We start from the raw sequence: 60948 nt of genomic DNA, 5'->3' as shown, positions 1-60948 counted from the left end.
AGTGATTTCCCTTTTTCATCGAAGAAAGTAGCGAAATCCGCTGCTCTCTTAGTAGAATCCTCCACCTCGGAGGATGTGGGAGAGCAGCTCGGAATCTTGATGAGATCGAATAGTTTTTTGGGTCTATTTTTGGCGGAGTCAAGGAGGGCTTTGAAATGCGCCGCTTTCTCAAGGAAGATATGCTTGTGGTACTTTGATCTTGCTGTGCGAAGCAAGGCTAAATTGTCTGTGGAGGGCACTTGCCTCCATTGCTTCTCCAGGAATCTTAGCTGCTTCCTTTCCTCATAAAGGGATTTGTTGAACCAAGGTGCTGAGGGAGTGGGCCTGATCCTTTTGCTTTTGAGTGGAGCGATGTTATTGATTTCAGCTGCAAGAACTGTGAGGCATTGGGAGGTGAGATCGTCAACAGCTATGCTCGGGTCTAGCTTTGGGAGTGATAGTAAAGCAGATTCACAGAGGGGACCGACATCAATATTTTTGGCATCACGGAACCAGGAGATGGCCCTCTTGGGTTGGCCAAGAGTTATGGAGTGTGAAAGTTGGAGAGAGAATGGGATGAGGTGGTGGTCAGACCAATCTACATGAATTGGGGTAGTGGTAGACAGTATGGCTGCTTTAGAAATAACAAGGTCCAGGATTGCGCCCTTAGAGTGTGTTGGTTCAATGCAGTGTTGGATAAGATCGTTTGTGGAGAGGAAGGTGGCCAGAGAGCTCGCAGAGGAGTCTTGCTGTACGCCCCAGTGGAGATTGAAGTCACCCACGAAGGTCTGATTGTCACTTTGTGTGTATTGGTCGCTGATGAAGTCAGTGAGATCTTCTATGAACGAAGGGCCACTACGAGGCGGGCGGTAGATGATATGGAATCTGAGCGGTGAACGGTGATTCAATTGAAGCTCCAGAGAAAGGCATTCAAAGGTGAGGGAGGAACTGCTTGGAGAAGCCTTAAGTTGGAGGGCGTTTCTAAAGATGACTGCAACACCGCCCCCCGTGTTTTCAGTTCTGTCATTCCTAAATATGGAATAACCTGTGGGTAATAGGAGATCAAACATAGAGTGAGAGGTATCTTTGAACCAGGTCTCTGTGAGGAAGAGCATGTCAAGTTTGTGAAGGGTGATGGTATCGGAGATTTCAAGTTTATGTTTTACTGCAGATCTGCAGTTGTGAAGCATACAGCGCAGCTCTGTCAAGACTGTTTTGGTGACGGGGGCACTTGGGCTCCGAAGGGTGATCGGGATGTTGTACTTATGTGGGGGTGCTCGGGAAGGTTTAGGTGGATGCTTTGTTCTGACAGAGGTGATGGCCTTGAGACAGTTTTAGGTATTTTAACAGACTCACTGAATGGAGGAAAAAAATCATAAATAAAAAATACTTGCAGAGGCTTTGTTGCAGCCGCCTTCATCCATTTGTCCACCGAACTGTCCTTCACATTATGCTTTACATTCTGACACCCAATAACAGCACGCGACGGGGAGGGCGGGACCACAACCCGCCCAGCAAATGAAGATGACGCGTTGAAAGCAACCTCCGGAGGGGCGCGAGAAGGCCAAGGCTACAGCAGGCCAAACGTCACCCAAGCCAGCCCCAAATCCACATCAGGGTCATTTCTAATCAGTTTCATATTTTCATCATAGCACCAAGCCATACTTTCAGTGGGTTCTAGGGGGGCCTTTTGTAAGGAACCTGGAGTAGGCCGGGACACTGGAAAGCCATGATGAGAACTGTGGCTGAGGGCTGCCTCTCCCAAGACACTTCCTACAAAGGACAAAACCAAGCACTTTTCTTCTGATTACAAATACCAACCATGGACCAGCACTCTTCCATGCAGAGCACTATGGGAACACCTGGGTCTCACCCCCGTAGAGAGGTGCTGACCCTTCCTATGGCACAGCAGACGTATATGTTTCGGCCCGCCTTTGGTTCCTACATGACCGCCCTTCTTCTGAGCAGTATCTCCCTCATGCAAGGTCATCTCCAATGTCCCTCCTCAGCAGTCGGTCAGTTCCTTCCTTGGAAGCAGAGTCCCAGGAGTCCTTCCTGGCAGGTTCAAGCGAAGTCCCCAGGTTTCTGTTCCTGAACCTGGCAAGGGGAGATGCCAGAATGTCCTTCAACTCGCAGCTTAGAGGGTTTTTCATCACCATCCGTGGACAGACCCTGGTGGAAAAAAACTGGTCAAGATGGCTGGAAGCGCCCGTCCCATCTTTATGCCAAAGTTGCCGCCATCAGTTGTGTATTCCAGCTGTCACTTCTGATTCTGGTTGGGGGGTAGCTTTGCTGTTTTGTTTCACTCAGACTGGTTCAGCCAAAGTCTTTGTCAGAAAGTGTGACCAGGACAGACAATGTCAATAACTAAACAACGATTCCCAGAATGCAACATGCAACTAGCTAAAGCGCCAGGACTGGCTGAAGGTGCCACACACGGCATGGACTGTTTGGCAGCTAAGCATCTCCATGTAACACGCAGGCTACAATGGCCAACTGGGGTGAGCACAATGGGGGAACATCCTTTACAACGCAACTTTTACTCCGCACTACCATTACGACGCAGCTATTACAACGCAAGTCGTTACAACGACTTGCGCTGGAGGGCGCTGTAGGATAGGGAATAGTTTAATTTTCTATCCAACACCTGCCCTACTATCCACGGAGACTGGAGTTGGAATAGAAAATTAAACTATTCACTATCCAGCGTCCCCCAACGCAAGTCGTTGTAACGACTTGCGTTGTAAAAACTGCGTTGCAATGGCATGCGGAGTAAAAGCATGCGTTGTGATGTCATACATCCGCACATTTTGCATTACAAGAAATTTCGTAAAGATGATACTTAATTACGCTGAATGCCCATCCACCATTTCTCGGTACACTCTGGCATGAAATGAGTCCTTGCATCAACGTTTCTTGAGAGAATTCGTTTTAAACGACTAAAAAGTGGAAAACAACGAAAGCATCGCAAACAGCAACCACTTGCATTATGTTGTTACCCTTCATTTAATTAAATTTTTACCACGAATATCGCTTTCGCTGCACATTTCGATCTCAAACGCTTCTAAGAGGTGTAATGGCATAATTTCGGGAATTTGTGTAACAAGCGTATCATGATGAAGTTCCCAAAACTTCACGAATTATACCTGCTTAGTTTAAAAAAATGTCCATGGCTTTTAAGTTCTGCAGGGCCTACCATGACTTTCTTACTTATGAGCTTGCTTGCTGAGATTTGCCAGACGGGTGCTTATGATCTGCGTTTACAAGGGACAAGGACTACTAGGTACCCAGCCGTCGTCTGCATTTTTGATCCCAATTCCTATGTTTTATTTAAATCACAAAAGCTTCTGGCTGCAACAGAGGATGTGTCCTGCTGGATGTATGACGTTACAACGCATGCTATTACAACGCATGCCTTTACGAAGCAAGTTTTACAACGCAAGTCGTTACAACGACTTGCGTTGGGGGGCGCTGGATAGTGAATAGTTTAATTTACTATTCCAACTCCAGTCCCCTGGATAGTAGGAAAGGTGTTGGAAACTATTCCCTATCCTAGAGCGCCCCCCAGCGCAAGACGTTGTAAAAGTTGCGTTGTAATGGTTGCGTCGTAAAGGTACTTCGTTGTAAAAGTTGCGTTGTAAAGGATGTTCCCCGTCCTGCTAAACTCAGCTTTAGAAAGAGGTGTTTTTCATCTTATATATGCTAATAAGGCGGAATGTGAACACCTACAGTGACGTGGCCCTAAACCAGAAGTGAAGCAGCCTCAAAGTTTTCAGTGTAGACGGGCCGCTCTGGCACACCTTCAAAAACCCTCAATCTGATAGTTCAAAACCAGCAGGGGCCAGTAGAATGCTATTACCACACTACAATGGTGAGCATAGCCACTACTATTCATACTGTGGGATGTATGACATCACAACGCATGCTTTTACTCCGCATGCCATTACAACGCAGTTTTTAAAACGCAAGTCGTTACAACGACTTGCTTTGGGGGGGGCGCTGGATAGTGGAATAGCTTAATTTTCTATTCCAACTCCAGTCCCCGTGGATAGTAGGGAAGGTGTTGGATAGAAAATTAAACCATTCCCTATCCTACAGCGCCCTCCAGCGCAAGTCGTTGTAACGACTTGCGTTTTTAATAGCTGCGTCATAATGGTAGTGCGGAGTAAAAGTTGTGTTGTAAAGGATGTTCCCCATACTGTGAGCAGCAGCGCCCACGTCAGAGGGTACTACGGGCCTAGGAATAGTGCACCCCGTCCTGCCTGCAGAGAGACCGGTGTAGTGTCTTGGGTATTATAGTGAGCGAGACCCCTGTGGCCCCTAACGGACTCCGTAGTCTAGTGACGTAAGTGATTGGGTGTGGTTAATAAAATTCATGACGCAGTACATTTCAGTGAACGGTGGCACTCTGGAGAATAAGGACGTGTAATACCGAGCTCCGTGTGTGGCGTAATTCATGTACATGGTACCGGGCTGGGGAGGATACTACAACTGGCGACCAAGCCCATGACCCGGAAGCAGTTCTTTCCCCAGTTGGTGGAAGCCGCAAGCGAAGGCATTGTTAGCAACAGAAAATGTGGGGGCCCCAAGCTCTGTGGGTGTACCAGTCCCCTTATAATTGCACTCTCTCCATGTTGGGGAGTTTGTTTCTAAAGGAAATCCTGAGTGGAGTGCACAGCTGTCCCAACTCCTGTCACCACCTCAAGTGGCACCAAAGGTTTGGAGGGCTGAAGAGCGACTGTGCAGGGACGGAGGGGCCACCACGTCCAGGACCAGACATGGTGGACGTGTGGGGGGGAGGGGGGGGTTGTCCTTTGCACAGTTACTGTTATCCCCTAAAAGAGGCACTTTTAATGTCCTGGAAGGTTCCAAGTGCTGTTCAAGGCAGGGGGTTGGGACAACACTCTAATAAACACCAGGTTTGTCAGAAGCTCTTCCACCCGGGTTCACCAGCTTCCCCCTCCCTGGACGGTGAGCCTTGTGATTTTGGACAAGGCGGCCTGTTTTTGGCAGCTTCTACGCCTCCTCAGGAAGCCAGAAGGAGAAGTGGACGGCTTTGCATCCGAGAGAGGGGTGGACATAGCAATTATGCCACAATTGGCAGCACAGCCGTCAGAGTCGACCAACCTTATATCTCTGGCGGTTCCAGGGTGGAGCTCACCTTCCTTTAGTGTCCGCGGAGAAGGACAGGTTGGTCGGTGGAGGTGGCCGGTCACCCAGGCGTCCACCACCCTCAGCCATGAACCCTTCCAACGTCAAGAGTGCTCTGCGGCTGCTGGGCCTGTCCATCGTGCTTCTGCTGCTGGCCACAGCCGTGGTGGTCTCGGTGGCCGTGGTGGTGTGGAACTCGGACGCGGCATGGCGGTGGCGACAATGCCAGGCCCGTGCCAGGAATGAGACGGGCAGGCTGGTGGAGCTGGAGAAGGACGCAAGGACCCTACGGATGAGGCTGGAGGAAAGTGCGAGGAAGGAGACCCACCTACTATCTCAGCTCGACCAGGCCAACCAGGGTCTGTGGCGACTCAACGGCGCGCTGGCCGCCTGCCAGAACCAGGCGGTAAGGCTTCATACACGTCATTGTCTATTCAATTACCGAAAACATCAATGAAATGGCAAGAAATGTATATGTATTTGGTGCACTCCATAATTAAGACTTCTGTGCTCTCCAAGCCTGTCAATTGCATCCAACTGAGGAGCAGCAAAAAAAAGGCAAAAAAAAGTCTCTGATTGTTGAACATTTTTGAGAGAAATTAGTCTTGGCAAACAAAGAGATGCTTGACTTTACCCTGGTGTAGAACAAATGAATTTTGATGCTTTTGATTGTAAAGTTTTGACGCTGAAATTAGATTGACACATTTTCCACAGAGCAACTGGGTAAAGGACGAATACAAATTAACAACATATAGAATTTATGCCTTGGATCTTGGTTATAATGTCAGGAACACTTGAGTCTGCCAGGGCTGGTAATCAGCCTCTTCCCTACCTGCTTCTCCTCCCTTCCCCATCCCAGCCCTCCATTTCCCTCTTCTCCCTTCCTCTCCCTCCACCCTACCCCCTTTCTATGCTTATGACGGAACCGCTCCGTCATCAGCACAGCTCAACCGCGGCTGGTGACGGAGCGGTTCCGTCACCAGCATGCTGCCGCCGTGCGGCCGCCCCGCCCCCTTAGCGCTGCGGCGGAATAGCCGCCACAGCGATGCGGATAAACAATCGATTTGCCCAAAAAATAGCGATTTGAATACAAAGAACTAAACGCAGTGGATACACATATCTGCTTAGTGAATATGAATTTTGTTTGGCTCTGAGACTAGATTCACAATTCGCTTTTTGCAGATAGCAAAAACCCTTCATTCAGCCAGACATCCTTCTGCGAGGGGTTCTGACGCTGTTTTGGGGGTGCGCTCTGGGGGTCTGATCTGTCCCCCCCTCTCACCCATCAAACACCCAGGTCTTTCACCCACACATTATCCACTGCGGCGGCAGTGTCACTGAACACACTAACACACACATTCATACTGCTGGCTTCACACCTTCACAAGCCACAATAGACTCCAGTCTGGGAAGAAACCCTCACGCCTGCTTGGAAAGAGTATTGAAAGCGCTGCGATGCTACACCAGGGACAGACTAGGCGCTATACACATGCCATTGACACCACATGACACAGCAAAGACACTGAGAAAGGAAAGCCGGGACTGGAATAAGCGAACTCGAAGACATAGTGGGGCCTATTCTGGGTTTAATCCTTCAAAGTGGGACTGGGGTGGCAAGCAGGTGATGGGGTTCTGCATGTTTATGGGAGAGGCAGCAGGAAGGATTACAAGGCTGGAGGTCTTCGACAGACACTACATTTCTTTTCTGACCATGTAAGTGAAGGGAGGGCTGTTTTTCACCAGATCTGAGCTCTGACTGACTCTGTGCCAGCCCCACTGCCCTTTCTGACACTAGAGAGACAGCTCCAACCCACCACAGCCGCCTTTTCCAGTTCTGGGATTACCGCCTACAGATTATTGCTATCAGGCATCTTAATCTAATTGGATCAAACCGAGACTACATCACCCAGAATGCCTTAGGTGGCCACATTCATGCCAGATGTTTGAGGTGAAAGGGAGTGAGGTGTGTCACCAATTTGAGACACAAGCGTGTCCTCAATTCTCTAAATGTCCTTATACGACATTAGGACTAGCTGTGACTCCTTGTCAAGGGGACACACATTTCCCTGGTCTGGGATTCCTTTTACAAATCATGGTTTTAAGGATTGTCAGTCTGAATTGTTCACTTGAACTGCACCAAGACTACAATTCCCAAAATGCACTGCGTTCATTTCATACCCAGGCCTGGCAGCAAAGTGCCCCCAAGAACATGGAGACACCAAGGACCCAAGCCAGCACTGTTCTCTGGAGCTGCAAATAAAATGTTGAAAATCTCTCTCGTCAGCACTGTTGTCTTCTAATTATAGGCACTGCAAACACCCTCGCTTCCCCAACAAGCCAGTTGTTTCCTCCTCACGGGTCAGCTCTGTGGTTCAGTGCCCCGGGCCGGAAAGTATATTTTTAGCCAGAGAAGAAACCTGTATAATTAGAGCTGGGCAGGTAATAAGCAAGGGTGGACTTTCTGGTTTCGACACAAGTCATTACTGTCGGATTTTATTTCCAGGAACAGAATATAGACTCAAAGGGGGGCAGGAACCTTGCCTCCGTGTCCACCTGTTAGTGGAGCTGCACGTCTGATACATCAGCAGGTTGTGTGGTTACTGTAGAGATTCGTGTTTAAATTGTGTGCCAGGGTTCGAAATACAGAGGACTTTCTTTGATCAAATGAGTACAAGTGAGTTGACTAATATACAGGGTAAAGTGCCCTGTGCCACACAGTATTAGGGTATTGGCAGTCACTGGGGAGTTCCATGACCATATAGAAGAGCGAGGCCGAAGCCCTGGTGTTTTATAAAGCCATGGAAGTGTGAGGTGACTTGCAATATCCTTTAAGTGTATGGCAGGGGGTATTTTATTCCTTATAATACATAGTCACACCATCACCATTCCCAGAAACCTATTAAATCCTTAGGGGCATATTTACTAGGAAGTGGCGGAGTGTGGCATTAGCCTCCTTGGCTTAACGCTGCTCTCCGCACTTCTGAAAAGCAGGGCTGCACCGTATTTACAAGGATACGGCGCAGCCCTGCGTTTTCCTGTGTACTGATGCCAATTAAGCTACCTAGAGCCAATGCAGACACCCTTGCACCATAGTGCAAGGGGTGCCTGCGTTGCAGGGGAATATTGTTTATGTGCAGGAAGGTGTCCCTACCTGCACATAAACAATCTGAAATGGTGTTTTGTAACTTCTGTGTGTGCTGCTTAATGCAGCTCACATGGAAGTTGCAAAACATCAAACTTAACGCTGCCTTGTAAATAAGGCGAAGCCCCTATCACCAATACAACGTCAGTAAAAGTGACGTTGTGGTGGCGATAGGGGCTTGTAAATATGCTCCTTAGTGTCTTGCCGGTACATGTTCACTTGCAGACACAAAGAATGGAAAGTAGCTATGTACCACAAAATTAAACATGCTAAAAGGATGTCAGCAATTTTGGCCAAAAGACATTAGGATCAGTTTCTTGCATGTTGGAATTTTGAAAAAACTGTGGTGTTGAAACATGCAGAGATTCTGTCTTTCCTGCAATAACATATAGCTTGAAAATGAAATAAACACTTGTCATAACTATGTCCTTTCTGCTGATCGCAGCTGTAATGATGCCCCATGACCTGCCGTTCCTATTGGATGCTGGCTCTGGCAGCAGGCATTTTGGTATCAGAACTTACCTGTAATAAGTTATTACAGTTGAGTGGCTACATCATTGATTACAGCTACAAGCTGCATGTAATAAGAAATTAAAGACAGTCATTAATACAGGGGTAGGAAGCTCCCTTGTATTACGAATCCCCTCATTTAGTGCAGAGAGGAAACTCAGTAAGTGAGTTAGGGTAAATAGGCCAATATTATATTAGCACCTTTAGCCCACTCGGGATTGGCTACTATCCAGGCATTAACAGGAGTTAACGCCCTCTGCAAAGGAAAATGAGGCATGACAGAAGGTGGCCTGCGCTAACCAGGTTCCTCAGCCAGAGATTCCAGACCTCAAACGCGATGAGCCGATTGGCACATTCGTCGCTTGCACCAACCAATGTGGTTCTTGCTCCTCAGATCTGCTGCCCCTCAGCCCTTCCAAGTTTCCCAGGTCCATGCGTGATGCGTTGCTCCAGTCCAGCTTTTTTCTTTGCATTCTGGGTCTTCTAGTTATGTAGTCCATAAGGACTACGGGCCTCATGTATGAAAAGTGACGCATCGCTGCGTGAAAACAGAGATGCGTCACTTTTCACTGCGCCCTCCCTGCGACACCAATGATGCATCATATTTACTGTATGACGCATCATGTCGCAAGGAGTTACAGATACGTCAGTATTTCTGACGTATCTGTAGGCGCAAAAATGACGCATTGCTGGAGTGTGTCACAGAAGTGACGCAACTCCAGCAATGGGCAAGTCCCATGTTGATAGGGCCTGCATCAGTCTGCCATAAGGCAGGCGTAAGATATTGACGCATTATCATCCAAGAAATGGCGCAGTGAAATGTTATAGATTTCACTGCGTCACTTCTACCACCTTTTCTTGCGTCCATACACCCCCCTTGCATACATTATACATGGCGCAGGTATAATGTGGCGCAGGGGTTTACAAAGTGACGCATCTACCCAGACGAGTCACTTTGTAAATATGGCGTAAGAAGGCGCACTTTTTACTCCACTGGTGCGTCACAAAAAGTGACGCACTTGCGGCGCAAAAGTGATACAAGGGCTCATAAATAAGCCCCTACAAGTCCCAGAGTACAAAGAACAGCCCTGGACTGGAGATGAACATCATACGTGGACCTGGGAAACTAGGCAGCTATGTCCCCTGGCCCCTAAGTGCCTTCTGGCCCTGTGCCTACCGCCCCAGACAGCCAAAAGGGTGCCATCACCAAGCCGCCCACAATCCCACCCATGCCCGGTGCCTCAGTGTCTGTGCCTTGCCCCGGCCTCAATCTTGCCTCAAGAATAGGGTGACCAGACGTCCCGGATTTGTCAGGACTGTCCCAGGGTGGACTGTAATCTGCAAGGGATTTTTTTAAATGTTTTTCAAAGCAGGGATGCTTAGAACCTGTTTCAACAATGCAATTTAATTAATAGGAAAGCTACTGGGTTTAAACATTGCATTTTACTTATGTTCTTACTGCCTGTTCTGCAATTCTCTGCTGTCATTCCCTACGCTCGCTTGAAGTAAAATTGTAGTCCTTCTTCAATTTTCATTAAATGTCCCGTTTTTAGGTCGAGGACCAAAAGGCTGCGCTTGCGCAGTCTCCGGGAGGAGATTTTATGTTTTTGAGTACGGGGCTTGAACCCGCCTCTCTCCTCCATCTCTCCTCCATTGGCTGGCTTCCTAAACGGAGGCCAGCCAATGGAGGAGAGAGGCGTCACTCCAAACAAGCCCCGTCTCTTTCGGATTCGGGGGCGTGTTTTTGGCGTTCTTTCTACCTGTGACATCATCCGTCACTCAGAACGCCAAAACACGCCCCCAAATCCGAAAATGCTCGGAGCTTTGCGGCCGCCATTTTCCTGCTCCTTAAGATGAGGTAGGCCGCTGCTGTCCTCGTTCCCCGCCGTGTCTTTTTCCCGCCCCCCTCCCGCTGTCCGTGTCTTTGTTCCCGCCCTCCTCCTGCTGATTAGGTCGGCCGCTGCTGTTATCCCCGCCGTGTCTTTTTCCCGCCCCCCTCCCGCTGTCCGTGCCTTTGTTCCCGCCCCCCTCCCGCTGATTAGATCGGCCGATGCTGTTCTTGTTCCCCGCCGTTCTCCCGCCCCCTGGAGTGAGCAGTTCCTTCGTAGCTTAGCAGGGAGGGTTCGCCTTTGAGGTAAGCTGCCCGCAGTGTCCCCTCCTAGGTCCGGCCGAGGATTGATGAATCACCCAGGGTAATCCAATCGGACAATTTGCTGGCTCCTAATTGAGTGAGAACGGAGATGCTGAAATGTTTTCTCCGAGTTAAACACCGAATATCTTGTGCTCGAAGTTCTAAATCTTCGGCTAACTCTTACAGTGCGTATATCTATATGACGTGCAAATCTAAGCGTACACTTGGTGAATGCTGACAGACATGCAGCTGTGTGATGTGTGTGTTCAGTACTGTGTTGTTCACTGTTAACCTGCTTAATGCATTATTCTGCCTGACTAAGCCACAGCTCCTCTCAATGTGAGCACACGCTCGCAATTTCCATTTGACATAATGATGCAGGCGGAGAAACAGGTTTGTCAACGATCACACGTGGCATGTGTACTGTAGTGCTGGGGCGCTAGGGTTTGAGATCCAGACGTCGCAAGGTATTCACTACCCCGCCCCTCCTTGACCCTCTGATTCTTGCTGAGTCAAATAGGAGAGCTTTTGTTCTGCCCCGGTAAGCAGTTTCCTGGCAGGGGTTCGATATCGCCAGGGGATGGAGAAGGCCGGACTACGGACTCTCGCAATCAGTAGCAGCAAAAAAAACGAAGCAACGTCTTTCTCGGAAGCCCTAATGAGCGTCTTTGCAGATTTTTGTGTGCAGACCACCTCATACGACAAATGCCCACACGCAAACTCTGGGCGCCCCTTAAAGGGGAGGTGTTTAAAGAGAGGCGGAGGAGTACATTGACCACAGGCAATCCATTCTAGTAAAGTGTGTTTACAGGAGGGACGGAGTTTTATTTACTTATTTATAAATTTTTTACATAGCGCATGACGTGGTCTGCCGGCGGCTTGAGATGATCTCTGGAGGGAGGGGCGGAGATGTATGCGAGAGCCGAGGCCTCGATTGTGCCTCAAGGCCCCGCAGTGGTGCCTGATCAGAGAAGGCTTAAAGCATGCTAGCAGCTGCGGCGGTCATCGGTGCTCCCTGGTCGGACATCGGGAGATGAGTACGGAAGAGGGGATGGTGGGTTGCAGGACCTCTGCCTCCACCGCCCTGGGGTCCGGACCTCTGCACTCTAGCGCCTTGAGGCTGCAGCCGACCCAGCGCCTAGTGAGGAGCACAGAGAGGACACCCCCGGAGAGGGGACACTGACCGTCCGGCACTGGTGAGTGAGCACCCCCCCTCCAACCCTCCACATCTGCAGCACGTCCAGGCCTCTGCACTCTAGCGCCTTGAGGCTGCCACCAACCCAACGCCTAGTGAGGGGCAGAGAGAGGACACCCCGAGAGGGCACAAACTGAGGGGGGCACAGAGGGCGCCCCGAGAAGTGTATAATTAGGGTCCTCGAGCAGCCAAAATACTTTCTGCGGCCCTCCGAGCAGACGTTTTGGGGGCCCTTGTTCAGTGGGTGGGGATTATTGCACGTTGATTAGTGACCAGTATTCCATTGGGTCTCAACCTTCATGGGGGTACGGTAGGTCCTGGGGGGTCGAAGTGAGAGCACACCCTCGGTGCTCCTTCGGCCGGGTACGCTGTGGCGTGTTTAAGATGGCGAGCGGCGGCCTGTGTGCAGGAGCGTAGCTCCTTGAAGCAGCGGGGGGAATCGAGCAGAACACTGGTCACTACAACAGGCCTCCGGGACACTACTTATTTAAACCGGGAGATCTCCTACTAATTCCCACGAAGAATACACGGCTAATCTAATTTGTGGAGTTAAAAACGTTCCGTTTTAATGCAGTGGACAAACAATGCTGATATCTAGCGCTACGAGGCCATGATGGGAGCGAGGTATACATCCAAAATAGTATCTAACAGGTTGTGCGGTACTGGGGTTGTGCAGCAGACTCTCCGCCATTTTGGGGGGTGGGGGGATCTAATGTCGTTTTGTCACTGTTTGGGGGCACACGCCAGAACCAGCCCTGTTCTAGGTGTGAAATGGAGATGCCCCTTTCTGAGGGCGTAGAGTGGCTTTACACTAACCCCGCACACCTGTTCTGTGTAGGACGAGGTGGCACAGCTGGCCTTTCTTTTTTGGGGCCCGCATGGCGGTAGGAACTTTTCTCCAGGCTACTTCATAAACTCATATAATTAACGGGTGGTTTCCATACTCCACTTGGGACCCTTTGGGGGCTCTGTGGGTGATAGTTTTGAATGAGTCTTTGTTCCTCCTAAAAGGGGTCGTCGCACCCGCTCACTTGGCGCTATTGCTATGGTTTCCGAATACTGCCCCCCCCCAATTTGAATGGAGGGCTGGGTGGTTAATCACCTGTAGCGATGGACATAGTTACCCAGCAATTTGTGTGCATTGCCCAGTCCCACCTGCTAACTTGCTCTAACCGGATTCGGCATGGTTTGGAGAGGAGATAGATGGACGGTCGAGGCGTAATTATGAAATCCCCGTTCTGTATGTGGGGAGGGGGGGGGGCGGCGCACCCCCTTCCTGCACTCGGTTCTCGTTCTTTGGGCCGCACCTGCACGCTGTTTTGCTGAGATGATTTACGGCGCCGAGTGGTTCTAGGTGACTGGCTGGCGGGACAGGCATCTGGTCGCACTGGTCCTTCAGGTCTGGGGAGCAGCATTCCTGCTCCACGCTACAGTGGGGACATTTCTGGGATGCTTATCCAGGGCAAATAACACACTACATAGAAGAGGGTCCGAGGGCTAGTTTAACGACTCCATACTAAATATATGCCCCCAACAGTAACCTAATTTATACTAAAGAAATATTTAGGAGTCAAACATCAACTCTAATCACAAACAACTACTGACGTGGCACAAAAAGAGGGGTGTGAGCTAGATTAGTCAGTGACACCACGTGATACTTTGTCATCATATTCACGTGAGGCACATACCCAAGGTGAGAATTTTTCCCACCAGTTGTCTAACTGTACCGCCACTGTTACATCATATGGGTTCTCCTTACCCAGGAGACAGTGCAAGCACAGTCATATAGATAATAAGAGTAAGAAGACCCTTTCTTTTTGTAGTGAACGGTATTGATGTAATATGACAACATAAAAGTGCAGTGCAAAAGAGTGAATAGTGAAAGGATAAAATTTAGGTAGGACTGAGTAGAAGTATAGTTTTTAATGATTTCTCTCAGCTCCCCAATCTTAAAATCAATAGTGAAGTGACAGATTTAACAAAATATCTGCTCAGCAAACGGTCAACATGTTTCTGCATCAAAGGCACATTGCCTATGCATTCATCAGGACCTTGTTGTTGCTACTGCTGTAAAAATAGTGAGAAATAAAAAGGAATCATATCACTTGATTTTCAGGTTCAGATGCCCCACCACAATCCAATTGATGTGGGGATCGCGCCTCACCTCACCTGGCTGCAGCTCAGGTAAATGAGGAACACCGCTCTCTCCGTCGGTGTCTCCAGGCGTTCCTCTGCGCTGGACTTGGGATGCTTATCCAGGGACCAGCTGGAGGTCTCCGTGAACTGATATGAAGGGGGCGCAGCCCAAGGGCTGGACTGCAAACTCGAAGCAGTCGGGGCAAATTGTCAGGCCAGTGCACGGCGGGACTGCCCACTACAGTCGGGGTGCTCCGTCACAAATAATGGGGGAGCGGTGTCACAAAGCTGCGTTCCACAACACATAACATAGTCTGTTACATTGGTTTTATAGCATAGTAAATTACCCTGTGCAAAGCTTTCTAACCTGGATTATAACGTTTTTTTATGAACAGTATGGTACAAAATGATATGTGGCAAAAACAGTAACCCCGCTGAGCTATCCACATAAAATGCTGATCTCTGATTTGCATAGTACATGTTCTTTGCAGCTAGCATATTAACCCTCTGAACTACCTTAGATGAGTCAAAACTGCCCATGGACAACACTCCAATCCCTCTCCAGCAAGTGCATTAACCACCAGAGTTTTCTGTGCTCTTTTATTGTTGCCTGAAAACTGAGATAATCAAGGAACTCTGCAGTGCTTTCCCAGTAATGTGTCCCTCGCCCTTCAGCCTCCCGGGGACGTGCTCCCTGCTGTCCGGCATTGATCCGGGTCTGTTGGGGCGGCCTTGCTGCCGGCCTGCGGTTTGGTTCGTGTTGCTCAGAGGAGGTGGTGTCTGCATTATGGGACAGCAGCCATTGCTTGCTATTATGCATTTCAAGATTGCTGTAGTGTTCTGATGATGATAAAGTCTGGTCTGAAAGCTTAGTGGACTAATACTTCCACGGTTGGGGCCGATGTTCTACTGAAATCCCGGCTGTGTGTGTGCGTGGCTCTGTCTGTGTGTGTGTGTGCGTGGCTCTGTCTGTCTGTGTGTGTGCGTGGCTCTGTCTGTGTGTGTGTGCGTGGCTCTGTCTGTGTGTGTGTGCGTGGCTCTGTCTGTGTGTGTGTGTGTGTGTGTGTGTGTGTGTGCGTGGCTCTGTCTGTGTGTGTGTGTGTGTGTGTGTGTGTGTGTGGCTCTGTGTGTGTGTGTGTGGCTCTGTGTGTGGCTCTGTCTGTGTGTGTGGCTCTGTGTGTGTGGCTCGGTCTGTGTGTGTGGCTCTGTCTGTGTGTGTGGCTCTGTCTGTGTGTGGCTCTGTCTGTGTGTGTATGTGTGTGGCTCTGTGTGCGTGTGTGGGCCTCTGTGTGTGGCTCTGTGTGTGTGTGTGTGTGTGTGGCTCTGTGTGTGTGTGTGTGTGTGTGTGTAGCTCTCTGTGTGTGTGTGGCTCTGTGTGTGTGTGTGTGTGTGTGTGTGGCTCGGTCTGTGTGTGTGGCTCTGTGTGGGTGTAAATGCAATAGGTCATGCATTTGCGAGCGATTAAGCTATTGGCATTGTAAATGACAATGCCATTTATTTAACGATTAAGCTATTGGCAATGTGAATGACAATGCCATTTATTTAACGATTAAGCTATTGGCACTGTGAATGACAATGCCATTTATTTATGATTTTAAAAAAAAGTCATGAGCAATGCCAATAGCTCTGCCTTTAATAATGCCGAGACCATTGCATTGTAAATGCTTGTTTGGCTTTAAAATTCTGGTCACCCTACTCCAGAAGCCACAAACCACGGTTCACTGTCATCATACCGAATAATTCTTGTTTTTCAGACACGGCTTCCGGCCGCGCGCTGAGAGAGCCCGAGATTGTGACCGGAAGGACCGCGCCTGCTTCCTCTTGGGTCCGCCTGTGACCTGCATGATAGCACTCAGAGGCAGATGACTGGGAGGGGATGGGGCAGAGTCAGTCACACGTCAGGGGCCAGGACGTGCTTCTGTGAAGGCCTTGGATTCTGAATGGCCGGAGCATGGTCTGAAATGGAAAAAAAAATAGGCCCGGGCACCAGATTCAAAGTGTCCCCCATTAGCCAATCAGCGAGCTCATATCCAAATCCAGCCACTTGTAAACATGTAACGATATGCTTTATAGGGGTTTAGCCAAGTATCAAAGACTGCGTGGGTTTGAGCTTGCTGCAGGCCATTTCTGTGGTAATATCACGGAAATCAACAGTAAAAAGCATTGGCAAAGCAAACAGTTCTCCCCGTTAGGACCTTTGGAATTGGCCAATGATTCTAGCCGGGCAACAGAGACTCCATGATGATCCAAAGATCTTTGGGGCCCACAACATTGGCCCTCTCAAATGGGCGATCTCCCCCAGCCGCTACAAATAGTCCGCAACCTAGGCATAATCATTGACGATCAGTTGTCAATGAGGCAGCAAGCAGTCAGGGTCGCCTCAACTTGCTTCACCATCCTAAAATGGCTCAAAAATACCCTGGATGTTGCCTGGTCCCACACAAAGAACTGTGGTCCAGGCCCCGATCACGTCAAGGCTGGACTATGGCAACGTCCTGTATTTGGGAGCCAACAAGGAGGTGGTTCGAAGGCTTCAGGTAGTACAGAACTCGGTGGCGAGACTGCTTTGCCAGGTGCCTAGAAAAGCCTACCATATCAGGGGATGTATGACGGTACAACGCGTGGTATTACCACGCGTACCGTTACAACGCAGGTTTTACAACGACTTGCGTTGGGGGGCGCTGGATAGTGAATAGTTTAATTTACTATTCCAACTCCGGTCCCCGTGGATAGTAGGGAAGGTGTTGGATAGTAAATTAAACTATTCCCTATCCTAGAGCGCCCTCCAGCGAAAGTCGTTGTAACGACTTTCGTTGTAAAACCTGCGTGGTAATGGTACCACGTTGTAAAAGTTTCGTGGTAAAGGATGTTCCCCCATATCAGGCTCCCTCCTCGACCTTCACTGGCTGAGGATGGAGAACCGCATTAAATTCAAGGCCCTGTGTTATATGCATTCAATTAAAATGGGCACAGCACCTCAGTGTCTGAATGCCTAAGTCCATCCCTACCTTACAACACGACATCTTCCATCCTCCACTCAGGCCAAATTTTCAGTCCCTAGGATCAGGCGGTCCCGTATGGGTGGCCGGTCTTTTTCCTATCTGGCCCCCTTACTACCGAATCCACTCCCCACACCACTTCGGCATGAAATAAACCATAAGAACTTTAGAAAAAAAGTCTTAAAACATGGTTATTTAACTAATAATGTTTCCTTTCTCTGCTAGCGACGGTCCGATGGCGCTGGGTAACCTCCGGGTAGCGGTGCGCCTTATAAAATTAAATCAATAATAATAATAATGTGCAGCATGAATAAAAAAAAATTTAAAAACAGTCTACGATGTGACTTCCCCCATCATTTTGTAGGTGCCCTCAGGCACCTTGGGCGTGGCTACACAATGGTGTGAACCTTTTTCCCCATTTTGTTTGTAGATTCGAGTTGGACTGGTAAACAGAAGCAAAAAAAAATAAAAGTAGGGCGGAAGGTTGAAGCCACACACTGGGTGGCAGCAACGCGGAGGCAGGGAGTGGGGGACAAGCAACACAGAGGAAGGCAGGGAGGGGTTCACCCAGCAAAATAGATGTGCCCGCTTTTTGCACCAGTACAGCTTTTAAGCAGTACTGTCCTGGGCGTAGCCAACAAAAGTGTAAAACAACAGTGGTGAGGTGCTAGAAGTTGTTTTTTACTTTTCAACAGAGCTGTACATAGGTGACTACAAACACTAGCACGTCTGAGCTGGTCCTAGCCTCAAGGCGCTTGCGTCTCACCTAGAAGTGGCCGGTCATGAACTAGTTTCAGGGTGGGTTGCAGATCAACTGCACGTAGAAGCTGCCCACCCACGCTTCCTCGGTGGAGAGGTTGTCCAGGTGAGTTGTGAAACCCCATGTCGTACTAGGCCAAGTCGTGCGGATGGGGGAAGCAATATGGAAGGGAATTAAGTAACATGGAGTTTGAGCAGGTAGGACCTGAAGCACAACTGACAGAGGGCAGGGGTGAGGCAACATGAAGGGGGGTGGTAAAGTAACACGGAGAATGAACCAAATGTAAATGTAAATGTAAATGTACAGGAATTTATATAGCGCAAATCACCGAGCGGTTTCTAAGCGCTTGCTTAGGGAACCCGTCCTGGTATTCCCCTGTGAGATAACCCCGGCAGGGTATCCGCAAGGTGAAAGCCAGGCATCCCGCCGCGAGGAGCCGTTGTGGAGATTAAGCAAGCTATTGCCCAGAGTCGCAGAGTGTGAACCCGTGAATCGAGTAGGCACCGGAGCGAGAATTGTCGAGTCCATGGACATTTTAGGACTCAAGACCCCGCCGAGCCGGGAATTGAACCCTGGTCCCGGGCTGACCTCTGCTTCCAGGTCTGCCTCCTCTAACCAGTGAGCCACACTTCTCCACAATCAAAATGGTGGGTGAGGGCGAAGCAACACAGAGGACAAGTACACAAGGGAGACTGCTAAAAAAAAGACACCCACTGTAGTCGAGTACTTAGACAAGAAGCAAAACATAGCCCAATTAAGTGTACAGTAGCAGGACACAAGTACTTGGTCCATGCTCCGAGGGAGGGACAAACACAAGCCCATACACCCTAACGAATGTTAAGCAACCAAATGAGAGTGACAGTGGAGACAACAAATGGTAAGCAACAGGCATGCTCTAAACCCCTTGTCCATAAACAAAATGTCTTGCAAGAAACAGAGCATGCACGGTTTCAGGCAAGACCTAAATACCAGACAAGCAGACCATAAAACAAGCCCACAAACAGCCAAAAAACCATCCCACACACTGACATGCTAGACCAGCTCTTCAGACACTGCCTGATCGCCTTATGGGCCGGTCTGATCTGTATTTTTAAGCCAGTAGAGGTCGGCAAGCCAAGGAATTCATGGGAAGGACGAAGCCAGAGCAGAGCCAGTGGATGTATGACATTACAACGCATGCTTTTACCACGCATGCCTTTACAACGCGGTATTTACCACGAATGCTTTGGGGTGCTGGATAGTGAATAGTTTAATTTACTATTCCAACTCCAGTCCCCGTGGATAGTAGGGAAGGTGTTGGATAGTAAATTAAATCTATTCCCTATCCTAGAGCGCCCCCAGCGCAATGCGTTGTAATGGTTTGCGTTGTAAAAGTTGCGTCGTAAAGGCACTGCGTGGTAAAAGTTGCGTTGTAAAGGATGTTTCCCAGGGCCAGTAGTTCTCTGCAGAACATGAAGAGGGGCCTCAGAGTCTCCCATATTTAAAAGAACTTTGTAAGTGATGAGCTAGCTCGGCCCATGAAGATTTGAATGGTTGAGGGCCCCATTCGCTGAAGGGATCTCAGGGGGCCTGGATGCACCCCTGCTTTTGTCTCTTCCTCCTGCTTCCTTTCTTTTCAGCTCTCTCTTGCTTTCTTTCAATGTCCCTTCCTACAGCTCTCTCCTATCCTTTGCTTCTGTCCTCTGTCTTTGTTTTTCCACCCGGCTCTGTGCTTCCAATTTAACCGGAATGCCTCCAGCCTGCCTCCCCTGCAAACTGGGTGCTGAGTTCCTTCTTTTAAGCCTCCCCTGAATCTGTCTGGTGCACTTTCTTCTCCAAGCCTCCTATGGTGCTGGAGAGGAAGGGGAAGAAGGTGATGCAGAAGCTACAGCATCTTGGCTTGGCTCCCTTTTGGCTCGAGAGTGTCAATTAGCCTCATGGAAAGCCAGAGCCGGGCATCTGGCTCGAGCCAGAATTGAGTCTTCAGTGGCTCGCCCGCCTCTACCATGAAGCCCAAGGGATGTATGACATTACAACGCATGCTTTTACGTCGCAAGCTTTTACAACACTGTTTTTACAGTGCATACCATTACAACGCATAGTGCTTTGGGGCGCTGGATAGTGAATAGTTTAATTTACTATTCCAACTCCAGTCCCCGTGGATAGTAGGGAAGGTGTTGGACAGTAAATTAAACCTATTCCCTATCCTAGAGCGCCCCCCAGCGCAATGCGTTGTAATGGTTTGCGTTGTAAAAGTTGCGTCGTAAAGGCACTGCGTGGTCAAAGTTGCGTTGTAAAGGATGTTTCCCAGCCCAAGAGACGACACAAGAACGTTGCACCCAAGAACAGCAGAAACAGTGCACCTATTCCAACATCAAGGGCAACTCAGGGTGGCATGTTCCCATTAGCCGTAGCTTCTAGATCTGGAACGCACCCAGATGTGTAACAGATGCTCAGCATACACTGCGCTATAAAGGCTGACAGCCAACCGCCTAGGTGTTCAGGAGGGCACAAGAGTCATTGCCTCGACTCAATCACAATGCCTTAAATGACATGGGTTAGTCAATAGTTTAATTAACCCGAGCCACATTATAGGGAGGACTCTCATCTTACAACCAGTCTAACCACACTTACTTGAACCAGGTGTAGATTGACCGCCTATACAGATCCTCCGTTGAGTAAACCACAATCATACAGATAAGTCCATGAGAGCGTAAAACACCAAGAGATGAGGCAACATGTGCCTTGTCCCTTGTCCACTCCTCTTCCCACCCCCTATTAATCCCTCCATTTTCTCACTACCCCTCTCTTCACCCCCCTCTCTTTCCTAACTTTTAATATTCATTTTCCACTTCATTTTATCTCTCTGTTTCTTTGCCCCTTTAGCCCTGTTGAATGCATTATCATACTGTAACTCTTTTTCGCTTAATTGTTAATTTTATCTCATTATGTTCACCATCCTTGTAAAGCGCTCTGATACTCTTGGGTCCAGTAGCGCTATATAAAACCTTTGAAATAAATAAATAAATAAAAATAAATAAACCCTCTCACACAACATATCTCATGCGTCTCCATAGAGTGACGGACAAGAGCATATCTAGACGGGTAGAGCTCTACAACAAGGACTCACAGATGCTACTTGTTGGGGGAATCTGAGGAGTATCATGAGGGAGAGAAATGTGTAACTTAAACTATGCTGAATTCAACAATACATTTTTCTGAAAATGTGCGGATCTGCCACAAAGAGTCTGTAGACCGTGGCTCTCAGTTAACGGGAGCTTGGAAAGCGTCACTTGGGTCCTGCTCCCACCCCACCTTGCATGACCTCCAATCCTAAAATCTACATCCATCTTGTTTCTCAATAGGACATGTTACAGAGGAACCTAACCAACCTGGAAAATGCCACGGCTGCCGCACTAATGGAATACACCGACGCGGAAACAAGAAATGAAGTCCTACAAGGTGAGTGGAACCAACTTTCCATGAGTGTGGGGCAGGCCTTGTGGGAGAGACGGGTACCTTGAAGGAACAACCAGTGTCCTCACGTCTTGAGTACGTGTGGGTTCAGATGTCACTCAAATCCTTTATTTGAACTGAATCGATGACACCCAATAAACAATCCTGCACTGGTTCCCCTCGCCAGTGTCTGTGTCGCTGGCGTCCTATCCTGCATGCCCCCTTCTGGTGCTTACTGCTTTAGGTCTTGCCTACAGGTAGCTTTTAGAAGCTTGCGAAAGACATCGTGTGGACCAGACCCAAAACTTAGAGAGCCTTAGAGCCCGCCCGTTACTTACAATAGGTTGGCTTCATTGTCACTCTCTTTTGTTTGCTTCTTACTCTGCAGCTGGCCATCCCCTTCCTGTGTTTGTCCCTCCCCTGAAGCTTTGCTCTATTACCATCCTTTTGATTGGCTGACTTGTTTCCTTCCACTTCTCACACTTAGGGACTACTTTAGTCTTTACCTTCAAGCACTCCACAAAAATGCATTTGTTGTATTGCTCTCTCTCGTGTGCTGCTAACCCCCAAATACCGACACCCAGTTTTCGGTCTCCTGTTGCTCTCTCCTCCCTCAATTTGCACTTTCTCATGTGCTGGTTATTGTTCCACACCTGCCCCCCCCATCCCATGGGCCCCATGCTGCTCCCCCCGGCCCCCACTCTGTGCAATGCTTATACCTCCCTAGCTTAATTTAAAAAAAATGTTTTAGCTATTCTAACCCTCCCCCCAGCCTCAAGGTTGTCATTTGCTCCTGTACGCATTGACTCTTGCTTTCCCTCACCTACTCCTTCGTTGCTTTCAAACCCCTCGCGGTCCTTAAAAACAAATATTTTACATTTTTGGGACGGCCCAGCAGCATTTTGATGTTGTACTGATCTGGGTTGAAGGAAGTATTTTTGAGTAGGTGAAAATTATTTTTTTATACAGCTACCGCTCCAATTGGCGTCCATCATCTTGGTTTGGTAAATAAAATAACAAGCATTGGCATAGCCAATAGGTCTCGCATTTGGGACCTTATAAGTGTTTAGCCATGCAACAGTTGGTGTTGTTGCACCAAGGATATTCTGCTGCAAAACTAAATACTTATACAGTCCAAAAAGCAAGATCTATTGGCTATGCCATTGCTTGTTAAAAATGCTTTCAGATTAGGCATTAAGCATTTCAGTTTTCAGGCACACAAGGCTAGGCCGTGTAAACCGAAAACTGGCCCGTCATTAGCAAGCCACTGGCTGTATTTGACACCAGAGAGTTACCTGTTTGGAACTCGAGAAGATCGATGTATTACAGTATTGGACCTGACATGGTACAACTTTGCTTGAGTGTAAACGATATCATGGGCGCCAGTGACACTTGTCTAGATGGATGGTTAATCCAGCTCACTATGGTACACCTTGTAACCAATATTTTATTATATCAAATGACGAGTAAGTGGTAATCGGTAATTGTTCAACTAATTAATATACATACTGGCTTTGCCTTGTGTTCAACATAAAATACTTTTATTTGACTTATTTTTCTTTTGCGTCATCGTTTAGATACAAAAAGTCCCTGCGGGACAGCTGGGGATTTTACCAATGTAGACGGATCTTTATGGCTAAAATAGGTTTTACCTTCATAATTTTACATGGTGGTTCGTATTGATTATGTAGTATATGTTTATTGTATGTTTGTAATAAAGGCATATTATGAGTGTTTTAGAAACATTATAAATTGTAATATTGTATTCATTTGACTAAATGTGCTATTTTCATCTTTTTAATGTGTTTGAATTTCATTGTTTTATCATTTTGCAAGATGGTTTGTAGTTTACTGCTGGGAGATAAAGTTAAACCTGCCCTATTGAAATGTTGATTTGGGTTTTGAAGAGTTAACGTGCCGCCTATGTCTGACAAGAATTAGTTTTAATTGCCTCCCAGGAGCTTAAGACTTTTTGCAGAAAGAAGGGATAAAGGTCGGTCATCGACCATTAATTTATGTGTCATGCACATATTAATAAACCCACATTCGTCAGCCATTGCTTAACTGCACTTTCAATCATGACATGGGAAATTCCGCCTCTTCACCAACCCTGCCTGTGGAACAGGAGTTGTATAGATTCGTACAGAGCGGCACGCATTTGCTTTCCCCTATCCCGCGAGTAGGACAGTTAAGTATGTGTGCGGCAAGACCCTCCACTTATGCAGATGTGAAAGTGCAGAAAGCTCAGCGACATTTAGGTCCTTGTTTGCTTTTAGGTGTCAACACATATGTGGCACTAGAGCGTGCCGCTTCTGCAGAGATTGACCACTGTAAGCTACAGCACAACCAACTTGTGACGCTCCCTGGGGCACAGGCTATCCCAAATTTACAATATTTTCTAAACTGTAAGCTGGGGCAAGTGACAACAAGCATACAAGCATTGGCCACGCGCGTAAAAGTAACGCTGCGCAGCCGCGAAATGAAATACGCAAGGGGTGACACGAGTTGTGCGCACGCGCGATGGGAAAAAGTGCTGTGCATGTCGCGTGCACTTGTGTGCGTTCTAGCAAGCTGGTGGCAGGCAAGGTAGCGCTTTTTGAAGCAGCTACTAAATTTCTCGCAAAAGCAGCGCATGCGCTGACTCTAGCGAGACTAAAAAAAAATCAAATGCTATCTGCATCATTCAGTAGGAATGCGGCCACCAGCAGCGCCATGGCGCCTACGTGCTCATGCATGCACCACTCCATCACATATTTTTTCTATTCTTTTTTTTGATGATGCTGCACACCATTGCCATAAAGCACTGGAAGAGACAATAGGTCAAAAAGGTGAGACCTATCAGCTTTACCAATGCTTGTTTTTCTCTGTGAGCACTTGCCACCTGGCTCTGAGCCAGTGCACTGGAAAGGATAGCATCATAGATGATGCTTATTAGGACCGGGGCAAATATAATTTATACCAACATAAACTTGTAATTTTCTGCATTTCTTGTTTCGATTGTTAAGCGAAATGCCTGAGATTACGCCATTACGCCATGTCATGCCATGTCATGTAATTGAGAGTATGTTCAAGTAAAAATCCTATAGCAGGAGCGAGGGAAGAACAGGAAAGAACTGAACACAAGCAGCAGCTGTTGGTGTCACACACGATTTAGCACTATTCATTTAGCATTAAAAATTTATTTGCACCGAAATGGACAAATTTCGGATTACAAATTAGTGCAAAATCCAAAACCAGAATTTCAATTCATAATGCTTAGTTTTGAGTCATATTTTGAGAATTTTACATAATTTCCACAAAGAAAATTACACAAATTTCACACAGGCCTCTTATTTTATAAATTCTACTTCAATCATGGAAACCATGTTTTTTTTTATGTAAACAGCATTTTAAGTCTCGCGAGAGTCTCGTACAGGGGGGCTTTTGGGAAGCTGCAGATTAGGACAGTGCTCCGTTGTGGCATCATAGTGTGTTCATAGTGTAGGTAGGTTGTGGTGCGGGTTACTACACATTTGTTATTCACTGAATGCTGATTCACTAACAAATTGCAGATAATACTTACTTAGTCCCTGAACATTACGCCTGTGACTGTGTTCACATTGCGTTTTCTTGACCGCTCATTGGCTGCTAGCCATGTGCACGCTACACACCCAAGGGGTCGCGGTGTAGTAGCATTTGACTGTTTGATATTGCGATAGAGTCCAGGCAGAGTTACCACTAGACTTTGCTTTCGATGTCCTACTATGGTTTGCGTACTGTATTGGTTGAACTGTGCTTGCGTACAGTGGTGTAGTAGAATATATTACGTGCAGTGCTTGTGTCGTGTAAATTGGGTTGGGCAGTGCTTCCACAATCTGCTCCTCGCTATAAACACCACACATGGTCGCCATGCAGATGTGATCTAGAGAAGTGTTTCCGCAGACCCCTGCCTTACATTTAAATACTGCGTAGTGTGATTTACCTCGACAAGTGTACACCTCTTACTACAGCGCTTTCTTTCTGTTCCCACCCACAGCTGACCTGGACAGGTGGAAGGCGCAGGCAGCTGAACTGACTCTGGAACTGGAGGGGGCGAGGTGGGACCACTACAACGTGACCCAGGGCCAGCAAGGCTTGAAGGGTCAACTGGGCGAGTGTCGGGGCCGGAACGGACAACTTCAGGATGCAATGTAAGAATGCAACCTTTACTTACTACTACTACTGCTTCCACTACTACTACTACTACTACTACTATCTTTACTGCCACTGCTACTACTATCACTCCTACAACAACGTGACCCAGAGCCAGCGGGGTATGGTGGCACAACTGGGCGAGTGCCGGGGCCGAAACGGACAACTTCAGGATGCAATGTAAGAATGCAACCTTTACCTACTACTACTACTACTACTGCTCTTCTGCTACAATTAGTACTATCTTCACTACCACTGCTACTACTATCACTCATACAACAACGTGACCCAGAGCCAGCGGGGTATGGTGGCACAACTGGGCGAGTGCCGGGGCCGAAACGGACAACTTCAGGATGCAATGTAAGAATGCAACCTTTACCTACTACTTCCACTACTACTGCTCTTCTGCTACAATTAGTACTATCTTCACTACCACTGCTACTACTATCACTCCTATAACAACTTGACCCAGAGCCAGCAGGGCGTGGTGGCACAACTGGGCGAGCACCGGGGTCCGAAACGGACAACTTCAGGATGTAATGTAAAAATGCAACCTTTACTTCATACTAGTACTTTTTCCACTACTATTGCACCTCCTCTACAATTACTACTAGCTTTACTGCCACAGCTACTACAGCGTGACCCATAGCCAGCAGGGCATGGTTGCACAACTGGGCGAGTGCCGGGGCTGAAACGGACAACTTCAGGATGCAATGTAAGAATGCAACCTTTACCTACTACTACTACTTCCACTACTACTGCTCATCTGCTACAATTAGTACTATCTTTACTACCACTACTACTAATACTATCAATCCTACACCAGCGTGACCCATAGCGAGCAGGGCGTGGTTACACAACTGGTCGAGCACCGGGCTCGAAACGGACAACTTCAGGTTGTAATGTAAGAATGCAACCTTTATTTCCTACTGCTACTGCTCCTCTGCTACAATTAGTACTATCTTTACTACCACTGCTACTACTATCACTCCTACAACAGGATGATCCATAGGCAGCAGTGCATGGTTTCACAACTGGGCGAGCACTAGTCCGAAATGGAAAAATTCAGAGTGTAATGTGAGAACACAATTTTTCTTTACTGCTACTGCTTTCACCACTACTGCTTCTCTGCTATAACTATAACTCTCTTTGCTACCACTACTACTACTACTACTCCTGTAGCAATGTGACTCAAAGCCAGCAGGGTGTGGTGGAACTACAGGACAAGTCCCGGGGCCGAAGCAGGCAACTTCAGGAAGTAACTTGAAAATGAGATCTTTATTTACTTCTACCACGACTGCTACTACTGTTTCTTCTTCTTGTGCTGCTAGCACTTCTATCTCTCTACTACCACTTACACTACTATCGGCACCTCTACAACGTGACTCAGAGCGAGCAGGGCTTCAAAGTCCAACTGGATAAGCGCCAGGCCCGAAACAAACAACTTTAGGATGTAATGTGAGCATGCACACTTTATTGACTACTTCTACTACCCCTCTGTTACAACTACTACTATCTCTAGTACCACTGCTTCTACTATCAGCAATACCATAAATATTGACTGAGGACCAGCAGGGTTTTGAGGGCTTGCCAGATATGTGCCAGGGCCGAAACGGACAACTTCACGATGTAACAGGAAACTGTGATTTTTAGTTACTACTACTTCTTCATCTACTACTAGAGCTACTACTGTCCCCACTACTACACTGTGACCCAGGGCTGGCAAGCTTGGCGAGCCAACAGGGTGTAATGTGGGATTGCAACCTTTATTTACTGCTAATACTGCTGCCACTACTATCAAAAGTAGTAATATAACAACTACTGTTGCTTCTGCTACTACTATCTCCACTACCACTGCTAATAGTAACACTACTACTACTAGTGCTCTGGAGGCTGCAACTACTTCGGTTAACATTACTGCAACCACTACTCCTGCTTCTACTACCACAACTAGCAGTAATGCTGCTACTGTCACTATTGCTACTACCTCTATTATCGATTCTACCTCTACTCCTGTTACCACTACTGTAGTAGTGCTGCTATTACTATCACTACTCCTCCTCCTGCTGCTATCCCATCACTGTTACTACCACTGCCAGTGATAGCACCATAGCTCTACCAATTCTTACTACTAGCATTAATACTTCTTATTAGTACTGTCAGCACTCATTCCTACTGCTGCATTCAAGTATTTGCTCTACCTCTAAAACTAACCTCTGAAGTACTAATAGTGCTATTAACTAAACTAGTAACACTGCTAAAAGTAGTGCTACTATATGTGTGTTTCTAGTACTAGTCACATAAGTGCATGCGGGTGACGTGGTTGGATGACCGAGGGGCTGTGTTTACTGCAGTGCTGCTTGGCAGGGAGAGTTGGGCCTGCCTGACCTCGGCTGTAAGTAGTGTGGAGTTGTTTACTTCCCGGGGCTGTGACCTGGAAGGAGCCGGCTCTCTAGATTCTGAAAACTCGAGTCGGTGGATTTTGGGGAAACAGCGACATCCAGCGGCTGAGTTTGGAACTGAAACAGCTCTACACAGGAAGGTTGTTGAGGCTGCAGTGTTTTTCCACGCCGGGCGCTGGTCTCTGAAAAGCTGATTCTGCTCAACAGGCGCCAAATTCTTGGTATGAGACCGATTTCTACCGGTTGTTTTGACACCGAAAAAGAAGAATATAAATGCAGAGGACGAAGGCAGGGATGAAATATAACCTGTGAGAATGAGTTAAGGATACAGTAAATCTAGTTGAGGAGGAAGGAGGTGGCATAAAGACCAGGCAGACTCAATATTCCTGATGAGAGACAGGAATTGTAGAGTGGACGAAGAAAGAGGCGTGAGGTGGAATCAAGACCAGGCAGCCTCGGTATTCATGAGATAAAGAGACAGGAAGTGTAGGGTGGTGGAAGAAAGAGGCATGAGGTGGAATCAAGACCAGGCAGCCTCGGTATTCATGAGATAAAGAGACAGGAAGTGTAGGGTGGAAGAAAGAGGCATGAGGTGGAATCAAGACCAGGCAGCCTCGGTATTCATGAGTCAAAGAGACAGGAAGTGTAGGGTGGAAGAAAGAGGCATGAGGTGGAATCAAGACCAGGCAGCCTCGGTATTCATGAGTCAAAGAGACAGGAAGTGTAGGGTGGAAGAAAGAGGCATGAGGTGGAATCAAGACCAGGCAGCCTCGGTATTCATGAGTCAAAGAGACAGGAAGTGTAGGGTGGAAGAAAGAGGCATGAGGTGGAATCAAGACCAGGCAGCCTCGGTATTCATGAGATAAGAGACAGGAAGTGTAGGGTGGAAGAAAGAGGCATGAGGTGGAATCAAGACCAGGCAGCCTCGGTATTCATGAGATAAGAGACAGGAAGTGTAGGGTGGAAGAAAGAGGCGTGAGGTGGAATCAAGACCAGGCAGCCTCGGTATTCATGAGATAAAGAGACAGGAAGTGTAGGGTGGTGGAAGAAAGAGGCATGAGGTGGAATCAAGACCAGGCAGCCTCGGTATTCACGAGATAAGAGACAGGAAGTGTAGGGTGGAAGAAAGAGGCGTGAGGTGGAATCAAGACCAGGCAGCCTCGGTATTCATGAGATAAGAGACAGGAAGTGTAGGGTGGAAGAAAGAGGCGTGAGGTGGAATCAAGACCAGGAAGCCTCGGTATTCATGAGATAAAGAGACAGGAAGTGTGGGGTGGAGGAAAGAGCCGTGAGGTGGAATCAAGACCCAGCCTCGGTGTTCATGAGATAAAGGGACATAAGTGTAGGGTGGAAGAAAGGCATGAGGTGGAATGAAGACCAGGAGAGAGGAAGTGTAGGAGTGGAACCAGAAGCACAACTAGAGTCAAATTTCGGGGGGGGGGGGGGCTAAGAAAATATTTCAGGGGGGGCTGAATCTTTAAGCAACATGCAGAGTGGAGCTGCAGGGGCTCTTAGAAGGGGTGAAAGGGTGAAATAACAGCAAGGCCTCATTAACATGCAGATGGTCTTTTAAAGACCTGTGAAGTGCTCGGGTGTGGCTGTGTGTGCGCCGGGAAGGTGTCTCAGCCCGGGCTGTCAAACACGTTGGGGGGGAGGGCAGAAGCCCTTGGAGTCCAATGACTGTTGCGCGCCTGAGTGGAACAAAGAGACATGAGGTGGAAACAAAACTAGGCAGGCTTGGTGTTAATGAGATAAAGAGACAGGAAGTGTAGGGAGGTGGAAGAAAGGGAGGTGGAAGAAAGGCATGAGGTGGAATCAAGACCAGGCAGCCTCGGTATTCATGAGATAAAGAGACAGGAAGGGCAGGGCGGTGGAAGAAAGAGGCATGATGTGGAATCAAGACCAGCAGCCTCACTGTTCATGGGATAAAGAGACAGGAGCAAAAGAGAGGCGTGAGATGGAAACTAGCACCTTGGGTGCTCATGACGAGGTCAGCTCGTCATGAGCTACGGCGCTCATGACGAGCTGAGCTCGTCATGACCGCACCCGTTCCGTGGAACGCTCGAACGCTGGGCTGATTCCCCTGCTGTGCTGAACGTTCCAAGGGAACGGGTGTGGCCATGACGAGCTCAGCTCGTCATGAGCACCGGAGCGCCATAGCTCATGACGAACTGACCTCGTCATGAGCACCGGGGCGCTGTACGGCCCCCCGGCCCCCGCACAGCGGGGGAAACAGCCCCGCACTGAAGGGGGTAGAGTAGACACCCATAGCATTTGGCAGTGCAGGTGACAGGGGCTCCTAAGAGAAAAAAGTCGGGCTCAAGTACTTTTTTTAACAAATTATGCAGAGGAAGACATTCTAGCCCGAATGTCGGCATACGTTTTTTATGATTACAACCAAGCGATTCAAAATCTTCGCTTTACCGTCACACAAGTTACACATTTTAGGGACTAGTTGGCCATTGCCCAGAATAGTACAGGATGTCGTAGCACAGTGTTTTGCTACCGAACAGCATTCCTCATCTCATGGCCTCTCAGCACTGTTTCATGTTTTGGTGTGTGTATTTATGTATAGTAGTGCCTGCTCATTACAAGTTGGCACATCAGAGGGGGTTGCTTAGAGGGGGCATGACACGTGGCCTTCCACCTCATCCACATTAGTGCGATCAGGATGTCTTTTGTTCATACAAACAACAAACTTCAGAGTCTCTTCAGAAATGTAATTGTCTTTAATCGGATGAAAGGCTGAGTTGGTCCCATCAAAATATGACAATATGGCCATCAAGTTACATAAAGAGTTTTGCCGCACCTGCATAGACCTCTGAGCTATCCTTTCAATCACCCTGCTGACATCACACCTTTGTACGCTGTTCCATATTGGGCTGTATCAGAAATTCTTCATCAGGGGTGACACCTGCTGAAATGAACTTTTTGGACTCTCTGTGACCAAATTCTTTTTTATTCTCCCCAGGACGGAGTACGTGGCAGAGATCGAAAAACTGCACAGGCAGCTAAGCTCAGGCTCTGTGGGCACTGGCTGGCAGTGCCCCTGGCATTTGGTGGGGCTGATCGCATCCTCCATTCTCATGTTTAATGTAAGTTTGCAACAAGAATTGTCAATCGCCAGGAATTTCACAGATCAAGGGTCTGTGGTTTGTCCTATAGCGTAAAACCTGAGACTTTCACCTTTGCCTAACTCTCTGCATGACATATGCCTAAAGTATTGTTAATTCACTTAAACAGAATATTGTCGCTATCTATTTTGTACAGCACGATAATCTACAAATAATGGATTTCTGCATCACAAAAGTCTTTAAAATGTTATGCACTATTGACAAAGTTGAAAAGTGTCATATTCCTTGGATTTGTACTATTTTTATCTGTATAATAATATTATCGAATAACAGTTTTGCTAAAACATTTTCTAAGATTTTCCCTTCAAAAGCTTTGTGAATTCTTACATTTCTTCAGTCATATGTAGGCCCGGGCTAAAAGTTTCATTCCGCTCACAGAATTGGTGGAATTTGGCGACTTTACGTGAAACTTGTAACGCGGACTTCCATCCACATTCAGTCAATCGTCGTGTGGTGGAATTTTTTTCCCCGCGAGGCTCCAGAAATGTCAGCTGATGAGTGTAAGCTGGCATACCCTAGCACGATTTCCATCGTGAGGAGGATTTCCGGTGAGATTTACATACACAGGTGGTCGCAAGCAGTCATGGTCAGAGGGCTGATTCTCACGTAGATTTTCTACGTGAGCTACAGCAAAATTAGCTTGAATGGCCAGGCGCTCTTGCACACCTCAGCGAGGAAGACACTACCAGTGCTTAATCTCATTGTGAGCAGCAAGAGATGCACAGTTTTTCCTTATGGTGGAACTCCATGGAATCTTGTGGAGTTTTTATGCAACTTTGTGGAATTCTGCTCAGTGAAATTCCGAGAGTTCCGCCCACCCCATGTCATTGGGACAATAAACCCGGGGAACAATTCTTGGTGAAAATACATTATTGCTGAGATTTTTATGTGTGGGAGATTATAATTTAGAACTCACTGTTGGCGGAAAAGATTTAATTGCGTAATGGAGTACCACAAAGTTGAACCAGAACTTAGACAACACAAAAGTGATACATGGAATTTTTTGGGAAGTATTTATTCAAATTACTAGTAATTGTTTTTGACCATATTCCATTCCATAACTTTTTACACATCTATAGACAGACAGTGACCAATTATATGAAAATCAATCTTGCCTTTCACCCTCAACGCGCTGCATCTTGGATTCCCTTCTTCCATTTGTGTCCTAAACAAATGGAAGTGAACTTGCAGCAAAATCCTTTTTAGGTCTCACCTACAGAACAGCCTTTAGCTGTCCGCTGGTGAAAGATCTCTTCTGGTCATGCCAAACACTTACAGTGGGATTAGAGCCAACACACAGCTTACTGCTTCTCAATTGATGGATGTCCTTCTTCTTCCTGTGTTTGTCCTTCTCCCACAGTGTAGCTTCTTTACCATCCTTTGGATTGGATGACATGTATCCTTCCACTGCTGACTTTCAGGGATCTACTTTTTTCCTTTTTTGTCAGCACATATTTCTAGCTCTCTTCCTCATGTGCCGCTTCCCTCATCTCCAAACACCCCCCTATGGGGAACATCCTTTACAACGCAACTTTTACAACGCACTACCATTACGACGCAACTTTTACAACGCAAGTTATTACAACGCATGGCGCTGGGGGGCGCTCTAGGATAGGGAATAGTTTAATTTACTATCCAACACCTTCCCTACTATCCACGGGGACTGGAGTTGGAATTGTAAATTAAACTATTCACTATCCAGCGCCCCCCAACGCAAGTCGTTGTAACGACTTGCGTTGTAAAATCTGCGTTGTAAAGGCATGCGTGGTAAAAGCATGCGTTGAAACGTCATACATCCCCCCCCTATAACTGGCTGTTACTCACTGCCCTATGTGCCAGGCATCATTAATGCAGCATGAGTGCTCTGAATGGACTGAGCATTGACCCTTTTGTGTTTTAAACGTTTCTCCATGGCACCCTTCCCCGAACATTATCCGACATCTATGCGCTGTAGACAAAAGCCAGCTTGCTGCTCTGTGCCTCCCCTGATCACCTTTAAAATTCACTGATATTTTCAACACTCTGTGCTTCTGGTTGTTGCGTGTGAGCATTGTTTGGGGAAACAGGAATGGAACAGTGCAGGGCGGGGACGCTAGGGGGAATAAGTGGTTAGGGCAGAGAGTGAAGAAACACTAGTTTTCCCATGGAGTGCTGATACATAAATGAAAAAGTTCTCTGTAGTCAGAAAGGTGTGGAGATGCAATCAGGGACAGTGGAAAAATGCGATTGTGCGCCCCCCCCCAGCATTTTTTGCATAAATATAGATTTTCTGCATTTGCCACATAAACCATCACCTGCAGCATAATATGCAGATTTTAACAAAAAAGGAATGCTTCTCACTCAAACGATGCAAAAGTTACAAAAAACCGCAGCGAAATATGTTACTGCTCAGTGGAAGGCTCTTTGCAAAGGTTGACCGGTCCCCTTTTTTGTTGTTTATTGCTATATTTGGGTGATAGCCCCTTCACTGCTTCTGTCGGCCAACGGCCTTCGCGAGCACTACCTCCGTAGTGCTGTGCACGTACGTTGGCCGATGTTGCCCCGCCCACTTGATCAAACCACTGCTAATAGGGGTTGCTAATACCCAGACAGTGTTAACAAGTTAAAAATGAGAAATTAATAAAGTAAGTCTCTCACAAATTGTGCTGCATTACACTGCATTTTTTCCCTTTTCTTGCCACATAATTTACTCAACCCTGCTGCATAATTCCAGGGGTCCTGGATACAATTCATCCAATCAAAACACAGTAAGATCAAAATGCTCCTTAGGCTGAACAAACATAAGAGCATGGAGGAAAGCCGTACAGTAAGGAGGAGGGAACTAAGATAGACAAGGAAGGCATCCAATCATGAACAAGGGTTTGACCCAAAGCCCACTCTTTGTACTGCACTGTACCCAATAACTCGTTGACGACAGACGTCTAAAGCAATCTGTAAGCGAGAGTTGAATACGACAACAGTGAAAGAGCCCATCCAACAGGAAACAGCAATGATAATGACATTTTCTCTTTTTTTGTAGGAAGTGTTTACAACTTAAATCAGCAAATACCTGATGGAGCTAAAGGCAAATCAGAGAAGAAAGTGCCCTACAACTGCAAATCACTGAAGCTGGATGATCGCAAACCTATGCTCTGTATCACAGAATATTTGCAGTTTAATTATTTTATATCTATTTATTATTTGTACCTGTTTTATAAAGCATAAACGTACACTTTAAAGTATAAAGACTTTAGAGTGCGGTGCCAGCATGATACAGATGAATAAATATGTGCAATTCTAGAGGGAAAATATCTATTTTCATAAGGAGGAAAAAACGACAGAAAATAAATTATTTGCTTGAAGTTTGTGGTTCGTGGTTCCTTTGGTGTTCTGAACGCCTTGCACAACGTTGGTGAGCAGACGGAGGTTCCATTTGGATATAGATATATATATATATCCAAAACAACCTCCAACGATGCCGAAGGAAGGAGCCACAAGCGGGGATTTGTTGCGAGGTTCTTTATTAGAAAGCAGGTAAGGCGTAATGCATTTTGGCGTGAGCCTTCCTCAGACGCCACTGCCCAACTGAAAGTCCGTAACACCCAGCTGATATCAGTCTCTGCAGCACTCTTAAATTGCTGGGTGCACGCCTCCCCCAACCATGTGATCGTCAATTAAGATGCAGGACTGTTTGCACTGCAACTCCCAGAATGCTCCATACCTGGGCTGGTGGTACGTGGGGAAACCAAAGTAAAATCCTTGTGTTTGTGCGCATATGCAGGGCTGGGCGAACTTCATCCAGTCAATAAAAACTTCAGAACCCCTCAAGTCCCCGCATAACGCTTCAACCTGCAGGGTACAGGTCCGCCGGGTCGTGGGCTGGTTACAGCGCACCAAACACATCCGTGAAGTCACAGACTGCCATCTAGCAGCGTCCCTTGCTTTCCTGCTTGCTGGAGGTGGGCTGCCTCATGCCAATACCGTGGCGAAAAACGAAACTGCTTGCGCAGAAACCAGATGACAGGCAGCCAGCTTAGTGAAACGTGGGCTCCTTAACGTGTCTCTGGCTGACACGAAAACATCCAAAACAACCTCCAACGATGCCGAAGGAAGGAGCCACAAGCGGGGATTTGTTGCAAGGTTCTTTATTAGAAAGCAGGTAAGGCGTAATGCATTTCGGCGTGAGCCTTCCTCAGAAGCCACTGCCCAACTGAAAGTCCGTAACACCCAGCTGATATCAGTCTCTGCAGCACTCTTAAATATATATATCTTTGGCACCGGTTGACGAATCTTCCCGAAATTTTCAAAACTAATGGGGCGCTCAGATCAGCTCCAGTGTTGAAAGTTTCGGGGTGAATCGTCATGCGGGGGCCGATAAAAATGGGCAGTCCCCAAATGTGTTTTCTCCATGTTAATTTCCATAGGAAACTTTAGACATGGCGGCTACAGCCCGAACTGCTGAACGGAATTCCGCCAAATTTGACAAAAAGGTTGCCTTTGGTCCAGAAAGCGTGCTTTTCTTTAAAAGGTGTAAATCTGTTCAGTAGTTTTTGAGAAATTTTAACTTTTACAGATATTGATGTTTGAGAATTGTGAGATATGATTGGCTAATCCCTCCCGGTCACAAGCTTGTTTCTGATTGGCTGCCAACACTTCATACCTCCTGTAAGGCCCACACAGTAAGATTGCTGAGAGGTGGTCCGAGGCCACATCCCTTTTTACACCTCTCTGCAAACACGCCTCTTGGCACATGCTGGTGGGGCGATGAGGACATCAGGACTAAAGAGGACTTCATCACCCGAGCAGCAGTGCGCCAGGAGGCGTGTTTGCGGAGTGGTGTAAAAATGGGGCGTGGCCTCGAACCACTCTCAGCAATCCTATGATCTGGGGTATACTGGAGGTATCAGGTAGGCTAGTTGGCTCCTAAGGACCCCAGCAGCGAAGGGGACTTTCTATCCCCATCCAAGAGTGCGCCAGGGAGCACGTTTGCAGAGTGGTGGGCAAAAGGGACGTGGCCTGCTATGACAAATTACCAATCCTGCTGTGAGGGACTTACTGGAGGTAACAGGAGGGGTAGTTGGCCCCCAAGGACAAGGCCAACTACCCCTCCTGTTACGTCCAGTAAGCCCCACACAGTGGGATTGCTAAGAGATCTTCGGAGGCCAAGCTCACCTTTCGCCACCACTCTGCAAACGTGCCTCCTGGCACAGTACTGGTTGGGGGATTAGGTCCACTTTACTTCTGAGGGACTTTGGGGGCCAAGTAGCCCTCCTGGTACCTCGTGTAAGTCCTATGCAGCGGAATTCCTGAGTGCTGGTCAGTGGCTCAGGCCCCTTTCAGCACCACTCTGCAAACGTGACTACTAAGATATAGTAAGAAATTAGCATTTAAAAAAAACTTTAGAGATTAATGGAAAAAACCATAGGTTTCAGCGACGTTAAAGTTATAGTGCATCAGATATTAAGTGGCTGATGTCATCAGTGATGTCATTTGAGATGTCAGCAGTGATGTCATCACTGATGTCACTGACCATGTCATGAGTGATGGAATATGTGACGTCATCAGCAGTGCATTGCAGGTGTGCGTGTTATAGTTAGCTCAACTAACTGTAACAGCCGAATTTCTCTGGTTTTGTATGAGTGAAATGTCCAACTAACTATAATGCCCCTGAAACCTGTGTTTTTTTATAGTGAAGTTCTAAGGTTTTTTTAATGCTAATTTCTAACTATAAAGTCCCTGAAACCTATGATTTTTTCAGTGAATATGTATTTGTTCATGTGTTATACTATGCTTGAAAATGAGAAATATTTGCATCATGGTGATGTACGACTAAACTAGAAAGTGGGGGGGCACAAGTCATTTCCATCAAAACGCCTGTACTAGCAAAGGCAAAGAACCAAAAATAAGCATTAGAATAAAAGGAATTAAAAAGGAGAGGCGAGGTCACATTATCATGTTTGCAAAAGTCACAAAACATTGGCTCCTCAAGGACTCTTCCCTTGTTCACCCAACAAGGTGCCTCACTCCTCGATAGCCCATCCTCTCCCCTCCGTGGCACCAACACCCACCACTGGACCCAGAGCCCAGGTTGCAAGCTACAGGCTCACTGTGTTTACAAGTAAGGTATCCCAACTCAAAATGGCAAATTGCCCTTTAACATCCGGGTCATTTGTGCACCATTAACCTCGCTTTCAGGGGAGCCACAGAACTGTAGGTGGCCAGGTAATATGCATGTCACGCTGCAATTTAGCTCTAGTAGCACAAGCAACCTTGAAAAATCAGCACCAATAGCACAACGCGGCGAGCCAGAGTGCGCGCCCATGCGAGTTGATTTTGTTGCCGCTCTAGTACAAAATCTACTCAAGCTGCACCAAATCTACTCGCGAAGCAGCCTTTTCACTGGTATCGCTCGCTAGGGTGCTAAGCAACACCAAATCTTTCTTGCGCACGCATTTCTGGAGCCTTGGGGGAAAAACTTCTGCCACGTGGCAATTGGAGGAATTTGGCCAGAACTCTGCATTACAAGAGCAACGTGAAGTCACCAAATTCCACCAATTCTGCAGGCAGAATGAAACTTTTCCACTTATCTCTAAACAAAATGTGTTCTTAATATCTGTAAGCAAAAAAAGTACTATAAATATCAACCAGGATAATGTACTCTAAGCATCAACCAGCAAAATACCCTCTAAGAACTAGACTTCAAAATGTACTTAGTTCGATCTACCTAACACACTACAATCACATCCCAAAGGTGCACACCTCGCGTCCAAACTATATTCACTCCTCTCTCCCTCAAACTCGACTCTAACTAAATAAATATAAAATAAATGGGAATCCTTACTCTCTGACTCAAATTGTCCCAAAGAGGAGACGCTAGACTGGCCATCAATATGAGAAAACCTTACTTCTAACAAAATGATGACATCACTAGAGCAATGTGGATACTAGATTGCATATGTGGCCCACTTGACTCCTCCTAAACCATGTAAACTCGGTCTTCGATTCTCTGTCACCGGCTGGAGCTGCGATAAAGACGCCGGTGACCGGAGGGGCCTGTTATTGGAATGTACTTTTGCTTTGAAACTCTGGTTGGACATTAGCCATACCATCTCACAAATTCCTCACACAAATTGGACCTGCATTACATTAGGAATCCTCCCCCAGACATAAAATATAGGCTGAACAAAGAAGACCAACTTTTATGGGACATCCTGGTCTCAATCGGCATCAAAGTCATCCTGTCCGAGTGGGAGGTAATATCCAAACTCTCCTCCCACACCTGGTGGGAATGGGTCAGTTCAACAGAGGGTAAATTCACTCACTAAACAAATACTTAAGGACACCGTCCATGGAAAGTGGTAAAAGGTGGCTCAAATTAGATAGTTTTATTTCAAAACATGCCCCAATACCAGTAGTAGTTGCCACTCCTATCCCTCCTTAACTCCACCCCCCACCATCCACCCCCTCCATTCCCTACCGACTGCTCCTCTGCAAACACCTCCCCACTCTAGCTTCAGCCTATGTTTCTTCTTTACTTTTCTCTCAGTTCTGTCTCTCTCGCTCTCCACCCACCATGCTAACAACCAGGGTACCCCACACACTTCCGTCTCCAAACACCTTTACTCTCTCACCATACAAGCAACCAATGTTATGTTATGTCATGTTATGTTATGTTACCACAATTTGTATAGCGCAACAGCTGCCCCAGCAAAGGGGCGTCCCGGCGCTGACAGCAGAGCAACTGACTCGATAGGATGGAGTAGGGGCACAGGCTACACGGCGGGAAACACAGGTATGATTCTACTTCATTATCCCACACATATACTATTTCAACGGGAAACAACCTTTACAACGCAACTTTTACAACGCGCTACCATTACAACGAAACTTTTACAACGCAACATCCATTACATTGCATGCCATTACAACGCAACCATTACAACGCATGACACTACAACGCATACCACTACAACGCATGTCATTACAACGCATACCATTACAACGCATAACATTACAACACATAGTACCCTTACACAGTGCTTAATTTGTAAAATATGAAGTGCAGGTGCTCCCATTTTTTTAGGAGGCCACACCCACTTCCCTGGCTCCACCCACTTCCTCAAATGGCTCCACCTACTTCCTTTATTGGCTCCATCCACATCAACAAGCCTCAAACATCACTTCTAGAGTTCAGCAAGGAGCTGAAGACCTGGCTCTTTACATAAGCACCTTGAATACCTCACACCTACACACCTGCCCATTGCCCAAGCACCTGGATACCCTCTTGGGTGATTAGTGCGCTATGCAAAGCAATATAATATAATATAAAGTACGGAAAGTCTATGACAACAACTTATAAGTCAAGTTAAATTACAGAATGTAAGTAAAGGTCAAAAGGCAGCTTTAGGAAAGGTAATATAAGGACGTGAGGCAGCATCCCAAATTAAAAACAATGTGCTTGTACTGCGCTGCTTGAAAGATAGAAAGGGATGAAGGAAAAAAAACATTAAGGAAAAAATACATTAAGGAAAAAATATATTAACAATAAATTCAGACAGGAAGGGGGGTACTCGTCTGGAGTGAGGAAATAAATGAGTAATGGATGGAAGGAGGAAAAAAAGAGAATGTGGAAGAAGTGAAGGATAGAGGGAAAAAGGAAGCAAACGGTGTGTGATGGATGACTACAAAGAAGAAAGGAAAATGGAAGAAAAGCAGAAGGAATGGTTAAGGATAAGAAAGAAAGAAATTAAAGAAGGGATGAAAGGAGCAGGAAAATAATTAAGGAACGAAAGGAGGGAGAAGGAAGAAATGCACCAAGTGTAGTGATTGAATAAAAGATCTCGGGGGTCCCCTTGAGACAAGTTGTACTAATAACCTTTATATTATGCTTTGTACACCCCCACGCCCTGGCCAGTGAGCCTGTTTTGCTTAAACAGGTGCTCTCACAGGAAAATGCTAAAAGCGCGAAAACTTGCACGTGCTGCTAGCCTGCTGATCCTGTACACGAAATAGGTATGTTAAATTTCATTAATAATATCCCTTTCAATAACATTCCCATGACTGGAATGTCTCTCCATTCCTCTGGAGTGCCTGTGAACTTCCATCCACAACACCAGCCTGTTCCTCCCATTTCAAGAGGAATCATTTCTTTCATTAAACATGCTTTTTCAAGCACAGTCCTCTTCCTATTTTGAAAATAAATTACATTCAAGCAGATTCTCACATAATAGTGCCCGTGACAATGCTAGCTACCGCAGGGCTGACTCACAGTATAAAAACAACAACAGGAAAATGCTGCTAAAAGAAATAATTAAGACGCTTGAACTTCTACACTGCATTAAAGTTCAGTCTAGAATGCCAGTAATATAGCTCAGTAAGTTAGTGCCTAGTAGCAAAGATTTGAATACAACATGAGATTCTTTCATTGTATGACTTAATTTTGAAGTCAATAAAATGAGCACCACCAACCAAGGTAGTTTTTAAAGTACTATGATGTCCCACGACTAATGCACTAAGTACTATATTAAAAACAAGCATTTGCAATGCAATAGGTCTCGCATTAGGAAAGTTTGAGCTATTGGTATTGTAAATGACACATTTTTTATTCATGTTTTGTTTTTGAAAATAGCGAAAATAATAGCTTTGTCATTTACAATGCCAATAGTTATAATTTTCGCAAATGTGACACCTGTAGCATTTGTAATGCAATATGTGTCATATTTACGTGACTTGCATGTATTGATATTACAAATAACAATGGCTTTTAATGTTTTTAATAATTAATACTTAAATCAAAGTTATTGTACTTTATAATGGCAATAGCTTAAACTTTGTAAATAACTGTTGTGAAGATTATGTTCAGTGTATTTTATTGTTAAGAAAATCCAAGAACAGAAGTGAAATATTAACATCTTTTTGTTACATTTGTAATATAGCTTGAAACATTAAGACAACATATTTGAACCAGCTGTTGTTGAATAGTTGCACAGATTGATGCTGTGGTGGCGCTAAGTGATGTTGTGATGGCGAACGAGTGATGCTGTGGCGTTCAGTGATGCAGTGGCGGCGCATTGTGATGTTGTGGTGCCCCTGAGTGATGCTGTGGTGGTGCTGAGTGATGCTGTATGCTATGCTATGTTTTGTTTAGCTATCCTATGCTTTTATTTGTTATGCTATGCTGTTTTTTGTTATGCTGTGCTATGTTTTACTATGCTATGTTTTGCTATGCTATGCTTTGTTATGCTATGCTATGCTTTGTTATGATATACTATGTTTTGCTATGATATGCTATGTTTTGTTGTGTTGTATTATGCTATGCTTTGTTTTGCTCTGCTTTGTTTTGTTATGCTATGCTATATTTTGTTGTGTTTGGTATGCTGTGCTATGTTTTGCGATGTTACTATATGTTTTGTTTTTCTCTGCTATGTTTTGTTGTGTTTTGTTAAGCTATGCTATATTTTGTTGTGTTTTGCTATGTTTTGTTATGCTATGTGTTGTGTTTTGTTATGCTATGTTTTGGTATGTTATGCTATGTTATGCGATGCTATTTTTTGTTATGCTATGTTTTGTTATGCTATGTTTTGTTTTGCTATCCTATGCTTTGGTATGCTATGTTTAGTTTTTCTATCCTATGCTTTGTTTTGTTATGCTATGCTTTGTTGTGTATTGTTATGCTATGCTATGTTTTGTTGTATTTTGCTAAACTATGCTTTGTTATGCTATGCTATGTTTTGTTGTATTTTGCTATACTATGCTTTGTTATGCTATGCTATGTTTTGTTATACTATGCTATGTTTTGTTTTGCTATGCTTTGTTATGTTATGCTTTGTTTTGTTATGCTATATTTTGTTATGCTATGCTATGTTTTGTTGTGTTTTGGTATGCTATGCTATGTTGTGTTTTGCTATGCTACGTTTTGTTATGCTATGTTTTGTTTTGCTATCCTATGCGTTGTTTTGTTATGCTATGCTTTGCTAACCTATGCTTTTTTTTGTTATGCTATGCTGTGTTTTGTTATGTTATGCTGTGTTTTGTTATGCTATGTTTTGTTATGCTATGCTGGTGAGGGTGTGTGAGAGTGTGAGTGGTGGTGTGTGAGGGTGTGAGGGTGGGTGAGGGTGAGGGGTGTGAGGGTGAGGGGATGTGAGTGTGAGGGTGAGAGGGTTGTGGGGGTGAGGTGAGTGAGGGGGTGTGAGGGTGAGGCAGTGTGAGGGTGAGGGGTTTGAGGGTGAGGGTGTGTTAGGGTGAGGATGTGTGAGGGTGAGAGGGTGTTTGAGGATGAGGGTGTGTGAGGGTGAGGGTGAGTGAGGGTGAGGGAGGGTGAGAGGGTTGTGAGGGTGAGGGGTTTGAGGTTGAGGGTGTGTGGGGGTGAGGGGGTGAGGGTGAGAGGGTAACTTATGTATTCTAATTTTTATGCGTAAGGTTGTAGGTACTACACACTTCAAGACATGTCGCACAACGTAAAGAATTTTACTTGCACTGAAAACATAAGTAAATGCATTGTCAAGTGTAATCCGAACTTTGTGAATTAAAGAAGTGGTTTGGAAATTGCCTTGTGAAAAAAGTGTAAGCTTGCAGCAGGCAGAACGTGTTATGAGGACTTCCACAGTGCTTAATTTGTAAAATATTAAGTGCAGGTGCTCAAATGTTTCTAGGAGGCCGCTCACACTTTTCCACCGGCTCCTCCCACTTCCCCCGCTGGTTTCACCCACTTAATCTATTGGCGCCATCCACACTCTCAATTCACACTGCTGAAAGCCAGATGTAATACCCATTCTGAATTTCAGCAAGGGGGCCTTCCTCAAGTAAGGTTTTGATAGGAGGTTCCACCTACTCTGCGAACATTTTGAAAAAGATGAACTCAAAAGTGCATTTACAGCACAATTTTGGAATAAATTGGCTAAAATGACTAATGCCTTAAAAAGGGACATGTGAAATATTCCAGTGCTCTATGTGATGATTTTGGGAACAATACTTGGGTATGTACAAATGTGCTTTGTGTTATTTTTTAGCAGAGTCTAATTGTGTGTCACAAGTTCAAAGATACAACTTTTACATATCTTACGTGAGAAAAATAAACCAAAAGGCTCTGTCAGAAATCAGGATCTCACCACCATAACCGCACCTCTCAAGTGCCTACTTGATTTAATCTCTTGGGCTTTTTTTGAGAACATTTTCATGTGTCCATTACAGAAATTTTAAATTTGAATTAGCTAAAGTGGGACTATTGTTTTGTGAAGTGACATATTGATTTAAATATATAAACTAATGTATTTATCCCTTTTAGCACAGGATGTATGTTTCATCTGTCCTCAGCAATTGGCAGCACAAAAAGCAGGATTCATAAATCAGTGGTTCCATAACATACTATATCGTGTCTTTGAGGCACCAGCAGTGCTGCAGGAGCGCCACCCCATGAAGTTGCATTGAATGTCTTGGTGTTAGAAATACCTCTACCACCACATCTCTATGTGTGTGTGAGTGTTTATTCAGACTGCTCCAGATCTTTGCCCCTCTCCCAAAAAATAAGATCTTATATTCATAGTTAGTCCTGATTATGGCGCAGTCCTTCCGCATAGTATATGGTGAATGCAGGCACATTACAAGAAGCTGAAAGTCGGGGGGGGGTTATGACAGGCATCAGTTGCTTTATAAAAACCTTGACCCCCAAACCATGGTGTTGTGCTTTGCACCACTTTCGCAGATACCAACTCCAGAGACCACAAACCATCGTCCCACATAGCAGGTTTTACATTACTACCTCACATTGTTCCTGTCCATGCATGCCCTAAATCGTATGTCTTCCTCCCTTGTAGAATACTATATAAATTAAAATATGCATTGTTTTGAAGATTCTATTAATATTCTAACTTCCTAACTTGAAAGATAGGCCATAAAGCAACAAACGTGTATAATCAGTATTTTAAAAATCAACCGGAGAGGGGCTTGACTGCATTTATAAATATTTATGAGAATAACCTTGTCAAGAGTTATAATATTTTAAGGTAAGAAATCCTGCTGCGCGAGGTAATGGCTCTCCATTGTGTTCAGAAAAGAGAAAACGCTTTCATTTCCAATTCCAAGGTTTACTGACCAACATGGCTGAGCACAGATGACATTGTTGGGTTCCCTTGTCCTAGGAAGTGTTTTAGTTGGCTGCTAAGTGTGGTTGCTAAGGTCAGAGATTGCGCCTACGCTATTCACTGTAGAGGGAACTAATCTTTACATGTCCTTTATGCAGCACTGGGACATTTGCAAGAGTAGAACAAACCTCTTGAACAAGGCTGTGCCAAACTGGGAGTCCGTGGATGGGGGCTGGATGAAGACACTGTTGATAGGTAGCTAATAGACCAGCAGCAGGAAGAGAAGTGGATCTCCAACGTACAATGTCCAAAAAAAAGCCCTAAAGGCAGTGGAATATTTTCAGGCCCCCTCTGAGTCGGGGTAAAGATTTTGGGGAGACAGAGTGATATTGGGCAGAGGAGGGAAAAAGAGTAATGCATCCTTAAGAAGCTTGATAATTTGTCAGCAGTCATCCCTGTTGTAGAACATGAAAACCTAACCCAAGACAGCAGACATCAAAATTGCAGCCATGGTTGAGATAAATGGATCTGAGGGGTGGACCACCAACATGGAAACAGATCTACAATAGCAAAGTGTGGCAAGATGGTGAGTGTGGAAAACGCCCATCAGAAAGCAAATCTGTGGGTAATCAACCCCCTGTGATTCTGGGCAAATCACTTAATCTCCCCGTGCCTAAAATTAATGCGTGTCCTCATGTAACGTAACTGGTACTATGTAAAGCGCTCTGATACCGGATTCAGTTCGGGTCTGGTTCGCGCTATATAAAACTCTGCAAAAAAAATTCCTGCCATCAAAATCGATGTTTAACTAGACTATTTTAGGCATGTTGAATGATTTGCATCTCAGTAACCAATTGGAGAAGGCTTGGAGATACATCTTGCTAAGAAGGGTGTACAGCCGGACCCACACAAGACGCTAATGAACACGGTGAGAGTTCGTTCATAGTGGTGCATAACTGTGCGTATGCAAGATGTCACATTGAGGAAAGCAACCCTAAAGAAAAAATATTTGGCTTTAATTGCGCAGCTTTATTTATAGGCCGGCGGCCGACCAAGGCCATGCCTCACCCTCACCTGGTGAGCAGAGCGATGTACTGCCTCAGTAGTCTACTCCACCTCAACGCAGCCAACCTCAACGTCGTCCAGGTTCCGATTCCCCCTTCTTTGAACGGCGGCGCGATGAAGTTCAACCACCAGTGGATACTCGGTGCGGTGGTGAGGTGCATGCGGCCTTGTGGGTATGCTGGGGCGTGCCGTGTCAAGATTAAAGCGAATGCGCGCGCATTAAAATGAAAAATCTGCGCGCGCATCGCTGCCTCTGCCTGCTCACAGCCCCAACCCCCCAGAAGAAGACCAGCCCGCCCACTGGGCCTGCGGCGGCAACACTGATCCGCGGCCGGAAGTTGAAGTCATTAAGAGTGAGGACGGAGAGATTTCTGTTTAAAAAAGAAAAAAATGGTAGCGGACCAGAGAGGGAGCATCTCTAAAAGGAGTTCTGCCTCCTGATTGGCTGTAGAGGAGCCGACGCGGGAATCGAAACCTGTGGTGCGCGCGCACCAGAGGAGCGGGGGCAAGGGAGCGCGAAGACGCCGAGACGAGGTAGGGGATGTGCGTGTAAGCGCCTGGGGTTCTCTGTGTATGTGTGTGTGTGTGTGTGTGTGCGTGTGTGTGTGTGTGTGTGTGTGTATGGGGGGGTTCTGTATGTATGTATGTGTGTATGCGGGGGGGGGGGCTGTATGTGTGTTGTGCATGTGTTGTGAAGAGCCTGTTGATGCGCGCGACCTGATCCCGGCAGGCTGCTGCTGCTGCTGCTGCGTGCGCGTGACAGTCTGTTGTCCTCTCCGGCTCCCTTTCAGTCCTTGAAAGCCGGAATGATAACAATAGTCTCGCTCTGCGACAGCAGGCCTTTGGCCTGCAATCGCAGGGCGAGACCTAATAAGGTTATTCCTTACATGTTGCAGAAAGTTACTGCCCCCTGCACGCATGTTACCATCATGGCTTCTACCTGACTGCAGCAGGGACCGGGCTGCCCCATATTAGCAAACTGAATCAAACGCAGTGAGACGAGACACCAGAACAACAGGCTACACTTTTCTGGAGACTGCCTTTAAGTTCATGGCTGCCAAGGTTTCAGATTGCTACGTGTGACATTTTCACAATTTCAGTGTAATTATGAGTGACATTTTAACAACTATGAGTGACACTTTCTCACGAGAGCATTAAGCAATTTAGACATTCAGAAATTACACCCATTTGAGCAACGAGTAACTAAGAAGTCACTGAACTAAATTGTGCTAAGGGCAGGCAGCTGAAAACTGAGCAGAGCAGAGTCCGGCTGCATGACTGCACAGTTTTCAGACTCAGTACACTACAGGACAGGGGGCGCAGGCAGCTCAGATTGATTGAAGCATCAATGTTATTTATCAACAGTATCCATAGCAAGTCAGCTGAACTACTAAAACACAGATGCCCTAACAGCCTCGCCCACACTGGCCCCCCTGGGTCCTCCTTACGCCGGCAATCAATCAATCAAGTCAGCATGCAGAGAATTCGTGTAGATTCCAGGGCCTCTCTGTCCCACGTGGGACCCGGCCCACAACAGAAGGATGTGAGCCCCCAACATGAAAAACACGTACCTCGTGGACTCACTCATGCAGTCACCTGTGCTCGAGTCTTGCCTGTTCAGTACTGCATGCAGTGTGGGAGTCGGACTCTGGCTTACTGTGCAGCGTCATTTGCAATGGTAGCAGATTCACCACTCTGAGACAAGCTCTTCTGAGACCGTGACTGCAAGCCTTGTCAGTAACGCCAACATTTCCATCTGAAGGACTATTTTATAGTACCACAAGATCCCTAAAAAGTGAGTGATGTGCTCTAAGATATCCACAAATAATAATGCTGCAGCAGACCTGGCACCAGAGTCATGTCTACCCATATTGAAGAAGGTGAAACAGGTGTTGGATGAACACTCAGGGCCTCTGCTTACACTGGAGCACATTCCAAAATGTGCCACGGGATACAGAGCCCATAGTGGTCACAGCTCTGCCTGGAATCTTGCAGCTTTCTCCAAGACTGTCAGAGAAATTACCCTGCTTTTCACTGGTTTGATCTTCTTCTCTATGGCATCATTTGCATATAATTTTCACGATATAAACTAATCAATTCTAGTTTTATTCAAGAGTGGAGGTTCCTTAAAGGTGCTCTGTGTCACCAATGTTAGCCTAAAAGTATGCACCAGTCTTGTAGTTCATGTGGGTCTTTGGTGAGAATACTATTTGCAGTCATATCAAATCCAGAGCTGTCATATTGACAGCAACACATGCGTGTCTGCCCAAACATGGAGTGGTGCCACACCCTTTAACTTTCTTTTCAGTGGTCCTACTGTCATTGTGCATGACTTTATCCTATCGTTCTGAGCTCAGAAAATCAGTTTCCAGAAGAATTAATCGACAGATTAATTAAAGCAAATGTATTAAACTGATGTTTGGTTTCAACTCAGTGATTCAAACAAGCTGCTTGTTCAGCTGCTTCTGTCTCATCTTTCACTCTGTAGTCGACCTGTGAGTCTGAAAGAATCTGAGTATCTTCCAATGATTAGGACTTTAAGGACCATGATAACAAGGCTCCACTGTATGTCCCCCCTGTGAAAGAAGTGCATCCATGAACAGATCGCTTCCTGGCGCTGAGAGCCAACGAGTTACATGAGCCCAAGGCTTTTTCTACATGCTTAAGATTTTTTATTTTAAAGAGCCTTCTTGTTAGCTGTCATGGCACCAGCAGAGCTGTTAAAGTCGATGATATAAGGCTGTGCATCCGTCCCACACATCCTGCATGTGCATCATTTCATATTTTGCCATGAAACATTCTTTTTCAGGCTGTTACTATTGTTCGCAGAAACGATGGAAAGGCCACGGTGATGCCGACTACATACATACAACACAAGAGCATCAAGACTTCCTTATAGAGGGCTACCTAGGGCTGGATATTGCCAGGTTGGGAAGGCCGCTCTCAGCACTTGCTCTGATAACAAGCACTGGCGTTGCCAGTAGGTCTCGTAGACTGCAGTGCATCCTTCTTGCTGTAGTAGGGCGATTGGGTGGCTGTTGGTAATTAGAGAGTGGCCGGAGGGAAGCCGGATGGGGGCAGGAGAGCTGAGAGGGGCGTGTTAGGGGAGGAGAAGCCGCAGAGCGCACGCTGGGCGAAGCCCTTTGATGTGCTGTGCGGCCGTGAATGCCAGCGTGTTAGGGGAGGAGAAGCCGCAGAGCGCACGCTGGGCGAAGCCCTTTGATGTGCTGTGCGGCCGTGAATGCGCGTGCTTGTTTGCTCACGGGATTCACGTGAACTTAAAGAAAACCGCACGAACGAAACCCTTGGTTTCACGATTGTTTTCAGCACTTGAATTCTCGCTCCCTCAATGCGCTTGTGCGCATTGATAGGTCACGAGACCTAAAAAGAGGCAGGAAGCTCCATCTTCAAACAGTAGTGTGTGTTTTCGGACTGTGGGGAGGGTAAAATGAAAGAGAAAGGCGCATTTTTTTTAGATCTTCTTGATAAGAAAATAAGCATTTACCCATAGAATAGCTGGGAACGATGCCGATATCGTATCAATACTGAGGCTTCCTAGGAAGGAATGTGGAGGTTTAAAGTTCACCTGAAGGAGGCGGTGGGGAAGTTGTAAAATATCATTTGAATACACATTGTAGGCAGCATGAAATATAGTATAAAACCTTAAGCCGTAAGACGAAAACCAGCGTGAAGTATTAGCCTTTGCAGAGTGCAGCAATTGGGAAACCAGCAGCTGCATACATGGAGCAGCGGACTGACCCCATTCAGCTACATGCTTTAAACAAATAATAACAGCTCTCTTTCAGTGCAGGCAGTAAAAATGTGCTCCGGAAACTTCAGCAATTAGTTCCTTGCATCCTATACTGTCAAGACGCAAATGCAGAGGAAGCACAGTTTAATACGATACATTTACATATTTTCCCAGAAGCGTTTAAAAGAAAATTTGACACTCCAATGGACTCACACTTACTTGGGAGTAGAGCATGGAATTACGGTTTTACGGGCCGACTGCCCGCCTCCCCAGAGTCTGGCCGCAACTTCTCTCACTCTAATGGCAAACGTGCCCCCACCCTCCCGACTCACTCAGCCTCACAGCAGGCACAGTTCAGACCGGAACTGCGAAGTGGGCTGCTGCCTGCTGCGGCCCCGCAGTCCGTGGGTGGGGGCCGGGTCCGGGGGCCATCATTGATTTAAATTTACCGCCGCGGGTGAAGTTTAAAATTACTTGAGGCCTGCTGCGCAACACGCAGCTTGCTTCTTCTGCTTTCGGCGCCCGATTAGTGCTGAGGCTGCGCAGTATGCTGCTGGGGCGGGCTGCGTGCGTATATAGTGATCATTGGTCCATGTCGGGCCCCATACTTCAGGATTTCCCATGGAGGGACGGGGCCTGCGTACTAACACCTTTTCCAATCGGTAGCACTACTGTGATATATTGGTGCACGCTGAGGCAGGGACCGAGGCAGTTTCTGGCAGTGTGTGTTTCATAACAGGGCGGGCGTCCACATGTCAAGCACAGTCAGTAACGCAAGCAATATCAGCTCTTAGCTGCTACCGGGGAGACCGGAGTGAAGTCTGAGCAGGCAGCAGCTTATATCGTCGATAGACCCGGCCCTGACAAATAAGTGCCGGTGCTAAGCACCGGAAAGCACCGGCACAAATTAAGCACTGCCCTTACACTATCCAACACTTACCCTACTGTTGCACCCCCCTGGAGTTAGAATAGTAATTTTTACCCCTACACTATCCAATACTTACCATACATGCAATGTAAAGGCATGCGTTGTAATGGAATGCGTTGTAATGGATGTTGCGTTGTAAAAAATGCGTTGTAAAGGTATGCGTTGTAAAAGTATGCGTTGTAACATCATACATCCGTTTCAACTGTCCTCCAATGTTATACAAGGCTCGTTCATCATGTATTATCCTGTTGTATCCATACAACCTCTTGGAACCCCACCAGGGATTGCTTTGTCTATATGTTCTCAGCTGTACTTGTCCTGCTCCTACAAAATCCTAATAAAAACTTCTTGGAAACAAAATATGTACTTGGTTTGCTCCAGCAAAATGTGCTCTTAGCACCAGCTAACAAAATGGGTTCTAAGTATTAAAGAGAATAATCTACTGTTAGAACCTTCCAGAAAAATGTGCTCTAAACATCGGCTACCAAATGTGCTCTTAGCACTGGAGACCGAAACGCACTCTTGGAGCGCGCTAGCAAAACATGCTCTTAACATCAGTAACCATATTGTGTCCAATGCACTAGAGAGTAAAAGGGACTGTTAGAGCCAGGCAGCAAAATTTGCTTTTAGAGCCTACTAGTAAGTTATGCTCCAAGCTCCAACCAGAAATATGCTATTGGCACCAATTCAAACATGTGCTAATGACAATTCAGATAACAATGTCCGCCCTTTTGTCAATTTCCTCAGTTTCCATCTAGGATTAAGGAGTACCCTCCCACCTTCTTTAATCTCTATTCAAGTCCAGATGGGAATCACAGTAGCCATTTCCTATAAAACTGGAAGACTCAGGAGTCCAGAATAGCCGCGCCGGGCGGGCCCGGAAGAGAGATGCCTGGTCATTAGCACCAGGAAGTGTTTAATGGCCAGGTCCAAGTTCTCCATCGAGTAATCCTGCCCTGTTTTGCAAAGAAATCCAATGTCTGTGTCTCCACTCACTTCCCGTTACCACCACAATATGTGGCGACGAAGGAAAAGATTTTCATTTCGCTATCCTGGGAGGGACAGGGTGCATGGGAATGCATTAGCAAAGTTTGAGAGCCACAGGTGACTTTTTAACAAAACATGAAGATAAAAAAAACTTCTGATAAGACAAAGTGTAAAAACAACATGGTGATAAGCGTAAATTTGTCAACAGATCTGTACTTGAAGCACCAATTTATGGAACCAAATTCGCTTGTGGAGAAGCGTGGCTCAATGGTTAGAGCGGCAGACCCTGATGCAGAGGTCTGGCCCGGGACCCGGGTTCAATTCCCGCCTCGGCGGGTCTTGGACTCAATTTCCCCGGACCTGATAATTCTCGCCTCGGTGCCTAGACTAACCATGGGTCCCACTCTGCAACTCTGGGCAATAGCTTGCTTAATTTCCACAACGGCCCCAGCAGCGCTTGGATGCCTGGCCTCACCTTGGGGGTGCCCAGGAGTGGACATTTCACAGGAAAGCCAGGATGGGTTCCACAGCGGTATGAATACAGCGCTACGAGACCTCTGGGTAGAAGGCGCTATAAAAATACAAACACATTTGCATTTACATAAAGAGTCCTAAGGCGTGTAACCCCTTTCTCAGCCATGCTTCCGGTACCGACCCATGCTCGTTGTTGTCTCTGCCGTGTTCCTACCCTCACTTCCTGTCTCCATGAGAGCAAGGCCAATCAGATCATTCTTGGGTCTAGACCCCGTCGCAGGAGAAGCTCCACCGAAGCCAGACTCCAGAACTATCGATAAATCCCTCATGTATTGCTACAATGGTCCTCGACAGACCGGCGCAAACTTTTGACTACGCCAGAGTAAATCGGAGTAATTTTGGTCATTTTGCGTTACTCTCTTGATGCAACAGTACAAAAAATTACACAATTACGCCTGTTCACGTAATTAAGAGTAATTTGCGACAAAAATCCTACCACAGGAGCACAAGAACAATGAACTTAGTGAGAAGCTGCTGCTCGCGGTCTACATTGTATTTAGCGCTATTTTCTTAGCGGAAAATGCATTCTCTGGTTCATTTTGGATGTGAGGGTACATTTTGAGCTACGGCAATAGAACTAAATGTTGGGTTACACTCCTTGCGTAATTTTGCATAATCTTGCGTAATTTTTCTGTAACTTTGCGTAATTGCAGTACCGCCAATCATGCAAGTTACGCCCATCCCTTGAGGCCAGACCCCAAAACCGTGGATACATTACCCCTGTGTTCTTATTGTCATTATTTCTAATTTATTGGGCACAAAGTTTGCCACTCGTATGGCATTAAACTGCATGCAGTAGTTGTGTGGTGATTTTCCAAAAAGTATATAAGAAAAGTTCACCACCAAAATTCAAACCTCTGCAAATTAACTATTACGTCATCATATCATCCTGGTGCACACCCTACTTCATAGAAAGTACCCCATAAACCATGAAATGTAGACGTTCCTTGCAAGCAATCTTTTGACCGGTGGAGAAGTGTGGCTCAATGCGGCAGACCCTGATGCAGAGGTCTAGCCCGGGACCAGGGTTCAATTCCCCGCCTCGGCGGGTCTTGGGCTCAAAATTCCACGGACCTGATAATTCTCGCCTCGGTGCCTATTCCAATCATGGGTCCCACTCTGCACCTCTGGGCAATAGCTTGCTTAATCTCCACAACGGCCCCCACAACGCTAAGGATGCCTGGCCTCCACCTTGGGGGTGCCCAGGAGTGGACACCTCACAGAGAAAGCCAGGATGGGTTACACAGCGGTATTCGTACAAGCGCCTTGAGACCCTTGCGGGTGAGTAGTGCGCTATACAAGTATCAATTTACATTTTTACATTTTACATTGTCAATGAGCAGAAAAAAAACCACATATATTCTACGCCTGTTGGTGTAATATTTTAGTCACGTACAGACTAGTGAGCCCTTCACGAAGGTAAATTTACACAAAAGTAAATCTATGTGTATAAAATGACTCTTGCACTTTGTGGTGAATTTGCTACTTTTGGCTTCTCACCATTTCCAAGTGTGTCTATGCTACAAAGTGTTGTCTTAGATATCTTTATCTCTTAAACCAGGGAGTAGCACCAAATTTACGAGTATAAAGGTGCCACTGGTAACTTTTCAAACATAGGTGGAGTTATTTGCAAATGCAGCAGAGTTCTCCCTATGGAAAAGTATAGGGGCATTTTAAAATAATAAATTTAAAAATATTAATGTGAATGAATGCCATATGTATTTTAAATGTAGAAAAAAACACTTAAATAATGTTACAGCCCTATTACCTTAATTTTGGAAATTAATATTTAATAAATTGCATTAAATTAAAATTCTATTTTTGGATAGTTAATTAAAAAATTCCACCTGAAGTCAAATGCGTATATTTACAAACAATTATGTACAGAATTTATTTTAATTAATTATTTTGCTATGGCTAGGGGAAAAGGGACGGGGGTGCGCGAGAAAACATGTGTGCTAGCTTACTGGATGGTAGAAGGCCTGGACTCGGCTCTCAGGACCACAGGTGGGGCAGTGTCACACATACGTGGCACAAATTATCTGTTAAACCACAGAGAGGAAGATGGCACGCGTGTCACCAATTAAAAGGGAAATCCTATAACAATGATACAAGACACAAACTTTCACGGTTGACTAAGTAGTTTAACTAGAATTAGACCCCAGGAAAATTAGCAAATTTGCCCGAGTACTGACGCATGGTGAACTCCACAGCACCAGGATGGTGGTGTTGTGTTAGATACCAGAACAGGACCACAGTAGGAAAAACTAAAGGTTTGGAAGAAAGAAAGACAAGTCTGGAGTTAATACCGGATCAAGAAAGTCACTGGATCCAAGGATTAAGAAACAAACATGTGCGAACGAGGTTGGGTGTGAACTGAACCGAAAGTGAAACAAGCATTGGCATAGCTAATAGGTCTCGCCTTTGGGACCGTATAAGTGTTTAGCCATGCAACAGTTGCTGTTGTTGCACCAAGGATATTGTGCTGGAAAACTAAACACTTATAAGATCCCAAAGGCGAGACCTATTGGCTATGCCAATGCTTGTTTCTTTAAGCCATAGATGTTGAATAGGTGAAACCGGTTGGCTTTGCCAATGCTAGTTTTACAAGCTGTCTTTAAGCAAGCAATTGGTAGCAGAAACTGAGAAGACACACTGGATTCTGAATGGAGCTAGATTTGGGGCCATTTGCCAGTGAAGGCGATGTAAGATAGCGAAGATGTGAAAGATAACACGTGTGAGTACAAGTTTGTAATTGTGGCCCGGTCTGAAATTATATGTTTTCTGAATTGTGTTGGTGATTGATAAAAGAACAATTCGAGGAGGGTGGAATTGAGGTTATTTGAAGACAAAATCAAACAAGTTAAAAATAACTATCATATGTGGGGGCCCTGAGGAAGTGGCAGGACAGTAGGGGCAACAAAGAGTGACATCTATTTGCAAGCAAACTAATAGCAAGACCGGTGTGAGGAAAAAATTAGCAGAGGTGCAACACACTGGTGGAAGAAAAGAGAGTCCTAACTAGTGGATTCAGGACCTTGTAGTCAGACCACTATAATAAAGAGTGACAATACATATCTGGAACAACCTCTGGTACTCGAACACGCTGCAGAGTTAGGACTTACCGCTGAGGTGGAGAAGGAAGGGATCATTATTGTAAAGCAGAAATGCGTGCACCTCGTGCTGAAAGTTTAAAAAAAAAAAGCGTGCAGGCTGCAGCGGGAGAGAGAGGCGGAGGGGTGCACCCGCGAGTGGTGTACGTTCGCTGGGAAGAGCAGTCTGCTCTTTTTCAAAGCAAATACTCGTGTTTGTGGCGCCCGCTGCGCACTCCCGCAAGCCGGATGCCGCCACAAGCACGAGTATGTCCTTTGAAAAAGATCTGCACGACGGCTAAAGGTCTCTGTACAGGGGTGGCCGGGGCCGAAGAGATGGAGTCGGAAGCCTTAAGTAGAGATTTCAAAGAGGGCTTTATTTTTATATAGGATCTCCTTTTTCTGCTGGTGATTCGTTCTCGAGCAAAGGCTGCCGGGTCTGTTGCGGGCTTCCGTAGAGGATCCAGGATGTCTTTAGACGAGTGGATGAGTCCTCCATCAGGCACGGCCACCAGGAGAGAAGGAAAAGAAATAGGGTCGGGTTAGGAAAGGTTCGGGCTCTGGAGACTTCGGGGCTGGGTGTGAGGGAAAACAAGTGCGCAAGTGCTTTCAACGGTCGGTATATGTGATTCGCTAGTGCTCGTGAGGAGGGAGGGGGTTTACGAGATTATACAAGGGGCTTTACAATATGTACAGGTTACTCCGAAGGTTGGACACGCCGTCCCACCCAACCCGCTACTTTGCCCCGTACCTGTTGGAGCCACGCTCCTCCCGCGGGAGCGTGGCGGGGCGACTCGTGAAGTCGGTGGCCTCCTGGCTTCTCCGGGTCCCCTCTGGGTTTCCACTTCGGGTCCGTCTCGTACTTCTCCGCTCCCTCGCTCGATCCTCTCCAACTCCTCTCTCCGCAATGTAGCACTCTCTCCCCCTGGGAAACGCCGTCCGTCGCTTCCGGGGTCCCTCCTCCTTTTGATGTGGTTCGGGTAGTGACGCGGGCTAGGGGTGGGTCCTCACCATAAGTATCCTCCCAGTTAAAGGCACCAGGCTCCAATTCCTCATGTTGCCAATGGTTAGCGTCATCTTCTTCTGGCCAGTCTTCCCAGAGATATGGATTGGGCTGCTGCAGAGAAGGGACAGAAGCAGGTAAAAGCGGGGCCGCTGTCCACCAGTCCGACTCAGGGGTTTGTCCCTCGGTCATTCGAACCGCCCCGTCACAGTCTCCTATGCAGCGCATGCGCACTACGTAGGTGAGACCTAAAAAGTTGTAACAAGTGGTGTAGTCAGACACCGGCCCTTAAGGAGTTTTGTGCCATGTATGGAATTTATCTGGTTTATACCTGGTGCCTTCTAAGGTATATGGTGAAAAGTTACATGTGAGATTTTAGAAACCATGCCTGGTCACACGCCATCAGCAATGACTGATGCAAAGCCCTTTGTACATCTCCATAAAGCCACATCGCCAGAGAAAAAGTAATCTATGGATATTTTCAATTTGACTGCAACCACTTCCGGAGGAAGTGAACGAACGGATACGGCTTTCAAATGTGCACTTTTATAAGCAGCTTTCACTTAAAGGTATTTTTAATGCATTAGTGGAGCAGTCACCAACCTTTTCTTTACTAAGCGTTACTTATGTTCACTGAAAATCCCCCAGAGCTACTAATACCTTTAGTAATGTCATAGTGGCCATGTTGGACAGGCCACATGAAGGGCTCGCTCCCTCCCCGCAGGACAGGGCCCGGGCCACCGTCAGCACCATTGCCCGGCCCAGCCGCCATCTTGGACACGGCACCACGCGGCCGCGCGGCCTCAGCCCGACCCCAACCCTGGGCCTGGCCAGGCCCCGCCATCCCGGCACCACCCTCCACCCAGGAGGTGAACGGCCCACTTGGCAGATCAATGGGAGTACGACGTGTCGATGGCTCTCCCCCGCCAGGTGCCGAGCACCCCCAGCCTCCTCGGGCGCTGGCTCCGCCCCCCTGCTGGGTGTCTGGACTCCCTCATCCCGGACCTCCCGACCTCCAAGAGCGAGGGTCCGGACATCAAAGGGCGCCAGACCTATAACTGGGGCAGCCCCAGGACAGGAAGGCAGTTGTATCCTGGAGTCGAGAGACACCGCGACGAACTCATCCTTGACGGACTGTTGGCGCTGCCACAGCCCTGCCTTGTGAACTATTGTCCTGCCTGCTGGCGCTGCCGCGGCCCTCTGTAACCTTCATCCTCGTGGGACCTGCTGGCGCTGCCGCGGCCCGTTGCAACCTACATTCTCGTGGGACCTGCTGGCGCTGCCGCGGCCCGTTGTAACCTTCATCCTCGTTGGGACCTGCTGGCGCTGCTGCGGCCCGTTGCAACCTGCATCCTCGTGGGACCTGCTGGCGCTGCCGCGGCCCGTTGTAACCTTCATCCTCGTTGGGACCTGCTGGCGCTGCCGCGGCCCGTTGCAACCTGCATCCTCGTGGGACCTGCTGGCGCTGCCGCGGCCCGTTGTAACCTCCATCCTCGTTGGGACCTGCTGGCGCTGCCGCGGCCCGTTGCAACCTGCATTCTCGTGGGACCTGCTGGCGCTGCCGCGACCCGTTGTAACCTTCATCCTCGTTGGGACCTGCTGGCGCTGCCGCGGCCCGTTGCCACCTACGACCTCTTCGGGACCTGCCGGCGCTGCCGCGGTCTGACCCATCCGAACACCGAGCTCGAGGATTGTGAGCTATCACCGTTACACACCCGTACCCGTGGGTACCAAGACTGTCCCGCTACCCCCTTCCCTTACTAGAGACTAGAATTGAGAGGATCATCGTGTCCTGGTCGCCTTGTATCGTACCACCCTACTACCCGAAGTGCCTATAAAAGGTGTTAGCCTAATCTTTGTGTGGTGTCCATCTGTGGGGGGGAAGTTACCTGTCTGTGCGATCACTGTGCTCGGCCGGCCCTCCCGGTCCCCGTCTAACATTGGTGGCTAGCGGCGCGATCCGAACCAACGCGTACCGTACAGACAGTAACTCACCCTACGACTAAAACCACAATGACGACCAAAGAGAGCGGATCGGCGGAGAAGTTCCAGATGGAAAAGCTGGAAGAATACAACCACCGAGAGCTCAAACAATTTTGCATGGACTTAGGAATTGCTACCACCGGGCTAAGCACAAAAGAAGACTTCAAAAACGCCCTAGAGGCCTGGACAGAGACAAATACCGCAACCCCCCGGGACCCCGCAGCCCCGGAAGTCAACACCACCCGGACGGAGGAACGGAGAACAGGCCCCTCCCATGAAGAGATCCAAGAGCGGGAAAAAAATAGATTACACGAGTTAGACTTGGCACGACTCAGATTAGACGGAGAATTGAAACTGGCGGAACAAAAAATAAACTTAGAACACTTACGGCTCAGAGAAGAGCGAGAGGAAAAACAGAGACAGAGAGACCTCGAAGAAAAAAGACTGGCATACGAGCACGAGTGCAAACTAGCGGAGATAGAAATACGCAAACTGAACAAAAACCTAGGGGTGCCCGAGCAACCGCACTCCCCGGGTCCTACCGAGCAGAAGGTCCACATCCCCAAGGATGTGGTCCGAGAATATCACCGGAACGACGACATACAGCAGTGGTTCAAGGCCTATGAGATTGCCATGACCGCCCACCGGGTCGCTCGAAGTGACTGGGGAGCCGGTCTATGGGGGAGATTCGTCAACGAGGGTCGTGATGCCCTGCTGCAGCTTCCGGACCATCAGATGACGTCCTATGACCACATGAAGGCCGCCCTCCTCAGTCGATATGGACTTACACCCGAAATGTACCGCCAGAGGTTCCGCAACTGCACCCGGATACCAGGTACGACGTGGTTGGAATACGTGAACTATTTCAGCCGAGCCTTCGAGGGGTGGATCAAGGGTAACAACGTAACCACTTACGAACAACTCTTCAATCTCATTGTGTGGGAGCACCTCTCCAACAACTGCTTTGTCGAGCTCAGGCAGCACCTCCTCGACAGTAAATTGACTGAACCTCGGCAGCTCGCCACCGAGGCTGACCGGTGGGAGAGCACCCGAGTGGCCCGGAGTGGGCCGAATGAGCAGAACAGAACCAACCAAGGTCACCATCGTCCCCGAGGAGGAGGAGGAGGCCCGGGCCGGGGCAGAGACGCCGCCCCGGCCGCACCCACTAACGCCACCCCGGCCCCAGCAGGCCGGGGGAACCCCCCGATGCGCCCGGGGTTCCGAGCTAACGTGACGTGTCATCGATGCCAGCGAGTCGGCCACTATGCCAGTGACCCGACCTGCCCGAAGAACCAGGCCCCCGGGCCCCGCCAGATGGCGGCCGCCGCCCTGGGAGAAGAACAAGTCTCCGAAGACACGGAGACCTATGAGTCGGAGCAGTTCGAGTGGGAACCCGCCGCCATGACCCTGGCATGCCTAGGAGGAAGAGACATGGTCCCGCGGACTCCCCTGCCCGCCAACACTCGGAAGTACAGCCAATGGGTGAGCATCAATGGGCGCAAGGCCGAGGCCCTGCGTGACACCGGGGCCAGTGTGACGGCCGTCCGCTGTCACCTGGTGACCCCAGAACAAATCCTACCAAACGTACTTTGCCCCGTCCGATCGGCAGATAACTCGGAGAGCCTGTGTCGGATGGCCTGCGTCCCCTTCGAATGGGGAGGAGTGTCCGGCATGCTGAAAGTAACTGTCCGTGACGATGCCCCCGTAGACTGCCTCCTGGGGAACGATCTCGAGAGCTCCCCGTGGGCCGCTGTGGAAAGAAGAGAGCATCTGGGGATGTTGGGTCTCCCGGACTGGGCGTGCGTAACCACCCGGTCCATGGCCACCCGCACCATCCCTAGACCAGAAGAACCAGAATGGGCAGCACCTCCGCCCTCGATCACTCCAGAAGAAGACTTCCTCCAGACCGACCACCCGGACCCCACCCCAGAGGGGTCCACACAGCCCCCCGAGCTTCCCGACCTGGCTCAGTGGCGTCAAGAAGGGGGGCCCACCCAGGAACAATTCCGGCAGGAGCAAAAGACCTGCCCCTCCCTCGAGGGATTGCGACAACAAGCGCTCGCCCAGAGCCAAGGAGACCCCACCGGGGCCCACTGGGTTTATTGGGACAATGATCTCTTGTACAGCGAACAGAAAATCGCAGAACTGGGGGCCGGGCGAGTGCTGGTGGTGCCCCTCCACTTCAGAGACTTCCTGTTGAACCTAGCCCATGATGTCCCCCTGGCCGGGCACCTGGGCCAAGACAAGACCTACCACCGCCTGGTGACTCACTTTTTTTGGCCCAAAATGAGAAATGACGTATCCAACCATTGCCGGTCCTGCCCGACCTGCCAGGCCAGTGGGAAGAGCGGCCGCAAACTCAAGGCACCCCTACAACCATTCCCCGTGGTGACCACCCCGTTCGAAAGGGTGGGAATAGACATTGTGGGGCCCCTGGACCCCCGAACAGCACAGGGACATCGCTTCATCCTGGTCCTGGTGGATCACGATACCCGCTATCCTGAGGCGGTCCCCCTTCGTACGATAACAGCCCCAGTAGTGGGTCGAGCCTTGATGGGGATCTTCTCTCGAGTGGGCTTCCCCCGGGAAGTCGTCAGCGACAGGGGTACGAACTTTATTTCAAAGTATATGAAATCCCTCTGGCAGCAGTGCGGAGTCACTTACCGATTCACCACCCCCTATCACCCCCAGGGGAACGGACTGGTCGAGCGGTTCAACCGCACCCTCAAGGGGATGATCATGGGGCTGGAAGAACCCCTACGCCGCCAGTGGGACGTGCTACTACCGTGCCTCCTCTTCGCCTACCGAGAAGTCCCCCAGAAGTCGCTCGGCTTCAGCCCCTTCGAACTCCTGTACGGACACCCCGTTCGCGGGCCTCTCAGCCTAGTGAAGGAGGAATGGGAAATGGCCCCCCTAAAGACCCCTCCGGACGTCTACAAATACCTCCTGACCCTCCGTAATCAGACCCGGAAATTCAGGGAGATCGCTAAAGCCAATCTGGAGGCCAGCCAAGAGGACATGAAGAAGTGGTACGACCAACATGCCTCCTCCATCGAGTTTGAACCGGGTCAGCAGGTATGGGTGATGTCCCCCATCGAACCATGTGCCTTGCAGGACAAATGGACGGGGCCCTTCAAGGTGATCGAGCGCAGGAGCCCCGTCACCTATCTCATCGACCTGGAGTCCCCCCGGAACCCCCTCCGGGTCCTCCACGCCAACCGACTCAAACCCCACTTCGTGCGCTCAGAGCTCAGCCTGCTGATGGCTACCGACAGTGGCGCAGAAGGAGACTCCGAGCCCCTCCCTGACCTACTGAGGACCCGGGAAAGAGATGGTTCGATGGACGGGGTCCGACTCTCTGAGGCCCTGACCCCAGAGCAGCGACAAGATTGCCGGGCCC

General features: G+C 47.6%; 1 protein-coding gene across 1 annotated transcript; it reads left to right on the top strand.

Annotated features, from left to right (window-relative positions):
- Nucleotides 1–5068: 5068 nt before the first annotated feature.
- CCDC194 (coiled-coil domain containing 194) lies at nucleotides 5069–34310 on the top strand. Its single transcript, XM_078669050.1, has 5 exons — nucleotides 5069–5536; nucleotides 21348–21444; nucleotides 25454–25607; nucleotides 30982–31105; nucleotides 34164–34310. Exons 1-5 carry the CDS (start codon nucleotides 5219–5221, stop codon nucleotides 34179–34181), a joined length of 711 nt encoding a protein of 236 aa, XP_078525176.1. The 5' UTR covers nucleotides 5069–5218; the 3' UTR covers nucleotides 34182–34310.
- Nucleotides 34311–60948: the final 26638 nt, after the last annotated feature.

Source organism: Lissotriton helveticus, chromosome 12, assembly GCF_964261635.1.
Source record: "Lissotriton helveticus chromosome 12, aLisHel1.1, whole genome shotgun sequence".
NCBI classification, from domain to species: Eukaryota; Metazoa; Chordata; class Amphibia; order Caudata; family Salamandridae; genus Lissotriton; species Lissotriton helveticus.
The sequence above is the reverse complement of the archived record's forward strand: the minus strand, read 5'-3'. Positions and strand labels throughout refer to the sequence as shown.

Coding starts and splice junctions, on each gene's coding strand:
- CCDC194 (XM_078669050.1), top strand. CDS start 5,219: ATGAACCCTTCCAACGTCAAGAGTGCTCTGCGGCTGCTGGGCCTGTCC. Junction 5,537..21,347: donor CCGCCTGCCAGAACCAGGCG/GTAAGGCTTCAT, acceptor GTTTCTCAATAG/GACATGTTACAGAGGAACCT. Junction 25,608..30,981: donor GGACAACTTCAGGATGCAAT/GTAAGAATGCAA, acceptor TATTCTCCCCAG/GACGGAGTACGTGGCAGAGA.